The following is a 72,089-nucleotide window of genomic DNA, read 5'->3' on the forward strand; positions in this document are numbered from 1 at the left end:
GTATATGGATTACGATATTGTGGGACTATTCCCAGGTGTACGGATATTACCCGTGCTTTTCATTAGATATGCGGGTTTCTGCACTGTAATGGGATAATGTGGGACCGTCGATCTTCATTACGACAATTCCCATGTGTACGCATATTGCACATGCTTTTCTCTAATATTGTGGGTTTCTGCACCATAACGGGATACTGTGGGACTGTCAATCTGGATTACGGTGTTGTGGGACTATTCCCATGTCTATGAGTATTACCCATGGTTTTCGTTAAAAACGTGGGTTTCTGCACTGTAATGGGATACTGTGGGACCCCCAATCTGGATTGTGATATTGTGGGACTATTTCCATGTCTACAGATATTACATATGCTTTTACTAAAAACATGGGTTTCTGCATTGTGATCGGATACTGTGGGACTATGTATATTGATTACGATATTGTGGGACTATTCCCATGTGTACGGATATTGTCCATGCTTTTCATTAGATATGCGGATTTCTGCACTGTAATGGAATGCTGTGGAACTGCGACTTCATTACGATATTGTGGGGCTATTTCCATGTCTATGGGTATTACCCATGCTTTTAATTCAAAATGTAGGTTTCTGAAGTATAACGGGGTACTGTGGGATTGTCTATTGGGTTTAGGATACTGTGGAACTATATTTCCATGTGTGCGGGTATTACTCATGCTGTTCATTAAATATGTGGGTTTCTGCACTGTAATGGGATACTGCGAGACTCGCAGTCTTGATTACGATATCCTGGGACAATAAGCATGTCTATGGGTATTCCCCATGTTTTTCATTAAAAACACGGGTTTTTGCACTAAGAGGATACTGCGGGACTGTCAATCTTGATTACTGTATTTTGAGACAATTCCCATGTCTACGGGTTTAGCACATGTTATTCATTAATAATGCGGGTTTCTGCACCATAATGGGATACTGTGGGATACACATGGGATTAGTCCCACAATATCCTAAACCAGATAGACAGTCCCACAGTATCCTGTTTTACTGCAGAAACCCTCATTTTGAATGGAAAGCACGGGTAATACCAATAGACACTGAAATAGTCCAATAATATCGTAATCCAGATTGACAGACCCGCAGTATCCCATTACAGTGCAAATAACTGCGTTTTTAAGTCAAAGCAAGGGGAATACCCATAGACATGCATATAGTCCTGGGATATCGCAATCAAGATCGACTGTCCCACAGTATCCCATTAAGGTGCAGAAAACCGCATGTTTAATGAAAAGCATGGGTAATACCCGAACACATGTGAATAGTCCCACAATATCGCAAGCAAGGTTGACGGTCCCACTGTATCCCATCACGGTAGAGAAACCCGATTTTTTAAATCAAAACCATGGGTAAAATACGTAGACATGGGAATAGTCCCACGATACCGCAATCCGGATTGACCGTCCCACAGTATCCCATTATGGTGCAGAAACCCGCATTATTAATGAAAAGTATGTGCAATACCCGTAGACAAGGGTATTGTCTCAAAATACCGTATTCAAGATTGACAGCCCCGCAGTATCCCATTAGTGCAAAAACCCGCGTTTTTAATGAAAAGCAGGGGGAATACCCATAGACACGCTTATAGTCCCAGGATATCGTAATCAAGATTACCAGAATCACAGTATCCCATTACAGTGCAGTATCCAACATATTTAACGAAAAGCATGGGTAATACCCGCACACATGGGAATAGTCCCACAGTATCCCATTACAGTGCAGAAACCCACATATTTAACGAAAAGCATGGGTAATACCCACAGAGATGGAAATAGTCCCACAATATCGTAATGAAGATTGACGGTCCCACAGTATCCCATTACAGTGCAAAAAACGCGTTTTTAATGGAAAGCACTGGGAATAACCGTATACTTGCTTATAGTCCCAGGATAGCGTAGTGAAGATCGACGGTCCCACATTATCCCATTACAGTGCAGAAACCCGCATATCTAATGAAAAGCATGGGTATTATTCGTACACCTGGGAATAGTCCCACAATATCGTAATCCATATACAGAGTCCCAAAACACCGTAATCCAGATTGACAGTCCCACAGTATCCCGTTATGGTGCAGAAACCCACAATATTAGTGAAAAGCATGTGAAGTATGCGTACACATGGGAATTGTCCCAAAATACAAAAAAGTCATGTAGCCCAACACAGAGTCACTTGGATTAAATTGCATTGGAAACGGATTAAATTATGTGAAATGAGGATTAAAAATAATGAAAGGAGGATTAATTCCGATGGCACATGGATTAAATGTCATGACATAAGGATTAAAATGTACGACAAGAGTATTAATAACGGCGGAAAAAGTTCGCTGCTGTTGTTGCAACTACAGTCAAACCTCGCTTTACGAACACCCTTCGTTTCTCAGAAAATCGTTCGTAAATCGAGGTCCGAGGTGTGCATTGCACAAATACATCACAAAACCACGGGAAATTGATTTGAATAAGTTTTATTTTTGAAAATATTGCGTAATTGTATTTTGCACCATACTTTCTGCAGGGTCTATGCTGTTTAGAAGAGATGACAGAAGTCTGACACTTGACTCATCCACCCGGTCCTCAAAGTACCGTATCGCGCGCGGATGAGACTGTTTCTAACGGCAAATATCACGCTTGTCACCGGCTGTCAGGACTGAACGCTTTCTCTTGGAACGGCAAGATGTTTCCATCTCGGAGACCTGGTCCAAACTCACAACCGTTCGGCTGTAAACGCCCGAATTATTCTTTCAGGAAGTGGTGAATCATGTTTGTGGAACGTAGTGGCGTTGGGATATTGTATGTTTGACCTTGGCAGCATGTACTGAGGAACTTTCATTATCCTCCGATCAATTGGCCTGTCCTCTGTACGTTCATAACGCCCGTTCGTATATCGAGGTCAGAATGGCTTGGCTACTTTGGGTCCGTTCCCTAATAATCCGTTCATAGTTCGGATATCGAGGGTTCGTAAAACGAGGTCAAAATACACAGAAAAAGTTTGGTTCCCTGTGGAGCCGTTCGTAAGTTGAGAGAATTCGTATATCGAGGGTTCATAAAACGAGGTCCGACTGTACTTTTGAAAACTACTGTAACGTAGTAACAAGGCTTCAACAGCGTTTTAGCTACAGCTGTGTACCGCAGGTGTGAATCCCTGTAAACCATTGCCTACAGGTGAACACATGTGCGTTGTGGTAGACCTTTACACCAGATTGGCAGAATAAAAATCATTTAGATCAGCAACGGCTACTGCACTTGTTGCACTTGGCTGGAACTGCTATTTGCACCAAGGGGAAGGGGGGGGGGCAAACATTCAACCCCCTCGCCTACCACATATCTCTTTGTGGAGGCGGACGTTGCGGACAGTACGGGTGTTCAGAGGTTCCTACTATGACATCTGAGAATAAGCATTACGACCTATGATTAAAGAACGCACCATTTTCAGACGCGACCTTGGATCGCCGGGGAGGGGGGGGGAGGCCTCCCCTAGTCCCCCTCTCGGTACACCCATGTATACAGCATTTCTGTCCTAATCGACACTGCTAAGAGGACAACATGAGAGTGATATATTTCGAGGCTATGTTACATTCCTTTCTATATAGCCTTCTCAAGTAGTGTCAGTCAAGTGCGCAATGTAGACCTACTAATCTAAGGAGCAGAATATTTTTTTGTTGTTACTGAAAGGTTACGAAGAAGAATCAAATCAAACAGAGCACACACACACCACAATTCAAAACATGCTTATTTGCAAACATTTTACTTCTTCAAGAATAAGGATGGGGCAGATAGTAGGATGCACTGTAAAAACTATATGCTGTAAGGATGTGTGTGCTGTCCAAGATTGGTAGAGATCACAGTGTTTGGAATGTGCATATTGGTGTGCGAGTGAATCTCCGGCTTGTTCATCTGTCACTATATTGACAGATCAGTGTGGAGGAATTTGGCACATTCGCACCCACTTCTTAGATCTGCCGTGGCAAAGCAGGGAGAGAAGTGCCTTTTTAAATGCGTCTGGCTCAGGCATAAAGTGCAGTGCATGTACTTTATATTTTTTTATTGGCAAAAGAAAATAGGTTCCTCATAAAGAACTGCTGACATGCAATTTGGGACACACCGTATATGAGCCTACATAATACAGCTTGCCTAAAATAGGTATGTGTACGCACTTTGCAGTATATCTAGTATAAAGCACATGAAATAATATAAACACTTACACAAGTGAACGATTCTGATTCATTTCCTTCAACAGATGAGCAGAGACATAAATTACTCCCACTGTGTAATAATCTGCAACATAATATAGGTAATGAGAGTCCAAGCAGTGGCGATATGTGACGTTATCATATGTCAAATATTTTCGCTAATTAACCATTTCTTATGCCAAACAAATAGTGCTAGGAAAATGAATGGTTTTAATCATATGTGTGGAAAAATTGATTGATGCTAGTACAGTGCTGTACACAAAAGTTTACGGAACTCGCTCCGGCGCATTCCTTCCTCAGAGTGACACAGTAGCAGCGAATGGGATCGCACGGCATAGCCCAGTCACCTGTTTACAAGTCTATACACTAACATTCGCTGCTAGCTTGTCACGCTGAGGAAGATATGCTCTGGAGCGTGTTCCATAAACTTTTGTCCAGCACTGTACCTAGCCTTTTATTCAACTGTTCCTTTTCTCTTCCTTGCAATCTACATTTTACTTTCTTCCTTTATGATTTTTTTTTCCACTGTGCCGTGCAAACCACTTGTCAATCTGAAACTCAGTAACGACAGCATTAGAACTGAGCACTGACACCACTTATCATCGACATGATACACATGAATGAAATACTAACACAGAACGGCAGTAATACCTTCCCCATTGAAACTTACCAGTGGAAGGAACCTCCTTAACACCACCTGCACAGTTGGTTTCGCATTCGACAGTCATGCCAAGCTATGCTAGCCTCTCAGTGGAAATTGCCACGTTCGTCATCTGCAGTGCGTTCCATTAAAGCCAGACTATTCTGCAATACCTTTAACATTGGTTAACATGTACACAGTGTGCTAGCTAAAATAGTATTTAAATTATCGTCATTCAGATCGCCTTGAAAATTCTCAAAATTCCTTCAGAGAGGTTCCTTTCGAACACACAAAAGCAGCATTCCGGGACACCCCCTCTGAAACACGGCTTGACCTGATAGCAGAGGACTGCGCAACGAAGCTAAGTTTACAGGGTGGTGCGTGAGTACGTGAGAAGGAACAGATTTGGGCAGGAAGAGGAGGGCATATCTGAGGCTAACAATTCCCTTATCTCGCCCCGACCTGATAACAACACCGATAACACGCCCGGAAGCTTTCGCATAAAGAATAAGACGTGATGTATAATTGTGAGAACGAGCATGAGACTTTCCATATATCGGGAGATTGCCGGATGAAATTGGCTGGTTGGCGCCTGTGATAGCCTTCTGGACGACAAATTGACTAAATGCGAGTTCTAAGGGTGCAGCAAGGACAACAGCTACGGTCCGCAGACGATACACAGATTACGTAATTTTATGATGATATCGTCAGTATCAACTTGGTATCAAGAGTTATTACGAGCTAAAATATAGGGAAGCTGACAATTTGGCGCCAGTGAGTGCCACTTGGGCGACGATTTGGCAAAATGTCTGAAGTATATACAGGGTGTCCCAGAAAAAATGTCACTGAATTATAATAAAAAAACTATGCCACCTAGAATCATGCGGTCAACAGCATTTGTTCTTATTAGGTTTTTGCCACCTCCTAATGTGAATGTCATGTACTCCAAGTTTAATTATGTAAATATTTGTGAACTGAACTCGGAAATTTGCCAAGTAAAGGTCACTTTCTTACCCCACCAATATGAAGAGCGTGCCGAATTCACTCAAATTCACAGTGATATTCACGAGCTATCCCATCGGAAAAAATAGCCGAATATCATGTTTTTCGGAGCACCGGACCATAGCGCGCGATGACTTTTTGAGCGCACTCGCTCTCAGTGCGACGAAAGGAGGTTCCGAAGCCAGCCCACAGAGTGATAGTAGAAAAAGTAACAGTTCCTAAAATTGGGAGAGGGAAAGAATTATCCCAGCGAAAGTCGGACGTGATAAGCCGTGCCTGTTTTATCTCTTTCTGCGCTGTCGGGGAGGGCTGGGTTTCCAACCTCCTTTCGTCGGACAAAGAATGCGCTGAAAAATTCATCGTGCGCTATTCTGTGCGACCTCCGTAAAGCATGATGTTCGGCTATTTTTTCCGATGGGATAGCTCCTGAATAACCCTGCAATTATCATTAATTTGACTAAATTAGACAAGCTCTTCACATTGGTGGGGTAAAAAAGTGACCTTTACTAGGCAAATTTCGACTTAAGCTCGCAAAAATTTACATAATTAAACTTACGTTACACGACATTCACATGTGCCAACAATGCCGTCTGCTACCCCCCGCCTGGAAAGGAAACATTTCCGTGACGTGATCCTGCGTGTGAAAGTATTTCTACCGAGGCGACATTCGTCCCTTACAACTACAAATGTAGGGTGCACCGGATGCACCGTACAAATCTTGTTGTATTGAGTTTTTTTTTTTTAGTTGCGTGTTAGCGCCGCGAAGTAATTGCGGCTCTGAGCGGCGTACAGACGTCGACAGATCTCTGTTGTATTCAGTAGTATAGTTACGCCCGATGAAAGTTGCCTTTGCGTCATTAAAATCCTAATCATCATCATCATGCAACCCCGATGATGGCAGGGACATCCAAGGAATACACCACAAAGAGTCACTGGTGTACTCTGCATAGCGAAGCCATTATCAACTACTTATACTAGGCCCTTATACTGGGATTTGAGCAGTGGCGACCGCAAAATTTGGAAAAGGCGCCTGCAGAGCCCTTTAAAACGTGCGAAACCCTTTGTGATTTCAATGGGCCGATCCCAGCATGCACCTGGCACTTGTCCATAGCGCCCCCCCCCCCCGGGAAAATCCTAGATCCGCCCCTGTTCAGACCTGTACATTCTCAGCGCATGCGTATTACGATAATACTGGGACTTCCCGTCCGAGTTCGTCGAGCGCCTAGGAGGGAAAAAACAACAACTTTATTTCAGGATGATGGGTGGGGAGTTTGACTGTCATTGTCGAAAAATCGTAGTCTAAACATGGGCCCTGTGCAAAAATCGACGGAATCCCCATTGGCGCAATGCATTAAAATTCATTTGGCCAGGGTGCACTAGGTTTATATTCTGCTAGCGCGTTTTATTTCTCCAGGGGTACTTTGCATGGTGTTCTTGTGTATTAGACGATGACATCTTAAAATTTTCATTCGGTTTAGCTATTAATTGACATAAACGCCGTCTGCCATTGAATTCACATCCCTTAAGGCCGCTTCGGGCGTAGCGACAGAGCATAATGGCGGAGCGCGCCGGCGGGGGGGGGGGGGGGGGTGACCGCGAATTTTGGGATTGGCACAAAGGTATACTTCCAAACTTATGAAAAGAAAGACACTCTCAACCACATATTTGTGAAGAATGTACAGGCCAACGGCTACCCCATTTTGATAGCAGTGTCCCCAAATTAACCGATCACCATTTCAAAGCAATGTATACGTGTACGCAACACAGGACGCAGACTTACCTTGAGTACATCTAGTGGACGACACGCAGGCACGCAGCTACATGATTTGCAGTTGTCGCATTCATTACACCTCAGCACACCGAAAATGTTCTTGTTTAATGAAAATATTATTCATCGGTTTGCGAACATCGCCAATAGACCGTTAACAAGTCTCCGCATGACAAGCAGAGACGCACGCAGAGCTCAAACGCTCAAACTCAACGGCCTCGATATCAGTGTGGCTAGACAGCGCATTCACAAGGAGGAAAAGGGCCCAAGAATATCCAGATATCTCTCGCTTAACTCTTACCACGGAGTCAAGCGCAGGTTGAAGGGAGTTCTTAAGGCATCAAAACGTAGAAACACACAAAGAGGGAGTTTCAAGGGTGTTTGGTGAGAGTTCACCGGCAGCAGGGAGTGTAAAATTGCTTAATACTCTCTCTCGACCTTTTTTTTATAGTGCAGCGCGCTTGCATAAAGACACTGTAGTCGATGGACGATAGATGAATCAAGGAAACTATTTACCTTTCCTCTCTGGTACTTGGAAAGGTCTGCTCGTGATGGATCAAGACCATAAAAATTTTCCGTATTCCCCGTAGCGGCTTCCAGTTCAGCCACAGCAAGGAATAGGAACGACGTAACAACTGTTACCATAGAAGACATCTGGCTCGGAGGTTCTGCGCCAAACTAGAAACGCACCCGGAGTGGACTTATGGAGCTCGCCTGATGCAAAATAGGTCAACTGAGATGCCACCTGCGATCCTCTTTTTTGTATCATGCACCATGTATGATATAAAAAAGAGGGTCGCACGTACCATGTGTGAACCACTCACATATGGTTGATGTGGTTCACGTGAAATGTTGAAAATAATGCAACTGCAGTCAGGGGCAAAAGGGTTGGCGAAGAGTATGGGAGAGGAGGGTTGTGACCCCCTTGATGGTACTGAAGGCTGTATCTGTAGAACTGTGTAACAGGAGTGATCCTGTGTAGAACTGGGTAAAGAGAGGAGGGGACACACAAGTGTTCCATCCTTATCATTATCAGAGAAAGAATTCGGTTTCCTGCAAGGGCTCTGGTCAGCTTCCTGACACGCGCGTTTACCTTCTGCACTCGACATTCACATTTTTGCACGATGAAAATTGATGCTCCGAGGCTGGAACGCAGAAGAAATGACAAACACGCAAAGCCTCAAGTGCTTAAGAACAATGACGGAAGAAAGTAGGAAGCGACTGGAAAGGTTACCCAGCTGCAAGACTCGAACCCACATCTTCTGGATTACCTGATTCCAGATTGGCAGAGCCCTGTACCCGTACTCCAGAAGATGTGGGCTCGAGTCCTGCAGCTGGCTAACCTCTTTAGTCACTTCCTTTTTACTTCGTTCAACTATATGCAGTTGGTTCTTGTGAAAAATGTTTTGAACGCTGCACGGCGTAGCTGTGTTGCACTGCCCATTGCCGTGTGTTAAGAGGGAGTTTGGCCATCATGAGGTGCTTAAAAAAAGAGGCTCGATCTCTCAACCAAACTTGGGCGCCTTTCATTGCTTGCCGTTTTCCATGGGAGCCGCCATGACAGCAAAATTTCTCCAAAATGGAGGATGGTGCTTCAAACGGCGAGCAGAGATTTCGTGACTTTTTTTTGTTTTGTTTGTACACTACTCTAATTTTATTCTGCGAGTATACGTCCTCTTGTTACTAGCTGCAAAATTGGCTTAAACTTTCACTCCATCATCATTATTTAGGCGAAAATTGCATGTTTCGTCGCTGCCGTTAGGCCTAGTGAAGGCAGCGATCTCAACAAAATAGCACGGAAGACATCACTGATGCGCAAGATTTCTGGTTCCATCTACTTACGTTACGTGATTAAAAGTTCACACCAGCAGCCGGTTGTTGCGAAGAACCGATTCTGCCGCTCTCCTCTCCAATCAGTTCTGCCAGCAACCATTATTACAGTTCTCAGTCTTCCCAGCATGTCCCTTTTCATGCAGATGGCGTTAATGAATGCTGCGTAAAATCCGTCGTTTTTGTCTGTCACCAGTGTTATCCGTTTCAACCGAGATCAATCTAGTTTCTCCAAAATGATGACACCCAGTACATAAGGGCCAGGAATAAGTGCTGGACGGCCTGCAATACTAGGGAATTGTATTCCAACCTGTGATCGACTAGACACATCAAAAAGTTTATTATTATTATTAATCCGTGATAGCGCCGCGAAGCAGCTGTGGCTATGAGCGGCGTACAGACGTGGACAGATGGAGAGGGCCGACTTCAAGGGGAACTCTGCCGACATTCGTCTGGAAAGTCTTCGGAAAACGCAGGAAAAACAGCGCAGCCGGTGACAGGATTCGAACCCGTGTCACCTCCCAGTCTTGGCGTCGAAAGCGATATCCTAACCGCTAAGCAACGGGTATATATGCTGCTATATATGGGTATATATCAGGGCTGGGCAAGATACTTAAAAAAAGTATCTTCGATGCCGATACTCGATACCCTCAAAAATTGTATTTCCGATACCGATACAAGATACAGAACCGAAATTGATTTTCGATACAGATACTCGGTACTGTATCGTTGATATTTCGATACATAACTGAAATCCCGAATATAATACAGCTGGTGTTATGATTAGCGAAGTTTGTATTACTGAAACCCCAATATAATAAAGCTGGAGTTATGATTCGCGAAGTTTACATCACTGAAATAACAATATAATAAAGCTGGTAATATGATCAGGGAAGTAAGAACATTTATTCGTTATTTCTAGAGCCTTTAGTGTATTTTTATAGCGCACTTTTTCTGACAGGGCTTGCACGTATCCGACCGCACGGATTTAATGAAGCTGCACTGTCTAAGCAGCTAGTCTTGTTAGAACTTTAGACTGAAGCCATGGGTACGTTGAAACGATCGCATCAATAAGCAGCCTAGCAAAAAACAATTCTTTAAGACAATGTTCTTCGTGCGTACCGGTCTGTGAGCACTTGACTATACATACGAATATACCTGAAACTTTTTTTCTGCTGCTTTTATCGTTTGGTACTGCAGTACTTACCCGGTAGCCTCTGACTTTGCCTCTGACTTGATTTTCTTAGTTGGCCGTTGTGAATTGTGAACTGTAGAAGCGGTTACAGTGCTCAAGCTAAGCCGGCGGTTTCCGCATGGCAGACGCGGAATCCACACTTCAAGTCAAGTGGACGTGCTCTTGCGCACTGAGGAGGGGGACATCGGGCAGCGCAGTTCCAGAAGCCGGGAGGTTGGTCCTGTGTAAGGCGTTTTTGGTGCGCCCGCCGTAGAAAGAGACGGAAGAGATTCTTCTGGAACCAACTAGAAGCCGCGCGCGCCCACGAGCGTGTCCCAGGGCAGGGCCCAGGGCCTCCTCTCCGGGCGACCTTGACGATGGAGCGCGCGCGCGGACGTAAGCTTGGAACGAATTTATGGTCGACATGTCTACGCCGCTGCGGCCTGGCTTGTACTACCGCCTGAGCGAGCGCCGCCGACCCTAAGTCTCACAACAGCGTCAATATTTGCGTCTTTTTTTAGTATCGAGTATCGTTAAAATACACGATACACTAAAAATGTATTTTCGATACCGATAGTCCGATACTCTCAGTTTTGGCACGCGATACCTAATACCGATACCCAAAATGTATCGTAAGATTGTATCGAAGATACATATATCTGCGATACTGCCCACGTCTGCCGGCCACGCTTACTTCTTCACCTGCATTGACAGGTACACTCGGTGGCCGGAAGCGGTACCTATCAAGGATATCACGGCTGAGACAACGGCTCTCACGTTCCTGTCCTCCTAGGTGGCGCGTTATGGAGCCTCCGCCGTTGTTACAACCGATGGCGAACGGCAATTCACGTCCCGCCTCTTCGCTGACGTCTGCAGATTCCTTGGTGCTCGCCATCACTTCACCACGGCCTACCACCTATAAGCGCCAACGGACTGGTTGAGCGGTTCCATCGTAAGCTGAAGACCGCTTTACGGTGGCGGGTTCTAGCACGGCGGGTTCTAGCACCGCTTTACGGTGGTGGCATCTAGTCGGGTCTACCACCAGAACCATTCTGGTGTTTTTAGTGGCTGTGGTTTGGGACATTACTAGTGTTTTCTTCTCTGATGTTAACATCAGAGTTCCCTCGTGTTCCCAGTGTCTTTTCTCTGATGTTCCACACCAGGATCCCTGCTGTTTTGTGATGCTCCACCGTTGAACCTTACGATGTCTTATGCGTTCAATCTCGTGATGTACTTGGTTCCTCAGGAACCTCACGAGGCACTAAAAGCTGTGCATACGTCTACATACGTGTGCAGATGTGAGAGAATGAAAACACACACACACACACAGAGGACAGTACAAGTGCGGTACCACAGCACGACCACGGTGTTAGTGCTGTCGTGTTTGTTTTTCCCTAAGCGTTCACAACTATGCACGGCTTTCAGAGCCTCGTGAGAGTGCCGGTAAACGCTACAAATTTAATGCCGCTTAGTAATTTAATTGTCAACAAACAGATAAATTTAAATTCCTCGTTATTCTTTAATTTTGCGGACCTGATCCAGTGCGAAGTACGCATTTTCTGAATAATGTGCCCCCCCCCACACACACACAGATCTGTTTAAATCTAGCTTTTTTTTTTTTTTCACGCGCAATATGTTTACAGAATTCGTCATTCCATTTCACCATAATACCGCCCGTAATGGGGTAGAGTACCGCCCCTTGCGATGGAACTCCGCGTTTTTTTTTTTCTTGATCATAAATCACGAACGACAAAACGGGTGGATCCCGTTACTTTTATGTTGGTATCAAGGTAACGACAGCTTTTATTCCGTGATGAAAAATGTTTGCGCTTTAATCCACTTTAACAAAGAATGGGAAACACACACACACACACAAAGCTTCAAATTCAAAACTCACTGTAATGTATTCTGTTCACCAGATCGCTTACTTAATCGTTAGAAATGCTTTCAATATAAACTACAATGGTAATAGCAGAATTCTATGTGTGCAGACCAATATTGGGTCAATATTGGGCCAGGCTCCAGTTGCAAAATTGGACTAATCTTTGCATCCAAGCTAGCAAATATTTGCCCAGTCTGGGAGTAATAATCGGGTGCTGCCGGGGTGGATACTTGGCTGGCTACGTAACATTCATGACGATGTCATAGACCCCCATGGAATACCGTGGTTGTTCGACATTCAGCACGTCGGTGTCAACGAGGCGTAGGCATTCGCGCATTTCTTCTGGTTGTACTCGACGAACTTCTTGTCTCCGCATAATAAGGTTTACACATACTCGCAGCACGATGGCACTCGTTGGGAGTCTCTCCCAGCAGGAAACATGAAAACATACCTGAAATAAATTTCCTAAATATATATACCACGCGATTCGTGATACAGCAATGCAAAAGGAAAGCCACCAAGCAATAAAATCCAAGGCCAGGTGTTGTGCGGTTTAGTACACGCGCAATGTCACGTGTAAGAGGTTCTGTCGCGCTGAGATTTACGCAATCTCATCTCACTCCACACACCACAAGTTCCACAGATGCAAATAATTAAAACAGGTCAAAACAAAATCTTCAGATGCGGGTGCCGCCTATATTTCGTATTGCGACTCTTCTTCCAGAAAGACACTGTTTTGTTCTGCCTTTGCTCGATAGCTGGATTTTCCAACAACTGAGTTGTGGTGCGTTTTCGTTAGGGGTACATGGCCTTGGTGATGTTCATCACGCAATCCGCAATCTTAGCGAGAAACTGACGCATCAAAACGCAAGAAATGTTACACGTGAACGCGTCAGCATCATTCTTCCGAGAGGGCTTTCCTCCCACATCAACAGAGAGTTTTCTGGAACCGGCGCGGTGCATACGGTCGATCGATCGGCAGTTGCATGGTCCAACGGCAAGAAACCGGTCGCAGCCTCGCAAGAAAGAGTTTCAGAGAATTGAACACCACTGCAATATATGTTGCGCCACCTTTCGTCAAGAATGAAGACTGCCGAGGCATTGTAAAGATTATTTCGCACAACTACAACGGATCTACTCCCATGTGAATATTTTGACGGATAAGACACTCTACAATTTACGGAACAGTAGTTTGTTTTCAAGAGTTCTAAATCACTACAGCATCTCCCCATGTAATGATATTCAAAAAGGCAGGACCCGTCGTTGCGGATATTTTCTACGACGAGTCTGTGACCTCTAGTTTGAATGACGATGAACCACAAATATAGATGCTATGCGTGGGTTTTTCAGGGTGGAAATTTGTGAGACAAGATTACGCCGTCCATGGAATGCTTGACCGCTGCAGAGTAGACAGAATCCATCGTAATGGCGTTGGCCTGTTTAAGCATCTTTTGGAAGATCCCGGAAGAGAGCGATCGGAAGCGAACCAATCGTCACGTTTAAAGGGGCACTAAAATGCAAAAAAAAACGTGTTCTCAAATGAAAGTCCGTTCTTCAATTACCATAGTGTAAGCAAAATTAGTTCACACAGTTCTACCCTTTGGAAGAAGAACGCAATGAAAACAGAACCGTCTTTGGCAGCAACCGAAGGGATCCTCAGGAAGCAGGGATTGGCGGCATCCAATGAAACAGCATGAGAAGCGCGCGCATGCTTATCGTGTGCGTGTGGATGTGGAACGAGGCCGGCCGTAGTGTCCCGTACATTCGCGGCATGATGCGCATTGCTGCGTTTTTGAATACCGATTTACTGAATTGTAGCCGACAACAGTTATAAAAAATATTCCACTGACAAGAATTATCTTCATGTCCTTCAGACAGTGACACCAGTCCGCTTCCTACTCGCACTATGTTTTTCGCCGAAATTGCTCCATCCCAAGCAGCACACAATATTGCGCCCATATGGGCTGGTCATTGGCGATACGTGCCCAATATGGGACCTGTTTCGCCAGGATTTCCCCCATATTGGCTGAAACTGGGCAATATGGTGCCCCATATTTCCCAGTTTGAGCCAATATTGGGAAAATCCTGGCAATATGGGCCCCATATTGAACGTGTACACCACATATTGACTGAACATGCAGAAAATGGTACGTACCCGTGTTGCACAAATGCCCAAGCAGCACGGCAATATTGGACGTTGAAGAGTGTGAAATGCCCAATTCAGTACGTCGTTACATCCAACAACTTCCCCCAGATTATACACATTGTTCGAAACAGTCAACGTACATGGCAATCCCACGGTAACATTCACCAGAACTCAACAAATCAACTTTCCACTTCCTGGAAGCAGCCGCCATCTTGCTTCGCGATGCCAATGCCAATCGGTCAAACCGACTGAGAGCGAGCGTCGCCGTTTGAGCGAAATCACGTGTCCTACAACTAAGGCGCATGCGCGACAGTCGCATCGGACGTTCCATATGGGCTAAAATGTCGCTAGTTCCTCTAATGATAACGGAATTCCGGCAGGTGAAGTAAAAAACATGTTTGATAGGAAGGGATGGCTCTTCTGTAAAGCTACGTGCTTTCAATTTACTGCAGGCAGTGTCAGTTGATGAGGCGTATGTCCGTCATCGTCACGAAAGCGTTTCGCTCCTTTATACTCTCGGAGCGGGTTGGAAATTCTTGGTGCATATACTCTTGGGATCTCAATGAAGGCTCCTAATGAATGTTTGGCGAGCTCCCATAACCGCAATAGTCCATGAAAAATGGAGGGCCTCCGAATCACGTGATCTCTAGGAGCCATTCACAGTACACCTCGGATCCAAGCGCGGGAGTGAAGTGCGCATGCGCGGGTCACTTTCCTCTCCTAACCTCCTCCCCATTCTTTTCTGATGTTTGTCGTCTGCTCTCGCTTCGCCAACTTCACGCGTTTTCTTTGCATGATTGCTAGTAACGTCGTAATGTGTTGATCAACGTTGACGAACGAAAAGCGATGAAGGTCTAGACTTAAATTTATTTTCTTTCATAAATTGTGTAAAAAATTAACACTACATACACATATCTTGCCACAGGCTTCACCGGAGCATTACGCGTCTGAACAATAAAGAGCAGTTTAAGCAAATGAGTCCACATATCCAATAGGTAGAGGTGAAATTTCCGGCGATGGCCACGGGAAACACTGAGCTGTTTCGTTGCAACAAACACAAGAAGACACGTCGAGATGTTCTTTTCAACCCAACTCTGGCACAAGAGGCAATCCGGTGTGAGGTGGTCGCCGCACAACTGTCTATTATTGAGCTCGGCATTTAGCTCATTGCATTATGTGCACAGGCAATGCATGCTGATTCCTGTTTTAACATCAAAGCGTACGTATCACAAGCGTTCGTAAGTCACAGCAAATGAATAAGCGCGACGTGACAGACAATTAGTACAGCCAGAACACATAATCTGTTTACCGGCATTCTATACTAATTACAGCACCGGAATTGCAGCCATGAAACGTCCTGAACATTACAGGAGCATGAAAAGAGGGGATAATTTCTTAGCGACAATAAATAGGGACACTCTGTTTCTGTTGATAATTTCTTTTTTCTCTTTTACCGCGTCCAAATGTGTTACCACTGTATTATGTTTTTACGCCATAAGTACTGTCCTAGCGAACATATTACGACCACGGCAGAGGTTTTAATCCCTCGCTCGCGCGACCCTCTCCGCTTTTCTGTGGAGACCACGTGACAAGCCCGAGAACGCGCGTCACGATGTGACGAAGCACCTGCATCCACTCAGATCGCGGTGTGACACCAGCCGGGATCGGTCATCGACACGGCGGAGGTGGCGGAGGTCCGAGCGTCGTCTGTTGCGTACGTTTCTCGCAGTTTCTTCTAACAGACGCTCGTGCTGAGCAGCTCGGGTTGCGGTGCAGGTGCTTATATTAATTCTTCCTCTCCATGGAGGTTAAGTGTTGACAGCAAATGTCCATGGCTTGCTTTGCCGTTTGCATTGCTCGTTCGCGTCCGGAAGATTTAGCGACGGAGCAAGACATCAGAAGCAGCAAGCTTCAGATATAGATTCAGAAGTCGGCGCCAACGGATTTCACGACGCTCAGTAGTGACTCGTAATCAGTCTCATTGAAATGTAGACTGCATATTCGGAGTTCAGAGCCAGGTTGAACATCCTCGCGTTGAACCAAGGCAAGCCACCTACTTTTTGCTGGCTCATTTGCCGGAACATGATGCATCTGAAAGACCACGCGTCCATTTTGTTTTCGTTAGCGCAGCTGCGAGCTGCACACGGCATCAGTGTAGGCCTCCTCAATGAAGCACGCACTTCTGTAACACACGTGTGCGGGCAATTATACAGCTGTATGCTCTACCTTGATTAAATAGAACGAAAACGAGATACGCATCAAAACGCAAAGCGCCACATTGAACACCGCCATATACGAGACGCCGATGCCGACGTACATGTGGTCAGGGATCGGAACCGGTATTTTTTTCGGTCCGGTTCGGGTTCGGGTTCAGGCATATTGGTTCGGTTCGGGTTTAGCTCCGCTGAACCGAAATTATCAGCTTGAACCGGCTCAGGTATATCGGTTCGGTTCGGGTTCGGCTCAGGGAGAACCCCCCACCCCCGCACATACACAGACAAAAAAAAAATCTGTCAGCGGTCGGGGCATTTACAGGGATTGGAACAGTTACTTTTTTCGGCCTCGGTTTAACCGGTCCACGGGCAGTAATTTTGCTACATGCAAGCAAGCTTACGCTCACCGTACACGATTGTAAGAGAAAGGTGTGAGATAACCGTTCAGGTGAGCAAAAAAAAGGTCGGTCAGTAGTACAATTAATTCACCTCTGAACCGATTCCCGAACCGGTAACCGTATCAATTTTTTTCGGTTCAGTTCCGGTTCGGCTCAGGGCAAGCAAAAAAATCGTTCGGGTTCGGTTCGGGTTCGTCAGAAAATAACGGTTTTTTCCGGTTTTCGGTTCGGGTTCAGTTTCGGTTCCGATCCCTGCATGTGGTACGTACTCTCTCATCGTAGAGGCACGCAATGATGATAAAAGAACGACCGTACGTGCCATCAGTAAACAGATACCATTTTCTAAACATTTATTTTCCTGTTTGATATCTTAGAATGAATAGCAGCGAACAAGTATAGCACGTCGCCCTGCGAGGAGCAGACGAATTTTTCGCAGCGAATGAAGCGCACAACCAGTGTGACGTCGCAGGACCGGAGGAGTGGCCTGGAGATGGTGTACGGAAACCTCTTGCCACGGCAGCGTTTTTTACAATTAAATTGAGTTGTAGTGGGACCTTACTGAGCCGGACTATTTTTCGTGTATGCTTTTCATGCGCCATTTCACGAAATGCGAGTGGTTTTTATACAGCTTGAATACCCTTTCCATGCTCCTTTAAGGTTGGTCCTCACTGAGGCGTTTTGACGCACAGGCATCCGTTCCGTTGGCCTGTATTCGTCAGTTGCCATGACAACGAGCTAACTGAGAGCTCCCACGCACAGACGTACCAGAGTTCGCAACGGCTCAACTTTTCCGCACAGCAGCGCGTTCGACGCAGCAAGTAGACCAATCAGAACGGTAAACCTGACGCATGCGCAGTTTGTACTTGGTAGGTGAACAGCAATGGTGGCCAACGGAGCAGCGCTGTGTGGTTTTGTCTATCTGGTGCTGCCATGGGAGTTGCAGTGCAATGAATGCTTTGCAGCGAAATAGAGGTGACAAGATGTGGCGAGATTATAAAAAAGGCAGTGCAGCGTGAAAACGTGTGTGCTTGTTTCCTTCAATTTCTGCTGCAAGAGTAGCGCCACCGAGGAATAGTGGGCCACAAGAAATCCAGGGAAAGCATCGCTGAACGTCAATGTTTCGGGACCTTCGATATCGAGGCACCACAGCACGCAAACACACCGCTTTTAAGACATGATGTTCAACCGTAGTGCCTTCGCTGTGCCTTCGTCTGTGCTGCATGGGCATGCACTGAACCCACGTTGGTGCGCTTCGACGACCGCATGTGACAACCGACGGACGTATGTCCGTGGCAGTGAGAGCATGTCAACGCATTGCGCTGCGTTGAGCGCTGAGGATGCGTGCCAACGGAACGGATGCCTGTGCGCCAAAACGCATCAGTGAGGACCAACCTTTAACGAGTGACTTTATAATGCACTTCACACGATAGACCTGCATTGTTTTCATGACTAGAAAGCATCAAACATGTCTTACCGTTCACCGACGGGAAATCGGAAGAAGGAATGCAGTGTTCCACACGAAGGATTTCCAGCGATGTTCTTTCCATTCTTCTGTGACCAGCTGGAGCTGTAGTTCGTCATAATCTACATTAAATCATTGAAACTACTCGCTTGTATCCGCGAGGACGGAAATGGCGGTCGGAGCGAACACAGTACACGACCAAAAGCACGCAGACAATCGACGCGAACATGCACTGGGCGTCCGCCACCTGCCACTCCTCCAGAGCCAACGGCCCTCCTCGTTCAAATCAAATGACGCTCACCCATTCGGCACGAAGAATGTGGCGCAGCATATAACAGCACTCCTCGGATCCGCGCCGTGGCGCTTTTGGCTGAGCTTCCTAGGGGTGGTTTGGCATTGGAGTCATTCCAGCTCAATCGAGGATTTCCGAGAAAAAAAATAAAATGTTGCCATTGGTGGGAACATGAACCACAAAAAGTATTTTTTCCCGGAAGCGCGTTGAATGGCCGCTAGGGGGCTTTGAACTCCAGCACGAACAGGTCCCCCAAACTCACCTTGGAAAAGCGTGCAACGAAGAAGGCCGCCACTAGATACCCCACTGTTGCCGTTCCGGATCACTTCAGCGCGCTAAGTTTAGCGGCAAAATGTTTTTGTTGTTTCTGCGAATGAATCTAGCCTTTATATGTCCAAATAAAACGCGTATAACAACTTTCTCTGTCGTGTTTCACTTTTTGGTCCGTTTTTAAACGTGTTGAGCGATCGGAAGGATCTAGTGCACGGCTGCGTGCATCACATAGCGTACCTGTCGTACCAGGCGCCGCAGGCGCTGCAGTCGTCCATTTCTCCTTCGGTGACTTGGCCTGGCTTGGATTGTGCTTCAACTGGATCTTTAGCGCGCTACAATCCACGGAAGCCAACGTCTGGTAACAATGGGGTATCTAAGGGCGGCCTCCGGCATTGCACGCATCGGGATAGGAACAAATACATGGGAAAATGGCGACCTTGGGGGACCTGAGCACGAAGCAGTAAAACAGGGCGCGCGCGAGCGCGCACTGGGCTAGTGCGGCGTCACATTGGTAAGGAATTCAATCGGGACTGTCTTCACAAATCCTTGTACTAGCTCTGCACCGGTCGACACCCGTCCGTTGCGGATCATTCGCATGGGAGCGTTCGCTGAAATATACTCTAGATCCACTGCCTTTGCGATTTTTTTCGGACTAACTATTAATGAAACTTCCAACAACTAATTTTTCACCTGTTCAGACCTGTCCAAGTAATGTGCAGAAAAAGTTTGAAGCTCGAATATCGCACGGTTTTTCTTTAAAAAAACTCGCAAAGTTGCGTGCTCAAGCAAAAACCCGTGTGGCGGCCCGTGGACGACGATGAAGACGTGGCTCTGCTGGCGCGCGACACTGCGCCTGCCAGCTGGTTCTACCGGCACCGTTCCAGTGTGAGGCCACGTCCATCCGTCCGCTGGGACATTCCATCATCGCGGATCAGGACTCATGTAGGGGAACAACACCGCCTCTACATTTGGTGACCCGAACAACGAATACCAGGTTCGGCGTAATTCGGCCACACAACATCCTAAATTTTTCGTCGTCAAACCAGCAGCGAACCGGGACCACTGTTCCACCGGGGACCCGCAGGGAGACCACAGTAAGCTGACTTTCCGGCCTCCACCTGCTTCATGATGGTCCTCCCCGGCACTTCTCTGGCGGCAACCGGCATTCACGCTGTCGTACCGGTCACGGTACTGTCGCCCACTCAGCAACGCACTCACCCAGCAACAATCAGCTCTCAGCAACGCAACTCAACGCATTCACTAAGCAACAATCAACGCTCAGCAACTCAACGCACTCAACGGAATCAGCAGCCACTGCACGCAATCAGCAACCACTCAGCACCAGAGGTGGGCAAATGCCCTCACGATCTTTGCCCTCATCTCAATTTTCATCCCGGATGTTTTTGCTCACCTCACCTGATTTTTGGGGGGATTTCGTTCCTCACCTCACCTCAACGTCTTTTTAAAATTATTTTCCTGACCTCACCTCACCTCATTTTTGGGGGATTTCGTTCCTCACCTCACCTCAACTTCCTTTTAAAATTATTTTCCTCACCTCACCTCAACCTGCTTTCTGAAGTATTTTCCTCACCTCACCTCACCTCAACCTGCTTTCTGAAGTATCTTCCTCACCTCACCTCACCTTAAACTTCTTTCTAAATTATATTCACTTGTTATAATTTTTGCCGTTTTCACTTCACAATTGCTCTTTCAATTAGGAGTGGCGTCGCTCATAGCCACAGTTGCTTCGCGGCACTAACACGGAATAAAAAACAGTATTAGCCGCGAGTAGGTGCATACGTTATAGTTGGCTTTTTACGTTGGTTGATTCGTTTCGTTTATTTATTCCTGACAACAAGTTACAAGTACCCACAACTAAGATTCATTACATTGCTTGGCTCGTCCTTCTTGCAACAAGTATCCACTACATGTACGACCAGTAAAAATTGGACGTAGAGTACATGAGTAGAGAAGTTGCACAAACTGAGCAATTTTGAGTTCTGTTTTTCATACTGGCAAGGCAGGAATGGCCTTTATCGAGTATCTCTCGAGCGAGAATGATAATGGGGCTGCGGAAGTCGTTTTCGGGTTGATATGCAGCTATACTTCGAATTACTCGTACATTTTTGTCTATTATGACTTTATATTATCGATCAATATTATTTCAATAGCAGACGTATTCATTTGTAGCCGGAATTCGGGGACCTTTTCTTCAAGACGCTTGTTTTGAAGCAATCAGGTAGACGTGCTGTACGGATTACTAGTGACTTATATGTTGACTTACTAATTAAATTACTTTATGTGGAAACATCCCTCTCGTGCCTTTTCACCTAACTTCACTGCCGTACTAAAAGCTCAATGGTTCAACTTGTTGCAATACGGAGTATATGCCAGTATTTGCGCTTATTGTACTTCAAGCGCGTGTTGTTGCCTCCATTTTTTACATCAGTCTCTGATAAGGTCATTGGTTGTCATGTACTATCGTTCCAAATAATACCTGAAGGACATTTGCTTACAGACTGACTAGTTTGGCTTTGTTAAAATCTAAACACATAAAGCACACGGAACTATATTGACTTGTTCATATGTCTCACATCATATATATGACTCAACTGACTAGTTTGATTGTATTGAAATCTAAGCTAAATACATAAGGCACACATGCGCTATATTCACTTGTACGTGCATCTGTCCTGAAACGTCTATCTATCATGTATCTGACTCAAGTGAAAGTCCGAAACTAACGGGCTTACAGCGAACACATTTTAGTGTAGAGAGCCTATGCTCACAGTACAGAAACATTTCTGCTACATTGGTAATAGAAAAAGCTGGCTCCCTTTTAAGAGATCGCATAATTGAAAATAGCCGCTCGACATCTCCTCAACCTCCCTCTCAAATTTTCTTTGTCACCTCACCTCACCTCTCCTCAATCTCAATTTCGGAAAATTTTCCTCACTCACCTCGCCTCAACCTCCTTCTCAAAAAATTTCCTCACCTCACCTCACCTCAATATCCCTCTTGAAACTTTTTCCTCACCTCAGCTCACCTCAATCTCTCTTTTGAAAAGTTTTCCTCACCTCACCTCACCTCAATTTCCCTTTTAGAAGTCATTCCTCACTTCACCTCACCTCAATGTGCGTGAGGTGAGGGTGATGTGACGGTGAGGGCACCCTCACCCTCATTTGCCCGCGTGAGGATGCCCACCTCTACTCAGCACTCACACCTCATCTCTGGAATCCGCCCGGATCGCAGCGCTCTTGTTCGCGCCATCCCGCTGCTGCTGCATCAACAGCCACAATCACAAGCCGTGTGTCGAGTCGTTCACCATCCACGAGTCGTCCTCATTCTCCTCTTCATGGTATCGACGCGGACCTCAACCGCATGCACATCTCCGAGTCTGAGGGGGGGGTGATGTGGCGGCCCGTGGACGACGATGAAGACGTGCATCTGCTGGCGCGCGACACTGCGCCTGCCAGCTAGTTCTACCGGCACCGTTCTAGTGTGAGGCCACGTCCATCTGCCCGCTGGGACATTCCATCATCGCGAGTCAGGACTCATGTAGGGGAACACCACCTCCTCTACATCCGTAACTTTGTTGAGCCGCCCTGAAATTTCTGAACATGCTTGCCATTGAAACCGGCTGTGAACAGTAGTCCAATATCCCAATAATGAAAACAAAAATTTTCTCAGAGGTGTTTTTCATTTAAGGCGCGCAACGATTTTTTAAAGTTACCCGGTGCCGCAGGCGGCCTGCAAGGGCCGACTTTGTCTCAGCCGAAGCACGCGCCACTCGGCGGCTTCTCTTGTATAATTTCTTTGAACAAATAGAGATTGTGGCCACCTACAGCGACAAACCTGGGCTCACGCACCGCCGTATTGACGTGACATAATAAGTCTTCCGGTGGCCTCTACCCCTGTCACCGTGAGGGACACTTCCGTGTGGATGGACCTCCATGGGCAGCTGTTGCCTTCTGTCGGACGGAAGACCTTAATTAGCTAATCCTTTGGTTTAGCGGTTCCACCGCTAAACCAAAACGAAGTGGTTCCACCACTTCGTCACCAAGGAGCAATCCCGCTATTTGCCATCGCTGAAGAGTAAGCTGCCATCAACGGAAGCAATTGTGCTAGATTTTGCAGAGAACTATAGCTTCATCGCACAGGAGGCCCCAGAGTCATTCCATTAAGAAAACACCCAAGCGACCATTCACCCAATGTTGGCATACTATGTCTCCGATATCGACGCCCAAGCAGCACAAAGGACTGGGATTCGGCCGGGAACGTAACGGGGATGATGGGTTCGAGATGGCCGATATCGCCGTCACGAGCCCGACTGCTTCCCGACTATGTGAGGGCGAAGAATTGAGAGAGAGGGAAAATACATAAAATTATTTCCCGATAGATCCCCGTTCGTGTACCGGTCAGAATTCTTTCCCGACAGATTCCCGTTTGCGTCCCGGCCAGGATTCTTTCCCGATGAATCCCCGTTAACGTCCCGATCTGCTGTGGTGTACTGGCTAAGTATTTCTTCCCGCTCGTCTCCCGATGTTTATGCAGATTCGGTAACACGTGATCGGATGGTACAGCTTGAGACAAAGTTTCTGAAACACGGGTATTCTGTATTGGACTTTTCCCAGCCACCTTTGGGGAATGCTTGTTGAACAGAATCCTTGGGAAAAATCTGCTCAATGATTCTGTTCAACAAGTGTTCCCCTTAGGCCGCAGGGGAGGCGTGGAGAACTGAAATACAAAACACCCGTGTTTCATAAACTTTTGTCCCAAGCTGTACGAGACAGTGAAGCATCCCTTCAGGAAGGAATTTGGCTGTCTGGTATGAGGTAACTCTTTCAAACATTGGGCTGCAGTTCACTTCGTGTGTTGTATAGTTCGCTCAGTTTCAATGTCTGAAAACGTGCACACGCAGCAGCGTGAACAGGAGTATTAATGGAGCCTCACTGCAAAGCAGGCAAATACAAGATACTCGGCAAATACAAGAAGAGTCGGCCACGCCCGAACTTAACGACCGAATCCCCCGAAACGAAAAACTCACGTGAAACGAAACGAAGACAGCTTTAGCAAGTCGAACTGATCGGGCGAAAACCGCTGCACCGAAACCCGCAAAGACTACGCTGGAGCTCCCTGCATTTGGGCTACCGCGACTGCCATCGCCATCATATTTGTTTTGGTTGTCGTTGATGATGATGATTCAGGTTTTCTTGGCGCATAAGCAACGAAGGCCATAATGCGCCAAGACAATGATAAGGAAAGTACTGTTAAAAGTATAGCGATTCAGCTAAGATAAAACTGTACAGTTAGAGAATAAAAGGACATGAAGCTAACACTACAATGCGTTTAAAACACCAACGTCTTTAAAGAAACTAAACACCCGTTCAAATGGCAGAAGAGCCTCATCCCCCAGCAAAAGGGATGGATGTAGAGGTGTGTGGTATGTGTAGAGCTCATGGAAATGGTGAAGTCTGTATGTTTCATGTGATGGACATGTAATAAGCATGTGGAGGACAGACTTTATCTCGTCGCATCGAGTGCAATGTGGAGCCTCTTCATTGCAGAGGAGGTGACTGTGGGTCAAATGAGTGTGCCCAATTCTCAACCTGGCAGAAACAACTTCCTGAAGACGACTGTTAAAAATCTGTGTCGGTTTAACAATGGTGGGCTTAACCAGGTGAAGTTTGTTGGTGTGTAGTGTATCCCAGTGCTGCTGCCATCTGCTATTTATGGCCCTCATAAGTGTAGGTCGGAGGTCTTGGGACGGTACAGCAAATGGATTCACCTCAGATGAAAGAGCACCTGTAGCAGCCGCATCAGCAAGTTCATTCCCGGGTATACCCACATGACTGGGTACCCAGCAGAATGTTAAAGAGAGACCCTTTTTAATTACTTTACCAGCAAGGCACTGTGCCTTCTGCACAAGGAGGTTTTTGGACATCACTATGTTGCCTATTGCTTGAAAAGAGCTCAGAGAATCTGTGTAAATGACTGACGACTTGGTGTGACTTTCTAAGATGCAGTTCAGTGCGAGGATTATTCCGTATACTTCGGCATTAAAAACGGAGAGCATGTGAGGTAGACGATATGACTGTGTGAGTCCATTGGTTACCATTGCGCATGAGACTGAGGTGCGTGTTTTGGAACCGTCAGTGTAAAAAGCTCTGTGTTGCCCAAAACTTTCTTTAAGGGACTCGAACTCCTGCTGGAGCACAACAGGTGGTGTGTTCTGTTTCTTAAACATAGTCAGGGAGCTATTGAAACATGGAGGTGATTGCCACGGCGGGACCCGAGGACTAGCCTCTACTATGGTGAAATCATTATATGGGAAACTGTAATCCTCACATCCCTGAAGAACACGCATGCTAAATGGGGGAACAACGCTGGGCTTATTAAGAAACAGCTGTTTGAAGCGCGTGCCTCCAATGCAGGTAATAACTGGGTTATTGGGATAACCTCTTACCCTCAAGGAGTACGAAACAGATAAGTAAAACCTCCTTCTTTCGAGTGACCATTCGTTGCTCTCGACATAGAGGCTTTCCACTGGCGACGTGCGGAAAGCACCAGTTATCAAACGCAGTCCCTGATGATGTACTGGGTCTAAAATCTTCAGGACAGATTTCCGCGCAGACCCAAAAACAACACATCCATAGTCCATTCTAGACAGCACTGTGGACACATAAACCCTGTGCAGGGTGTCACGATCTGCTCCCCAAGATTTGTGGGACAGCACCTTCAACAGGTTAAGTGACTTCATGCATTTTGTTTTAAGGCTCTTGATGTGGGGTAAGAAAGTGAGCTTGCTATCAAAGATGACCCCAAGAAATTTGTGTTCACCCCTAACAGCAAGGTCCTGTCCGTTCAGCTTAAGAGTAGGTGAAGGAAACAGCCCTCTGACCCTCGAGAAGTGAACACATACAGTTTTGTCATGTGAGAACTTGAACCCATTCTCGAGAGACCATTTGGTAAGTTTATTTAAAGCTAGCTGCACCTGTCGCTCACATGTTGCTAGATTCGTGGAAGAGAAGGAAATCTGAATGTCATCCACGTACAATGAATAAGACATGGAAGGTGGAATTATGCTAGCTACTGAGTTGATTTTCACGAGAAACAGAGTGACGCTAAGGACAGATCCCTGCGGCACCCCGTTTTCTTGGATGAAAGGACGGGATAGTATCATTCCAAGCCGTACTCGGAATGTCCTGCTTTGAAGGAAGTTTGTTATACACCTAAGAAGGCGCCCCCTGATTCCGAAAGAGTATAGATCTTGTAGAATGCCATACCGCCAAGTGGTGTCATATGCCCTTTCAAGATCAAAAAATACTGACAGGCAGTGTTGTCTTCGGACGAACGCTTCACGAATCATTGTTTCCACTCGAACGAGGTGGTCTGTTGTGGAACGTCCAACGCGAAAACCACACTGTAGCTCTGAAAGGCACTTATTTTCCTCTAGGAAATGGACGAGTCGAGCATTGACCATACGCTCAAACGTTTTGCCAATGCAGCTCGTGAGAGCGATTGGTCGGTAACTGGACGGGCTTGAAGGTTCCTTTCCGGGTTTTAACAGAGGAATTACAGTTGAAATTTTCCAGGCTGAGGGTAATGCACACTGGGTCCAAACTTGGTTAAAAAACTTGAGTAAAACCTCTTTAGATGCATCAGACATATGACTCAACATAGAATACATCACCCTGTCTGGGCCTGGTGAAGTTGCTTTTGTACACTTTAAGGAACGATGAAGCTCTATTTTCGTGAAAGGTTGATTATACATAAGATTGTCTCCAGAATGCATTGGAATTTTCCTCTTCTCTGCACTACTCTTTAATTTAAGGAACTCACTGGTGTAGTTGCAGGAAGAGGAAACGCTTTCAAAATGCTCACCGAGAACGTCGGCTTGTTCCTGTAGGCTTTCACATGGCTGACCATTCACTACTAAAAGAGGGGTAGCGCGGTTCATGTGTACACCTCTGATCTTATGAAGGCGATCCCAAATAAGTTTAGAAGGAAAATTGGAAGACAGGGATGAAACGAAGCTCTGCCAAGAGGACCGCTTGGCTTGCTTGCGCGTCCACCTTGCTTTGGCTCTCGCCTTTTTAAAGAGAACAAGGTTTTCACTGGTGGGGTATCTTCGAAATCTACCCCACGCACGATTTTGAGATTTTCGTGTTTCTTGACACTCCTTGTTCCACCAGGGCTTTGGTCGCTTAGGCAAGCGACCAGAAGTTTCAGGAATGCATTGTGTTGCTGTCAAGGATGACATTAGTTATGACATCGTTTGCTTCGTCAGTTGTCATCCTATCAACAGGGATTAAAGACAGGTCGCATTTCTCAGAAAAAGTCTTCCAGTCGGCTTGTTCCAGTTTCCATCTAGGGGGACACATCAAGATACCTACTTGAGGCAGATACTTCAATACCACTGGAAAATGATCACTTCCCATTGGATTTTCTTTTACTGACCACTCTAAAACTCCAAAAAGAGATGGACTACATAAAGACAGATCTAATGCCGAGAAAGATTGTGTAGCGGAATGTACGTACGTAGGTGACCCTGTATTCAAAAGACAGATGGAAGATGATAGCAAGACCTTTTCTATCATCTTTCCCCGACAGTCGGTCCTTGTACTACCCCAGAGTGGGTTGTGCGCGTTAAAATCGCCTAAAAGAATGAAAGGATTTTGAAGTTGGCTACATAGATCTTCTATGTCGTTTTGCGTGATGGATGCTGTTGGGGGTAGATAAACGGAGCAGACAGTGATTACTCTGTCCAGGCACACCTGCACTGCTACAGCCTCCAACTGTGTGTTGAGGTTAACTACCTTGGCTGGAATAGACGCTCGTGTGACAATCGCCACACCTCCAGATGAACGATTCGTGTCATTTCGATCCTTTCGGAATATGTTGTGTCTACGTAAAGGAGTTGGAGAGGTAGTATTCAAATAAGTTTCCTGTAGACAAAAGCATGCTGCATTATAGGTATCGAAAAGATCATTTACGTCATCTAAGTTTGAAAACAAACCTCGGCAATTCCATTGGAGGAAGTGGTTCATAGTCGCGCTTATTCCAAGAAGAAAGAAAACGAAGCGCAGCACTTGGTTATGCCGACTAAGTAACACTTGTTTCATTTAGGCGGTTGGACCCTTCGCGGGGGTGGCTTCTGTGGTTCACCTGTCTTTACTCCTCTTCCTCTGCCTTTTTCTCGTTTTTCTCTTGGATGCATTTCAGGGAGGCTTGATGATGACTTTTGCGACATTCTGTCGTCATCATCAACCTCCATGCTCTGAGTGCTGTTTTGGGTGGGGGTTGTCACGCCTCCGTCCCAAATCGACTGCAGACCATCGGCTTTAGAAAGAGCCGTGGCTGCTTCTTTTTGGCCAGTTGGACGGCTGACCTCCGTCGCAGCTAGAGACACCTGAGTGCCCCCAGCTTCCTCTTGGGGAGTGTGGGGTGGAGGCTCAATAACCTGCGAGCAGGTTTGAGTCTCCACGGATTTCCTCTGTGGTGCCACTCCCCTGCGCACCACTTCGGAGAAACTGCCTTTCTTTTGAAATTCGTGTTGCGTTCTAGCCGCTTTATAGGAAATATTCTGCTCTGTTTTGATTCTGATTACTTCTTTCTCATCTTTCCAGCGTGGGCATGATCTTGAGTATACTGGATGGTTACCTTGGCAGTTAGCACAACGGTATTCATTACTGCAAGACTCTCCTGTGTGATCTTTGCGAGCGCACTTTGGGCATGTCAGATGTCCGCGACATGCAAGTGAGCTGTGCCCAAAACGCTGGCATTTGAAACAACGCCTCGGATTTGGCACGTAGGGTCTGACATTACAACTCAGGTAACCTGCCTTTATGTTAGTGGGTATCGTGTGCAGTTTGAAGGACAGAATAATGTGTTTTGTGGCAATTTCCTTGCCGTCCCTTCTGATCGTGATTCGTTTTGCGCATATTACGCCTTGCTCACTCAAACCCTCTTGAATCTCAGCCTCTGTACATTCGATCAGCTCGTCCTCCGAGATCACGCCCTTCGTCATGTTCAGTGTACGATGTGTGGTAACAGTTACAGCAACATCCCCAATGTTTTTCAATGTTTGCAATGCAGTGCTTTGTCGTTGGTTCTGAACTTCAACCTGGATGTCCCCAGTGTTCAGTTTTTTTGCCTTATATGATTTTCCTATGACTTTTTCCAGCTCCTTTGCCACGGCAAAAGGGGAGATTTTTGTCAGTGATTTTCCGCCTTCATCTGACTGAATGACAAGAAACTTGGGGAACCAGGGACCTGGGGTATGGTCAAGAAAAATCTGCGTAAGCCTTTCGGTGCGGCTCCTTTTCAGGTGCCGATCAGTTTTTTTTGAGTTTTCGTTATCCATATATAATGGTTTTCCATTCAGTGCAGTAGGTGTGTCGGCCACCACCGACCCCAACCAAGGGAACGTGCTCTGCACACTAACACATCCTTCTGCACTATACCCAAGTGCAGCATCAACGGAGATTGAAAGAACTGCCCAAGGTTGACCCTTGCCGCCAAAGAAGGTGAAGAGAGGAAAAAGAAGATAGTGAAGGGAGTGGAGAAAGAAAAAGCAATGAAAGGTGAGATGGCGACTAGCTGAATAATCCTGGCCGGGCCTTCCAGGACCACCCGACTATGGGAAGCAGGGGCCAAAGCGGTGTGTTGCTTTCCCGGAGGGGCCCCGAAGGGTCCTAAACAACCTCCGGGTCCACTCAACCGCCAGGATCCCCCTTTCCCCAGACACGGGAAAGCCACGCACAGCTATACGTGGGGGTCTCCCTCCTGCGGCGACCCAACCGTGAGTGCAGGAGGGGGCTACTGCGGCTACTGCCGGGCGATGGGGGCGCCAAGTTCCCGACGCCGGGTGTTTTGGTTGTCATTGCTGGGTGCAAATCGCCGGCGTGTGTGTTGTTAATGTTTCTGTGCTACAAGTTTTGCAAAGTTTGGTTCGGAGGAAGTATGGAACGCTGTTTTGTGGTCAACGTGGCCAGAGTGCCTCAAAAGTACTCCTGCCGCATTCTGGTCACTGTTATAAGTGATCTCGCTCTGGCAGATGCCGCGAAGTTTGCAATAAAAGGCTTGTATATATGGACAAGGTTGACGTCAGTCGTCTGTGATTGTGTAGTAAACGTGTACTGGGTAACTTTTTCATATTCTGTGCGCCCGGGATACATCGATCGAAGATCGAATGACTTCCAAAGTATCCCAATTGCATTACACAGTCGCTAAGCTTAATGCAGCCGTTTCGTAGCTACTAGTGACTGCCCACCGCCCTGTGTGCTCGCTGTGGTAAGAAATATTAACATATCTGTCGCCAACGGCCTCCCTGAGAGCATTTTAATCGTTCAGAACAGTAGAAATACTCATATTTTGGTTACGGCCTGCTGGACCACCGCTCTATGGTGAGCTAGAATGACTGGTGTGCTTACCGGCCTATCCAATGCATGGGAACGCTTGGTCGCGGCCGTGGCACCCGACCACGTGCGATTGTTTACATGGATGCGCTGAAGCTCGCTGCGCGCCCTGCGGAAGGATTTTTGTGGGGATCCGAGGTACTCTTCTGTTTCGTATCACATGCCCTTTCCGTGAAATGCAGAGGTTCGCACCGCGCCGGCCGAGAAACGGAACAGTGTCGATGGATGGTTTATCAAGGGCATCATGAGCTCAGTGCAAGGTCGTTGCTTGCTGAGGTTATCTCTCATTCTTCACATCTCTCGCAATTGATAATTTGTTGCTTACAGCAATGATCATAAGCGATTCAACAGTGGTCGGTCTGTGCATATCGCAGTATTCTCGATCAGACTTGAGGGATCTTTGCGCCTCGGGGAACCCTTCCAGTAGCATTGGCAATGCGTTGGGCGTTCGCTCGCTGCGCGTGCACAATCTATAAGCAACTTGCACAACTTGTACCCCGCCGAAAAGCTGGTAGCCTCCTCAGCCGGAATCGAATCCATAACCTGACGCCAAACAATTAAGGGTTTTAGTAAGGGGGCCTCCATAAATCGCTGATTGTAAAGTACGCGTAGACTTGGTTAGACGATGTGCAATGGCTATTCCTTGCAATTTAACTATGCTTGTTTCATACGCATTCGAAATCGGCTATCGCATAAGGACCGCGTCCAGGCACAAATATGCCAGGATTGTGTATCGAAGGCGCGAAGGCAAGAGAAGGGCCACTGAAGGACCTCACAGCATGACCCGAGACAGCATGGTTTCAATAGAGAAATCAGCAGCAGCAAATCGTTGGATGTTATATTTTCTAATTTCACACAGTTTTCAGAGAGCAGTTTCAGCAAGAATTATCGAACCTGGTCAGAGTTTGTTATGCGTATTCTTTTGCGTTTTATTAGGCCGGTAAGTGGCCGGGATAAGTAGGGAAGCGCGCCAAGTGTGCGGATAAACAGTTTTCGACAGTTTAATCAGGGGTCAGAGAAACCCTCGTCGCTTCGGACACTGACCGGGTGACAAATGTTGGACCGCACAGTGCTTTACAGACGATTGCCTAATCAAATACCGCGATCATATGTACTAAACCGCATTGTATTTGATGCGATATAAATTACATCTAAGCCTGCGACATTACCTTTACTTGTTACCCCTTAACGATAAGCCACCCGTCATTTCGTTTGCTTTCCTATTCATCCTGTTCTGAACCCCTTAACTGGTGTACGTACAAGTAGAAAGAACTTCGGCGATAATGTGCCTGCTGTTCACAGTCACATCATAACTACTGCTTGTTGCTCGCTATTTTCAAGAAATGAGACTCTATATAAGAACCGAAGGAAGTGTGTTTGGGGAACCCACTCATTGTTTTGGCCCGTACAGCCTGTATGTGTACATCTCGGGCTTTTTTTATTGTAGACACCATCAAATAAGGCCAATAAAATTTCTTTATATATAACTGGTTTGTTGAATCCCAGTATTCAATAGCAAGCAATGGACGAGCGTCGCTAAAGTTGGAAGTAAGAACGACAAGATAAAAATTGCAATAAAATAAACATTATAGCGTCCTTGTTCCCCGAATATTCACCAGCTGAACGCGCGAAAGTGCGGGTAGTCAGACAACAATACTGGTGATGGAATTTCTGAAGAAAAAAACTAATTTATGGAGCAGCTTCGTTTGCAGCGGACACACCAAACTTTCCCTTAAGAACGAATATGAAAATAGCAGCGGCGCTCGGCATGTATCATGATACCTGATAACAGCGAGACGATGTCTTTCTAGAAATGAGATAGATTAGTGAGATTACGGGGGTAACCCTGAATGCTGTATCAAAATAGGACGGTATACACTGTATGCGTAGCATAAAATGTGATGGATACTGCCGAGCGATCTGCCTGCTTGTCTGGCGGCACATGTTGCTCGAGCGGGGCGGAAGGGGGGGGGCGTTCTGGACAGACTTCATAGGCAACTGTGCTGACATTTGTCTTAAAGTGTACGATCAAAGCCCAGCCTCAGACAGCACAGCGTCCTCCGAGATTCGAACCCGGGTTACCTCCCAGTCTCGGCATGCCATGTCAGCATAAAAGGGCACCTCACATCCTAACACATAGTGACCCCCAGCACCAGGAGGGCCGCCGCAGATTTGTTCGCGGAGTGGCCCGGACTTGACCCCGTTTGGGATTGCTGGTTCTGCTGCAGCTATCTTCCAAAATTTGGGCGGCAGAACAGCTGGACTAGAAAGCATGGTATGTTTTCTAGTCCAGCTGATTCATTCTGATTATATACCAACTGTGAAATAGAAAGCCTGTTGCATTGCGAAAAGCCCGGAAAGGGGGAGAGCAGTGCCATAGTGTATAAACCCTGTTCTGAAATCGTACCATTGCCTCTACGACGAAGGTAAGAGACAGAGTGTTCCTACAGGAAGTGACTTTCTGTCTAAACAGGATCTCACCTTACACTACGTCTAGTACGATGTTCGCGACAAATACATAGTACACCCCGACTTTTGCTTGTCAAACGACGCCATTACATGTTATGAGGTAAATTAGGAGATGTTCTTCAGCTTGCATAATTTGATGTCAAGAATTGGCTTAGGTATCTGACTGATTTTCCCAATACTCTGCATCTATTAATACATGAGGCTGTTTTCGGATATGGCGTCTTCAACAAAATTTCAGCGTGAGTATGGAAATATTTGTGTGACTTTCAGAGCGTGTATCACGATGGTCAGTCTGTCGCGCCCAAAAACTTTATACATTGTGCACCATTGCATTATACGACAAGCGCATCATGTTGGGTTGTACAACAAATGCGTGGAAAAAAAATCCTGCAACCAAAATTTTAACAGCCTTCCACCATGTCTCAAAACGGAAGATAAGCTGAGTGACCTTTCTTTGAATGTTTCAAGTCGGTCATGGCATATACAGACAAGCAGCAAGCAGCAAACGAGTATGTACTCTGCTGTGAATGCAAACTACCTCAAGTATACCTTTATGACTATCAAAGGCACTTACAAGTACATTCATCGTATAATAACGTATCATAACGTATCTGTGTGATGTACCCAAGGAGACTGGAATGGAATGGCTTTGTGCTATCTCGCAAAACATGTGGGAGCTCCAGACAGAATTGTACATAACAAAAATATTCTACTCAAGTAACTTTACCTTAAGTGCTTTGGGGAGTAACTTGGTATCTTACAAATACTTTTAAAAGGCAGTATTTAGTATGTTGACTTGAATACTTTTTTTAGTATCTTGTGCAAGCTTGGCTCCATGATATATTGCAGCAGTGAAAGTCCACTCCATTCCTCCCTTTTATTTATTTCTTGCTCTTTTTTCTTTGAGTTATATATGGCTAGGCGAACATTCCCTCGAAGAAAGTATGTAACTACAAGGTCACTAATTACCTAAAATTCATTAATTATCCTCCTGAATTAGGGGATTTCGCGCAGAAGCGATGTAGCGAAACGAGAGGTATTTCTTATGCCCCGAAGAAAATTATCTCTCGATTATCCCAAGAAGGAATCGAAAGGCTTTGAAACACTGCCTTTACCAACACATTCCAAAATGCGAACTCGTCCGTCCGTCGTAATCATATCTCCGAAGCGTGATGCATCAGCACGGCCACATTTATTTCTTTCTCCCCCTGTATCTGCCAGATTGCTTCAATTTCGGCCATCGCGGGAACTCCCTGGCGCTCCCAGGTGCTCTTTGCGCATGGGGTCACATGGCCGTGAGGACGCAAGAAGCGGCAGCGGGTCAAGCCCTTGGTAGCCACCTATCGGCAAGTCCGTCGTCACGACCCGGTTTCAGTCGCCGTTCAGCACACCATTCATTCTAGCTCACCATAACCGCTCGCAGTGATCGACGCCATCTTGATTTGCAGCGTGAATCGGTCGTTTCTGCGAAGAACAACGAAACGACTCAGCGCGAGTGGGTCGTTGAAACGAATTCGGGCGTGCGAAGATTCCTTCACTGATTCGTAATGCGCATGCGCGACTCTCGAATCGGTCTTTTTGTTCAGGCGAAAACGACTTGCTAAAAGTCAGTTACTCAATACTTGCCAAAAAGTAACTGAGTAGAGTAGTAAATACTCACAAAAGTAACTCGTTACATTCAAGTTATTTCGAAGTTAGTTTTTGTAAAATTCACTGCCAAACACACGCGAGCAGGTTGTGCCAGGGAATATATGTGTCATAAATGTTTTCTGCCTAGACACAGTTTGCCAGCAGTCTTATAAATTAAGCCAGTGCATCTGTCACCTGCGTCTCAACAATGTCTAGGGGTGATGCACCGCCTTCAAGAGCCCGATGCTGACGAGACTGGCGTACGGAAGGGCACGGGACATCGTGCTTAAAAGCTCATGAAGAGGGTTTTATTTCAATATCGTGGCCATGTCCTTTCCTGAGGCATAAGGGGTAGCTGAAATGACAGCACCCATCGCAACGAGAAAGTAAATTACAACGGCGAAAACAAAAGTACTGTAATTTTTATCATCCAATCAAATCATTCAATGAAAACTACCGTCAAGGTGACCTTGAAGCTTCTACCGTGCTTTCACTCAGATTGCATACTTAATGAAGAAAGAAAGTGTGGACGAAAACTTAAAGCATTCCGACGCATGAACCCAGCACTCCATCAGAAGAAAAATATGTGACAGGTAACTTAAATACTGAGTAGAAGTTACTTTAAAATGTATTCAAGTTCCCCTAAAGATACCCGGTTTTGAAAGTATTTGTAGGATACCAGGTTACTAGAAAAATATTTAAGATAGAGTAACCTGAGTAGATTATTTAAGTTATGTACAAGTCTGCTGTAAAGGCCCTTGGCAGCAACATTTCAGCATAGCGCAGAAGAAGCGATGCCTGCACGGATAGTTATGCAGCAATTGTTCCGTTACGTCTAATATTACATGCCATTCATTTTTGTGTCTGGGCAGTACTGAAGCGTGAGCAGATAGGCAGACTGCCTATTACTGCATAACTTTGTTTTCTTTGAGACATCACCACTTGTGCAGGCAGATCGCCTCTTGCTGTATACTTTTTCTTTCTTTTGCGACACCATTGACGTGCCAGTGGTTACGCAGGTAGACTGCATATTACTGTATACCATTTCCCCCATGCAGCAATTTTACCGTTACGTCTCATATTAATGCTACAAGCCGTTCATTTCTTCCTGGGCCACTACCGAAGTGCAAGTGGTTAGGCACACTGTAAAAAATTGCTGTAAAATTTACGGTCAAAATTCATTTTTTTTTACCGTAAAAGGAACAGGTATGCTACCGTAATTGGAAATACGGTCCAAGCAGTGTAATTAATACGGCACCAATGAAGTATACCGTAAATATGACGATTATCACCGTAAATAAGACGGTAGTGTGTCCGTAATCCTGATTACGGTCAAATGGCTGTAGATCTTACGGTAGTCCTCCATACTTTCACATTGGCTTCCAGTATCTCACATTGTGCTACGCTTGCTGGGAACAGTGAATTTTAATAAATGGTTGAGTGCTGTACATGTATACATGCATATGGTGACACAGCGTTGCTATGCATTGTATTTCATTAGATGACAAGTCCATACTTCAATAACCTTCATATATGCTGCTGTACGTACACACCTCGGCATGTCGTACAAACAGTGGACATCATTGTTTAGCATACTGTGTGCTCTAAAGACAAAAATACACGAAAAACACACACGAACAGACGGGAGCTTTTACTGTTTACAGGATATTTAATATGACAGAGTACAGTTGTGCAGCATGTACTAGCGACAGAAGACGCAACGACACTGGGGCCCAGCCTATACTGCGAGCTCCTTCACTACAAAGGCTACTTACGCTGGGAACAGGATGACGGATTTCTAATATATACAGAGATTACATAAACGGACAGAAAAATACATGCCAAAAACAAACAGAACAGGGCTGCAGCGCGCAATTGGCGCAATGCTGCCGGCAGCATTTGCAGAACCAACGATGGCGAAGGACGCACACATCGTCATCGCCAACATCACTTTCAAATTGACAGACGGCGTTTGCAAATGGCGACGGGGAAGGCGGTGGAAGTTCCATGTGTCCAAATACAGTGGGTTTCAGGTATGTATAAAGTGTTATTGTTTCTCAACACTCACCTCACATTGCGCTGTGATCATATTTCACATGACCGAAAGGTGTATCCGCAGCGCACGGTTAATTATTGCACGATTACGTCTTCCTTACTAGGCACAACGGAGGCGCCTCACGGAGCAGATGAGTTCAGATCCCGCTGGCGGAGCAAAAATAAACGTACTGTACTCCCAGAAGACGCGTACTTTCGCCTTATTGCGCGCGAAAAGGATAATGATCCCGTGTATTATTTCCAGGTACCGTTACTTGAAGCTGCTGCCGGCTAGAAGAAACTGAGCAAGCTCCGTGCGCATATGCCCACTGATGTAGCCTGGAGGTAAATTAACTTGCTGCTCTGTTAGATTTACTTCTTGGTCCCACTTCTGTGCTTGAAGATACTGAATGCTAAACCGTTCGGCTGTAAATTTTGTATTCTAGGTGAAAAGATCTAAGAAAATGCGCATAGGACATATCATGTGCTTCATATGCGTTTGTCGATGTGGTGTTACTTGCACGATGTCGTGATTGTTGCATATGTTTTACGTGTTCTTGACCTCTGCCTCATTTGTTCGGTTCCAATCTGTTCCAGCAGAGATGGTCACTTCTGGGCACACCATCCTTCTTGGCCAAGTCGCGTGGAAAGGCATCCAAGACACGCTTGGCCTTGGGTCACTTGCTGAAAGAAGACCCAGGAGGGGGCATCTCTTTTGCATGGTTTCTCGTGACACTGAGTGAGTATTTCAATTTTTATCATCAATCAGTCTTCATCACTTTATCGTTTCACTCCTTCACTCTGCAGCATCACATTTCAACTTAAAACTGATATTATTCTGGCTTATTTTCTTTAGCCGTATGTACCGCTGTTCTTTAGTGACTGTAACACATGCTTGTAGTGTTCATAACTTAAATGTCACACATATGTCTAGAAAGGTAGAACCTAAGGAGCTGGTGTCCCAATTGTAACTTCACATGATATTAGGGTATTTTGTTGGGTTGGTATGCTGCTTGTCCACCCTTGAACATTAGCATTCCTTTGCGATTGAAATCGCGCCTTTTTACCCACTTAGAATTTGAGGCAATAAGTGCATAGCATGGTGGAAAATGTTCGGTGTCCCTCTCCTTATTTTTTGTCGGAAACAAAGTCGTTGAGTAAAGCTACTGGTCGCTGGCTAGTACATGTAGCTGCGTATGTTAATATCTTGAGAGCTTCTCTTTCTCCCTAGCAGTAAGAAAGTGTAGTACCCTTTGTAAGGCTGGTGCACCGCGATGCTGTGCTCTGCTCGCCATCGTATTTATTCCTCCAGAATGCAAGAAGCATTACAGAGTTGTTTCTTTGTTATGACTATAGTCTAAAAATTCAGTAGTAAAGAAAGTCCGCTTTGGTCACAAAATGTTATACTGGTGTGACGTAATTGCAGTGTGCTGTTTTAAAATGATTTGTGGGTAAAATGGATACGAGGCAAATGGGGAGGTGGTTCAAATCATGATTTGTGCGCGGAACAAAGAAATCAGTGGATTCAACATCGAAATTGTGTGCTTTCTCTCCCTTTTTTTTTCGGTGATGAGTAGTACAGGTGCGGGACGTGCATGTGGCAGTATGAAGGACATGAGGGTGCAGGGAATTTATGTCGTACATATTTCATGAAAAAACACTGCTCTGCTGCATGGTGAGATTTGTGCAGTGATTTGCTATAAACTAACCATCTCATTCCTGCATACATCACCCGTGGCACTACCCTATTGAAAAATCCCGTATGAGACTCATATGGTTCCTATATCAGTTTGTATGGTTCCCGTACAGATTCGTATGGGTCCTATATTAATACATATGGGCCGCCTATGAAGTCATATGTAGGCAATATGGCATTCTTATGGGTACCGTACGGAGTCATATGGAGTCAATATGGTACTTATGTGGGCCTCATATGAAGTGATATGGGACCGTATATCACATATCTTTCACCCGTATGAAGTGATGTGGCAGCAATATGGGTTCCATACGACTTCGTATGTGACAGCAATAGTACACATATGGGGCCATATGATGCACATTAGGATTGTATGGGGGACAGGAATCACACATGACACATAATTCGAAACGTTGATTCTGCCACATAGTTATGATTACAATTATGCCAAACTAGTTTATGAAATGGGCCACTTAATTGCATCACACACTTACCTTATAAAATTGGATTTTGCGAACCAAATGTGTGTCACTGCCCTGGAGGAACGTGCAGATACATAAACTCACTGCTACGTTCCTGTGTTAGGAACTAAATAGTAATGGACGGACGGAAATGATGCAGAAATAGGATACACGCTCCGAACGACACGCGAGTTGACACACATGATTAGGTTAGGTCAGGTTGGATGATGTTACTTTTTGCTAAGAATACAATTAGTTATACCCTAACATAGATTTGTCCTGCTTAACCCTATCCGGTACTCAAAGTATCGATTCTTCAGGTATTTATCTGAAGTACACGGGTAGCCTGCTCAAGACTCTTGGGGACCCTTGTGGTTCATGGCAGTAGTGAGTCTCTATCGAGTAACGGTGGTGTCGCTTGATGGCGTTGTGCGTCTAATATGGAGGCCTAAAATGTTCCTATCAAAACGCTACTTGTTGTGACAGATTCCGCATTTCTCCCCCTTCACGAACACGCCCGAAGTTTCTGAGAAATCCTAACGGTAGCCGACAAATGTGGAATTTTTTTGCTTCCATCAGCATATATACGACACATTCGGAGCGCCGTCACTCCCGCGGCGTTTGCCGGATTCACGCCAAAATTTGCGTCCAAATAGGTCTCGAATAGTTCTATGATCGGCCAAATCACACCGCGGTCCGGTCTTCAGCGGTTCGGAAATTGTGGGTAAAGACGCGTTTGCGACGCTCTTTTTGAAAACTTTGGGTCCTTTTTCGGAAGGAAGCTCGCGTCCGACGATGTTCATTTTTTGTAACCTACGCTACATGACGTAACAAACGTGGCAAAATTGACCGCAGCTCTGGAACTTTACCGGTTCTCCAGTTACCAGTTTCCGTGTTTGCACTCCTCACAATACATGTGACGGGCGGCCGCATTTTCCTAAAACCGCCCGAGTTGCCGTGTGTAACATAGTTTTGAAGGTCTCGACGCGCTCTTTTCAATCGAGTTTGTCCCGCAAAGTTTCGTTCTCCAAGATAAGATATTGGCTTTGTAGTTTTTCGACGCCAACGTGTCTGAGTGTCGACGCCCCGAAACGCTTCCCGCTGTTGAGTGCTGTAAGTTACTTACCTAACGCCCGATTTACCCGGAATTTTGTGTGTGCATGTTCCGTACCCTGGACTACAAGTTTGCTATTCGGGCCACCCGTCAATTTCCAGCTGTTAGGGCGTCATTCCGAAAATTCCTGACGCCGACCCCTGTTCGGCGACATTTGTCTCAGTGTTTGGGTTCGAACCCCAAGGGAGATAAGAACCTCCCTCTGATGGGCACACGTACTCAAAGCGGAGAAGGTGTAGGAACTTGCAACACCTTTTTATCTCTCTCAGTTCTCTAGTTAGGATCCCGTGGCAACGGCGGCTTCCTTATACATGGGGCGCGAGGCATTTTTTTCGATATTGGGTGTTTCTCGGCGTAGGAAGGTGAATGAGGTCTCGTTTTGACGGGGAAAACGTCCTCTTTCCGATAGCATTGTTGTCGTGCTAGCGCCGATTTCCGTTCTCTTGATATAGCACGAAGAGCGCCGCGACTGTGGCGCCCCCAACGCCACACTCTGCATCCGCCACTGCTCAGTCGACGTTGGAGCACCGGAGGCGTGTGGTCGCGTGTTGTCGTCGTTCCTGTTCTGGGTGTTTCGGCGTGGCATTGGTGGCTCGGACTGTTCTGACTGTGTGTTTGTGCCTTGCTGGTGACGTCTGGACATGTTTCTCTGTTTGTACGCCTTGGAAGATACGACCAGAAGCCGTTGGGTTTCGTGAATGGAAGGTTAGTTGAGAGGCTGCTGTGTCATGATTCATGCACGGTTTGCTTGGTAACATTCCTAGCATGTGGGTTCCTATTACTTTATGCAGTCAGTGTTATGGCTACCGTCTTGAGTCCTGTTACCTTATGCTGAACTCAGTGTGGTTGTTGCCGTAGTCGTTAACTGATATCGTCACTTGACATTGGGTGAAGTTGTCACGTGTGATGCTCCATTGGCCTGTTACAAATGGGGAATCTTTGAATTTCAGGCGCTTTTGACAGATTTGTTTCTTTGCACAAGACAAATGGGCTGTCGCACTCCCGACGTAGGAAATGAACACACACGTCGCTGAGATCTTAAAAGACAAAGTAAGTTAAGCTACAGGTCATTTCAAAGATTTTTACTGAGTTGTGTTTCCTGCAAAACAGGTAGGGTGTGCACTTCACCCATGCAACTCCAATGTCTGCTTCATGGCAGTGCAAGCTTTTACAACCGTGCCCTTGATTGTAACAAGCCAAATAAACTGGATAACAGAGAAAAGTTTCGTGGTTCTTTTGCCACTATGTTTGCGTAAAGATATTCAGCTTATCATACCTACATTTTTCTAAGATCTGCACTGCTTTCACAATGTATCCTCCCCTTTGGTGCTTTGTGTGCAGGTGGATTTTGGTTCCCCACTATGTGTCACTGGATGCACCCTGTATAACCTTCACTCCGTATAGTCATACGACCGTTACCCGACCAGCGGCTTCTTCAACGTGGTACATGAACTTATGCTCTCTGCGCCCCGTATAAGCGTTCTCATAATTCCGTTGTGGCTCACACAATCATGGGGGTATATGGGTCACATGAGAATTGTATGGGACGTTTATACGGGATTGTTGAATATGGAGATTCTCGTATGGCTCATACGGGCTATATGAGGACCCCGTGTGGTCTATACAACTCATATGTCCGTATAACACATAACCCCATGTTCAATAATGCCATATATATGTGACCCGTATTTATTCGATATGGGTTTTTTCAATAGGGTAGTCATCGAAAGTGAAAATATATACTTGTTTCACCAATGGCGTTGCTGATTCTTTCGTTTAACACATAACTTGTGATTGGAACTACCTGTTGAATGGCTCTGCATGTATTTCCTGGAATAATCTCAGTGACATTTGTGACTGAAGCTTGGTTATTTTGTACAAAAACATATTCTTCTTTACAACAATTTTAGACCATATCTGTAATGACAAACACTCTAACAGCATTACGTCTTCATACAGTCACTCTACACAAAATCATCAATATCTAACAAGATTTAAATCAATATATGTACTACCCAAATATGAGTGATTTAAGGTCTTTATGACCATTATAAGACCTTAAGATATTTCTTCGCCTGTATTGGAAAGTACTCAGCCAGCACCATAAAGGTGAGAGAGAGAGATTATGCATTTAATGGCACAAAGGCAACAAAGGCCATAGAGCGCCAAAACTATGGTGTCCGTACTACAGGTTTTCCCGTCCATTTTAGTCCAACTGGCATCTGAATTAGTCCAGGTGCCACCTGAAATAATCTGAGCTCCATTCAATTTAATCCGGGCGCCATCTGAAAAAATCCAGATGCTATTTAATTTAATCCAGGTGCCGTCTGAATTAATCTATGGTGTTTTTAAAGGGACAGTCCGGGCAAACCGGAAGTTGATTTTTTCCAACTGCCACGGAAGCTTACATGCTGGGTGGAAAGTTTCAGCTCACAAAATGGCGTGGTTTTCGAGATATCAAATAAAAAATACTCCTCTGAGGACATCCGGTTTCGTTCTTCTCCCTCGCATACTCCTTGCCCCTCTATGTACGTCAGTGGTCACGTGAGCATGACGTCCCCCAATGGACAAAGTGGAGCGGAGGACTGCTCCGTTGCTGGGAATGCAGAGAGGTGTTTTTGTCATTGAGTGTACTGAACAGAAGGCTACGTTGTGATACCTGTGTTTACATTGACGCTACTCTGCATTTTAGTCTACTTATGCACGTCACGCGAGCGCTCGCTGCGGCTTTTACTCGGGGCCAACTGCGGCATAGAAAAAAGTCGATTATAAATCGTGCGATACGATTTCTTCTGAAATATTTTGCACAGTTGTTGTGAGGAGTATTAGAAATCATAAGGCGGTGTTTCCCAGACCTATGTTTTCGACCGGTCTGTCACTTTAAGCACCCTGCACTCACACGAGGGACATCCCCGCAGAATATTCTACAGACATGTACTGCAAGGAAAAGTAAAATGCTGCTGATGGGACTTAAATTCTGCTGCGTCTTATGTTGAGCATTCGCACGGCGCCGAGATATCGAACGTTAAAGCGGAAGCACAGCAGACGACACCATTGGTCATGTCGTCTGCTACAGAATATCTTCTGACTGAGCTGCAGGATATTCCACATGGTTATAAGAGCACGAAAAGGAATGACTCCCATAGCAGACGAGACCACTGGTGCTGTCGTCTGCTACAGACGGTCTTCCCACTGAGCTGCAGGATATTCCACTTGGTTAGAAGAGCACGAAATGCATGACTCACATAGCAGACGACACCATTGGTCCTGTCGTCTGCTACGGAATATCTTGTGACTAAGCTGTGGGATGTCTTTCCGTGCTCTTTAAACCGCAGAGAATATCCTGCGGCAGAGTCACAAGATATTCCTTTGCAGAGGACAGGAACACTGGTGTCGTCTGCTATGAGCATCATGCCTTTTCGCATTCTGCTAACCCCGTGGAATATCCTGCAGTTCAGTCAGAAGACATTCTGTAGCAGGCGACAGCACCAGTAGTGTCGGCTGCTATGCGAGTCATGCCTTTTAGCGCTCTTCGAACTGCACGGATTATCCTGCAGTTCAGTCAGAAGATATTCTGTAGCAGACGACAGCACCAATGGTGTCATCTGCTATGTGAGTGGTGGCTTCTCGTGTTCTAACCATGTGGAATATCCTGCAGTTCAGAAAGATCATATTCTGTAGCAGACGACAGCACCAGTTGTGTCGTCTGCTATGTGAGTCATGCCTTTTCGCGCTCTTCTAACTGCGCGGAATATCCAACAGTTCAGTCAGAAGATATTCTGTAGCAGACGACCAGTGCCGTCGTTTGCTATACTTCCGCTCCAACTCCCAATATCTCAGCGTCTTGCGAATGTTCCACAGAAGACACGGCACAACTTCAGTTCCATAAGCAGTTTTTTTTTACTTTTTCTTCCACTAAAATACTCTACAAAGATGTCCCTCGTGTGAACACACGGTTATAGTGCTTAAACACACCATGGATTAAATCATATGGCACCCGGATTAAATTGAATAGCATCTGGATTTTTTCAGATGGCACCTGGATTAAATTGTATGGCGCTGGGATTATTTCAGATGGCACTTGGACTAAAATGGACGGGAAAACCTGTAGTGCCACCATACTGAATGTGTAAGGTGCAGAGGTGTGTGCATGTGGAGCTGTATTCCAATGGTAGCAGCTGTCGTACTACATATCCTGCATTTTCTTTCTTACAGGAGTATACCGTGTATCAGCCCTGTAAGGGCAGCAAGCTGATGAACCGAGCCACAACCTACGAAGAAGTTCTGGGGATTGTTTCGAAAACAACAGAAGTGTAAGGGAACGTTTTACTTGGTAACCAGATACACTTAATGTACTTTGCAACTCTAAGATGTTGTTTTGATCGCTGCAGATTCAACCACACTTCACAGATTTTTCCACCCTTTCTCTGTATGTACAATAAATGCTCGATCCTCTACTCTATGACTTGTGTCAGACATTACTGCATGACTTGCAATTCCATTAAAAGAAGACACACACAATTACACATCGTACGGTGCTGTTCCCACATTTGTGGGAATCAGTGCACTCCACACTTCAACCAAAAGCCGACTCTCTCAGGTGGCCGTGAAAATTACGGGAAAGGGCCGGCAACATAGCTGCCATTAAAATCCCTGTAAATTTTATGGCTACATTTTTTGTAAGACACTGTAATTTTAACGGGGAAAAGCAGCATTCTGGTTACATGAAAATTACAGTAAATTTAACGGCAGTACTTCTCCCGAAATGGCCGTCATTTTAACGGGAAAAGTCCGGCAACATAGCTGCCATTAAAATATACGTAAATTTTACAGTAGTTTTTTTTACTGCCTACTACTGCATACCTTTTTTGTTTCCTTTGAGAGACCACCTCTTACTGTGTATGTTTTCTCCCCTTTTGAGACTCCATTGAAGGGCCAGTGGTTACGCAGGCAGGCTGCATATTACTGTAGACCATTTCCACCCTTTTCTTTTCAGGCTACATTGCCAATGACAGTAGTTATGCGGACAGGTGCATATTTCTGTATACCCTTCTTTTTTGTTTTTCATTTCAGACACAATTGGCATGCATTGGGTGATGCAGGCAGACTGCTTATTTAGTATGCACCACTCGTCGTTTAGTCTATTGAGGTGCTACAAGTGTTGTGTCAGTCTATTTCCTTTCCGAAAATAAAATGTTGGGCTCTACACACACTGTTTACACTCGAAATTATTGTAATTATTAAAAATAAGCAAATTAATGCTAAAATATGCATGGGGGAGCCCCTGCCAGCATTATCGGGGATCCGTGGGGGACCTGCTGGGACCGAATACTTGCTGCCGATGTCGGTCCTTAATCATCCCGGGTTTGCAAACTGGAGGAGGGACCGGTATCGGCTGGTGGCGTGGCCCCGACTTTGTAGGATTCTTTCCCGATGCTGGACCGGCTTTGCCCCGGTCCTTTGTGCTGCTTGGGCGGGAACCTGTTGCATTACTCGTACGCCATAATTTCTGATTGCATGACGCACGATACCGCTGCCGTCCACACGTACATCAAGGCGTTCCTACAGGTCTTCCTTCCTACTGTGAAGAACATTGAAAAAGTACACTACTTTAGTGACGGTGCTGCCTCTCAGTACAAAAATAAGAATAACTTTCTGAATTTGTCCTTCCAGAGCAAAGACTTTGAAGTCAGTGCAGCGTGGAACTTTTTCACCACGTCTCATGGCAAGGGACTGTGTGACGCAGTTGGCGGGACACTAAAAAGACTCGCAGCTAAGGCAAGTTTGCAGAGGCCTCCATGGCAAGCAAATTCTGTCACCACATCAATTATCTTTGTTGGCCCAAAAAGAGATGAGGGACAACACGCCACTGTGGGTCTGCGCAGACGTCGTGCAGAAGGAGGGGCAATCGCTATCATCTCGTTTCGCAAATGCAATTCCTGTTCCCGGCACTCGGAAGTGTCACTACTTCAAGCCTGTTTCTAACACGCACGTCCGGGCATCAGTGACGTCAAAATCTACTGAGAGCTCTGTCTTCAGGGTGTGTAGGGACTGTAGCAATGAATAATAGGTCACAGCGTTAGTGGTTACGCTAGTATTTGCACAATTTTGCACGCTTTGTGCTTTTGCATACTTTTTGTCTATTTGCACGCCTGCATAACTGTAAATAGACCAAAATAAAAATCAAGGCAAGTAGTTGTCGCCGTCTCTGGTTTCTGTTCACGTTTTGTTTGAGCAAACGTAGGAAAGCTCGCTCCCTCGCCGTGTACTGCGGCTGAGACAAGGTCGGCCCTTACAGGCCGCCTGCGACAGGGTAACCAGGGTTACCAGGGTAACTTTAAAAAATCGTTGCGCGCCTTAAACGAAAAACACCTCTGAGATAATTTTTGTTATGATTATTCGGACATTGGACTACTGTTCTGAGCTGGTTTCGATGTCACAGCATGTTCAGAAATTTCAAGGCGTTCCAAGAAAGTTACGGGTTTTCGCTTGAACACGCAGCTTTGCGATTTTTTTAAAGAAAAACCGTGCGATATTCGAGCTTCAAACTTATTCTGCGCATTACTTGGACAGGTGTGAACTTGCAAAAAATTAGTTGTTGGAAGTTTCCTTAATAGTTAGTCCGGAAAAAAAATCGCAAAATCAGTGGATTTAGAGGATATTTCACCGAACGCTCCCATGCGAATGATCCGCGGCCGACGGGTGTCGACCGCTGCAGAGCTAGTACCAGGCTTTGTGAAGACAGTCCCGTTTGAATTCTTTACAAATGTGAAGCCGCACTCGCCCAGAGCGCTCGCTCGCGCGCGCCCTGGTTTACTGCTTTGTGCTCAAGTTCAAAGACCCTTAGCGGCCATTCAACGCACTTCCGGGAAAAAAATCTTTGTGTGGTTCATGTTCCCATCACTGGCAACATTATATTTTTTTTTCTCCGAAATCCGCGATCGTCGAGCCACGCGACTGGGACGATTGAGCTGGAATGACTCATTGGCCGTTCCGTGGGACTGTTGCCTGGCACTAGTTGATCCTGCTCTTCGTTTTTAGGGCGAGAGCAGTGCTGTTTTTAAATTGTGATGTGGGCAAGCTTTCTTTTGTCCTATCCTACAGTTGGCAATACGAAGACGGGCATAGCACCTGATCTTCGTTTTTGCGGCGATGCGGTGTTGTTTTTTAATGCTATGCAACGTGGATCAATAAGAAGATATGCAGAAATGAAAAAAAAAAGAGAGAAGTAATATAAGTGGTGAATATTAAACCGGATAATGATTTATTATTACACAGACTCCCCGTTGGCGATATCACAAAAATATTGCCGCAATATGGGCAAGATGAACTTGCCAATGGCAGCCCAATTTGGTCCAATTGCCCATTGGTCCAATATGGAGCCTGGGTGCACTCTCCATATTGGTCTCATGTTGGCAGCCCATGTTGTACCCATATATGGCAATATTGGCGTGTTGCTTGGGATGGCGTGACATGCGCAACATGGACTAGAAGCACACGATGTACCCGATTCACGACCTGAAGCGACGCTCCCTGCTTAGTGCCGAAGCAAAACAGAGTCCGGTATTATTATTATTGTAGCTTCGTAACGGAATCAAAGTTTGAATTATGACAACAAGTGCGAAATTAACATCGCGCGTAACATAATTTGAAGTGAACCTGTTTTTGCATTTTAGTGCCCCTTTAAGCGGCCAACGCCGCAAGGCAATTTTAATCCCCACGATGTGACGCGCATGCGCGTCGCTCCCGTCTCTTGCATCTGATCGTACTGGATGTGCTCAACCGGTTCCTCGAAACGATCTGATGTCATGATAGTTGAACCTGCTTGTACCTCCATGGGCTGCAACGCATGTAAGTCCCTCATGTGGTTATCGTTGGTTAGTAGCGCGCTATTGCCGAACACTCTTCCTTTCGGTGTTTCCGGAATGCAGCTCGGGGCCGACTTCACAGGGAACTGTGCCGATACTTTGAAAAGAAAAGAAATTGAAAAGAAAACGAGAAGAAAATGATTCAGGAAAAAATCTCCCAGACAAGCGCAGGCGGTGTTGGGATTCGAACTCTGATCACATCTCAGTCTGGCGTGGAGAGCGATAATCTTAGCGCTAAAAGGCACACTAAAGGATCATGGTTCCCGAAAGCTAAGAATCTGTCATGCGGCCGTCTGTGCTGTTTTCGGCTTCACATCTGTCCCTTCAGATATCTGCATGAAGTGCGTCTTGTATAGTTAAAGCATAAGTTTTGGGGGTTAGCTATTGGATTAGGTACGAGGTTTAGGTATAAGGGTTTTGTCAATGAAGGATGTTTTGTAGGTATCATAAATTGCGAAATGCTTGCACTGTATTTGCAATGTAAGGCCAGCACGTGAGCTCGCTACCTCAGGCGACGGAATTGCTGAAAAAGACGACATTGACTTTCATAAATGTTATCAAGTTGGCAAGAAGCACGGAGAGAGCACAGCATGAGACACGAGGTCTGCAAAACGGTGCGACGTCGACTGGCAGCGTTCAAATCGTCCAGACGGTCAACAAAAAGTTGTCGGGAGAGAAACCCCCGGAAAGAGGCAAGGACTGCTATCGATGTGGTAGAGCATATCACCCCATGAACTGTAGATTTAAGAAGTACAGATGTAACTTATGCAAAGGCAAGGCCATGTGGTAAAAATGTGTCTCAACAACGTATCTGCATCGGAAGTTCCGTCATCAGACCAGAAATTGAGGAAAGCCACTCACTACGTAGAGCAGGATAGGGATGCAAAGCGTACGATATTCGGTTGTAAATTTCGGATAAGGTAGTACGAATGCAGATTGACACCAGGGCATTTGTCTCCGTTGTCCCTTTTTATGTCTACCGCATACAGTGGCCTAATGTCAAATGCACGCCACGTTCCATAAAGCTTTACTCGTACGGGGGCACTCCTTTGCAAGTAAATGGAAAACTCTTAGTAGATGTTCAATACAAGTCCGAGGAAGAGGCAGGAGTTGACTGTAGTTGAAAGCAAAGCTGAGGATGTTCCCTTGTTATTGGGTAGGTCCTGGTTGGTGCAGTTGAAGATAGACTGGCTCACCGGTTGAGGTTAGACTGTGTGTTCCAAGTTAACGTGGACGACAATGTGGAAGCTCTAAAACAGAAATACCCGAGTGCATTTTGTTCAGGTTTTGGAGTTATTAAGGGCTTCAAAGCACAAGTTGTGTTAAAGGACGGGAGCTTGCCAGTGTTTTGCAAGGTTCGCACTGTGCCTTATACGCTGAGAGAGGCTGTAGAATGTGGGACAGTTGCAGGAAAGTGGTGTTCTAGAACCTGTGAAGCAAAGCGATTGGGCTACGGCTATTCTGTCCGCGGTTCAAACATCCGCCGTGAGCTAGCGCCACCGTGATTGGGCCCGACAGGTCCCCCAAACTCACCTCGGAAAAGCGTGCAACGAAGAAGGCCGCCACTAGATACCCCACTGTTGCCGTTCCGGATCACTTCATCGCGCTAAGTTTAGCGGCAAAATGTTTTTGTTGTTTCTGCGAATGAATCTAGTCTATATATGCCCAAATAAAACGCGTATAACAACTTTCTGTGTCGTGTTTCACTTTTTGGTCCCGTTTTTAAACGTGTTGAGCGATCGGAAGGATCTAGTGCATGGCTGCGTGCATCACATAGCGTACCTGTCGTACCAGACGCCGCAGGCGCAGTCGTCCATTTCTCCTTCGGTGACTTGGCCTGGCTTGGATTGTGCTTCAACTGGATCTTTAGCGCGCTACAATGCAACGCAAGCCAACGTCTGGTAACAATGGGGTATCTAAGGGCGGCCTCCGGCATTGCACGCATCGGGATAGGAACAAATACATGGGAAAATGGCGACCTTGGGGGACCTGGGGCCCGACGTGCGGCTCCGCTCGCATGAAAAGCAAGGGCTGCTGAAGCATCATGCCTGTGTAGCGCGCTGCTGTAAGCCTTCATAGGAATGCTCTGGTGAATGTCGTAAGTCGCCTGATTGAACATTGTCAGCACAGCATAAAGTGAACCACTGGCGCGAAGTGGAAGGTATACAGTCAAATGTGCTACCAGAGCCCGCAAAGGCAGCAAGCCAAGGAAACGGAGAGAATAGGGGGCAACGACAAATTAGAGTTTCTTCGCATTAAGGAGAAATTCACTTGTTCGCGTTATTTTGAAAATGTGGTACTAATATATAGGAAGAGGCGAGAGCGAGGAAACAACTTAAGAAGTGCTGAAAGTTTGAATAGGTTGCCGGTATAGTATTAGAAGATTTGCCGCAGCGGCTACCGCAAGGTAAAAAGGAAAGAGGAACGGAGTCGACACGGCTAGGCGACACATTTATTAAACATTTAAAAATGTCAAGAAAGAAAAATGAGACGACTTAAAAAAAACGTCAGGAACACACACGGGCGCTCAAATTCAAATCAGTGCGATATCAACAAAGCAAGACTACGACGCTGAAAATGTATGTGCTAAGAGAAGCGGTGTCCTGGTGGTGCAAAACCAGGCGGCACATTCTGCTAAACCACTAGACCAGTTTTGAAAGCTTGCGCAGACTTCGCGTCTTGTTCTTTTCGTTTCTTTTGAGCTGCGTACAGAACTGGCGCATTCGCACTGCAACGTAGTAATGGAGCATATGCGCCATTATATCAACTTTGTGCTCACTGCATGGGAATGACAAACTGTAATTGTCTAGGATGTAGTCAATTGTCAGGTCATATACTCCTTTGTCACACGCATGACCATCGTGAAGCGCGTCCCAGGTTTTCGAGACGAACCTTTCTTCGAAATGTTTCTCGCAGCCGTAGTCTGTAGTCTGAAGAAGGCGATCTTTGCATGGAATAGCATGTCTCCAAACCTTCAGGCGGTCCTCTTCTTTAGGAGGGGAAAACAGCCCAAGCAGCACAAAGGACTGGGATTCGGCTGGGAACGTAACGGGGATGATGGGTTCGAGGTGGCCGATATCGCCGTCACGAGCCCGACTGCTTCCCGACTATGTGAGGGGGAAGAATTGAGGGAGAGGGAAACTACATAAAATTATTTCCCGATAGATCCCCGTTCGTGTCCCGGTCAGAATTCTTTCCCGATAGATTCCCGTTTGCGTCCCGGCCAGGATTCTTTCCCGATGGATCCCCGTTAACGTCCCGATCTGCTGTGGTGTACTGGCTAAGTATTTCTTCCCGCTCGTCTCCCGATGTTTATGCAGATTCGGTAACACGTGATCGGATGGTACAGCTCGAGACAAAGTTTCTGAAACACGGGTTTTCTGTATTGGACTTTTCCCAGCCACCTTTGGGAAATGCTTGTTGAGCAGAATCCTTGGGGATTCTGTTCAACAAGTGTTCCCCTTAGGCCGCAGGGGAGGCGTAGAGAAGTGAAATACAAAACACCCGTGTTTCAGAAACTTTTGTCCCAAGCTGTACGAGACAGTGAAGCATCCCTTCAGGAAGGAATTTGGCTGTCTGGTATGAGGTAACTCTTTCAAACATTGGGCTGCAGTTCACTTCATGTGTTGTGTTGTGTTGTGTTGTATGACGGAAAACATGCACACGCAGCACCCTGAACAGAAGTATTAATGGAGCCTCACTGCAAAGCACGCAAGTACAAGATACTCGGGAAGAGTCGGCCACGCCCGAACGAAACGACCGAATCTCCCGAATCGAAAAACTCACGTGAAACGAAACGAAGAGAGCTTTAGCAAGTCGAACTGATCGGACGAAAACCGCTGCACCGAAACCCGCAAAGACTACGCTGGAGCTCCCTGCATTTGGGCTACCGCGACTGCCATCGCCATCATCTTTGTTTTGGTTGTCATTGCTGGGTGCAAATGGCCGGCGTGTGTGTTCTTAATGTTTCTGAGCAACAAGTTTTGCAAAGTTTGGTTCGGAGGGAGTATGGAACGCCGTTTTGTGGTCAACGTGGCCAGAGTGCCTCAAAAGTACTCCTGCCGCATTCTGGTCACTGTTATAAATGTGAATCCCTGCCACCATCAGCAGCTTTTAAGTAGATTCATGGCACATGAGGAACCTGCGATGTACACCATCGCACACAGTCAAGAAAAATGTAGCATTTAACCTTGCTTTCCTTCATTATAACAAACAAAAAAAAGAAAGAAAGAAAGAACACTAGAGAAAGGGTCGGCAAAACAGTGAGTGTTTTGTTGTTTTTGATTCTATTGATCTCTCACTGTCAGGTTGCACTGCCGATCTGTTCACAATCATAACTAACTAATACCTTAGCTTTGGCCAATCTCATGTTGCAATTTTGCTTCAAACACAACATTCAGGGATCTTATGAAAACAGCAGCATTTCTGAAAGATCCTGGAACGGCCACAATCTCAAGAGGTAGTACGATTCTACCCGTCGTCATATTTCGTCCGCCAAGCCATTGCGCGGAGATGTTGGCTCCATGCCCATTTCAACACAGGCTCACCCGCGCTCGCTCGCGCGTTGTCGCTTGTCTTCCATGCCACCAGCCAGCGCTGCGCGCTGCCTGTCGCGCATGCGCTGTTCTTGTTGGCTTCGCTTTGGCTGCTGTAACGGTCGTTTCATCGTCGCCGCGTGTAGTTCGCGTAATTGCGAGCGTTCCAGCAAGTCTAAAGCGTTTTAGAGGCTTTGTATTGTTGTTCTCACCAGGTGCTGTCGTTCTTGCAACCCGTCTGATATTGCAACTGTCTGTAAGTGGAAGCGTTTCTTCTAACCGCGAGCAAACCAGTCGGTCTCGTTTGACATGTCAAAGAGTGAAGACGCTACCTTGCATGTGAAGCCAAATCGTTCTTCGCCTTCAGGATTATTGCCGTTTCAGGTGTGTAATTAATATAACTCTGAAGTAATATGTTCGACTGCGCCATGCATTCTCATTGTTCGTTTTACTCTATTTGCAGGGATCTGCGCAACGACAGGGAGATAGAACGCCAAGTGAAGTCGACTGTGTACTTTGTGCAGACGGTATGTCATATGTCTCTACACTGCTCTACATATAGGTGTCCTGCCATCGTATTTTCTGGAACGATATTTCTTGCAGGTTCAGCGTGTATGACGCAGCGGCCTTCAGCAAGAGAAACTCAAGCACCGTGTTCAAATGCAGTGGGGACTCTTGCTGGCCATGACAACGCTTAGAAGTGCTTTTTCGGAAGAAGGACAAGTTGGACCGGAAATGAGGACCTAGGTGTGCTCTTTTGCGCTGTTGTTCACCGTTCGATCATTACCAGTTTTTGTGCCCCCGTGAGTTCAACGCTTAGGTATGTTGATGATAAATGGATATGCGTTAAAAGGTACGTACTCCGGAGTGGTGAATTGTTCTGGTGAAGTGATTCGTTGCTGCTATCTCCTGTTTCGTGAGGGTTCTTGTCGGTACTCATATACCGCAGGCATGAGGGGCTTTCTTTGCAGAACATTTCAGTAAACCAAGACTGCAGCATTTTCAAGATTGCCATAACCAGCATCAATGCAGCTCTCATGTCAACATCAGCATCAAGACAGCTCTGATGTGAGCATCAGCCAGCGCAGCTCTGATGTTAACATCATCAGAGCAGCTGTGATGTTAACATCAGACCTGATGTCGCTTTTTTTTTCAATAGGGATGCTTCTCCTTGACCATGTTTTTTTTTTGCTTATTGACGTTTTTGTGAAGGAACGCTGAATATGCGCACACCATTGACTGTCAGCTCTAGTCCCGGTCAGCTGTCATTTTTTACAGTTTTCGTTGTAGTAATTGCTAGTCATTTGCACCAAAGGCGCTGGATGTGAACTATTTTCTCTTTCCTGGACTTGCATTTCTCCCAGTCGTTGGCTTTGTCATTTTTTCATAATTTAAATTTTCTCTTGGTAACTCTTGAGTTTCGTAATCCCTACGCTGTGCATTTTACCATTTTTGATAAAGCTCATTCCACGTACCGTGCACATACTATTTTGTGCTGAAGTGCAGCAATTGTTTCGTTACGTCTAATGTTACATGCCATTCATTTTTGTGTCTGGGCAGTACTGAAGCGTGAGCAGATAGGCAGACTGCCTATTACTGCATAACTTCGTTTTCTTTGAGGCACCACCACTTGGACAGGCAGACCGCCTCTTGCTGTATACTTTTTCTTTCTTTTGAGACACTGTTGACGTGCGAGTGGTTACGCAGGCAGGCTGCATATTACTGTATACCATTTCCCACCATGCAGCAATTTTACCATTACGTCTAATATTAATGCTACAAGCCGTTCATTTCTTCCAGGGCCATTGCCGAAGTGCAAGTGGTTAGGCAGACTGCCTACTACTGCATACCTTTTTTGTTTCCTTTCAGAGACCACCTCTTACTGTGTACATTCCCCCCCCCCCCTTTTGAGACACCATTGAAGGGCCAGTGGTTACGCAGGCAGGCTGGATATTACGGTAGACCATTTCCACCCTTTTCTTTTCAGGCTACATTGGCAATGACAGTAGTTATGCGGACATGCTGCATATTTCTGTATACCCCTCTTTTTTTGTTTTTCATTTCAGACACAATTGGCATGCATTGGATGATGCAGGCAGACTGCTTAGTGTACACCACTCGTCGTTTAGTCTATTGAGGTGCTCCAAGTGTTGTGTCAGTCTATTTCCTCTCCGAAAATAAAATGTTGGGCTCTACACACACTGTTTACACTCAAAATTATTGTAATTATTAAAAATAAGCATATTAATGCCAAAATATGCATGGGGGGGTAAATATGCATGGGGGGAGCCCCTGCCAGCATTATCGGGGATCCGCCGGGGACCTGCTGGGACCGAATACTTGCTGCCGATGTCGGTCCTTAATCATCCCGGTGTTGCAAACTGGAGGAAGGACCGGTATCGGCTGGTGGCATGCCCCCGACTTTGTAGGATTCTTTCCCGATGCTGGACCGGCTTCGCCCCGGTCCTTTGTGCTGCTTGGGAGGGACACCTTCTCTGTACACGTTTTATACCCGGAGTTACATCGCGGCACGAAGCACTTCTTCCCCATGTCGGATCCGTTGTCATCAGAGCTTTTTTTGTCATCAAATACATACATTTGTAAGCGGAGGCAAGTCTCAGAATCAAAATAGCGCGCTCTTCAACTTGGAGCCAATGCACGGCAAACGCGGAAGCAATGATAAGAGGGCCCCAGTACAAGTGTCGCGCTCTGTCGGCATGGAAGGGAAGCGCGGACCGACCTTGAACCGCGTGGAGGAGGCGCGGCGTCGTATCACCTTACTATCTACCACCGTGGTTGTACCTAAAGGTAGTTCTTCAAAGGTACGAGTTTGTGGCGACTACAAGGTGACGGTGAACCCTGGCATTCGAAATGAACATTAACCGCTCCCTGTACCTGAAGATTTATCTGCCACGTCAGCTGGTGGCAAGGTGTTCATGCTACTAGGTTTGTCAACGGCTTATCAGCAGCTCATGTTACACAGCGACTCACAACCTCTGTTAACGTTTAACACGCATTTTGGGTCTGTTCAAGTACACACGCCTTCCTTACGGCATCTCCAGCGCTCCTGCATTTATTCAGTCAATAATGGATTAAATTTGGTCAGGACTAGAAAATGCGCGTTGTTACCTAGACGATGTGCTGGTTGTAGCACACAGTGATTTCCCCAGAAATTCACTACTAGGGGGGTACCGAGCTTTCAAGGGGGGGTCATGCTTAGTTGGATTGGATTGGATTGGAAAAGAAAGAAAAATATGGAGAGGTTAGTCCCGACCCAGTCAGAACTGGCTACTCCAAAACGCGTTTGTTGGTAAACAAAAAGAAAGAAAAAGGTCAGCTACGAAAAATAGGACAAACAAACAAACAACCAAGCAGAATAAAGCATAAAGGAAGACGGGGGAAAGGAAAGGGGGAGACGTTCGACGCCGAGAATCACTCACTGCATGCTTAGTGAAGGTTCCACTTACAGAATTTTTCTCAGACACGGAAATAATCGTGGCACAACGCTGACATATCTGCACAGCTTTCCCGGTTTATTTGTACGTGTTATTACTTTAGAGCACAGTACACTAGAATAGAGATTGATTGTGAATGACATCTCAACCTTAAGATGCATAATCACACGACCGACAAAGATAAGAGACTACCATCTTGTCAACGAACACCTAGCAATCAACGGTGAAAACCTTAGAATACCTCGCTTGGTTGAGTTGGGTGCAAATGACTCTTGATGATCCACATTGAGTTTGCGTGCCCGCACACATTTTTGCTCGTACATATGCGCAATATATGCACTGCACAGTCACTTTCAAATGATTTTGGACAAATACATCGTACGATCATCTGTATGACTGTGGTCGTACAACCCAAGTTTGACACTACAGTTTGACAGTACTGACAGTGGGGAATTTCATCGCCAGGTGCGATACTCTTCGCCTGTGCTGGTGGTGATATGGGGAATGAAATAATGAACCCCTTCACAATAAGCATCGAACTCCTATAGTGTCCAAAAAGGTCAGATGAGCTTTGAGGGCAGAGCCTTTTTGGGCTGGACTTGGCCAGGGACCAAGCAATTTTGCGAGAGCGAGAGGTGGCGAGAGTCCAACTGTTTAAGAGATCCGGAGAGTGCGGTTCGGGAAGGTTGGTAGTGTGGGCAATGAGGACGAATGTGCTCCAGGTCTTTGTTACATTTTTGTGATGTCGACGAAGTCGCCATCATCTCGTGACACCATTCTTCTGTTATTTCAGCCATTAAACATAGTGACTCCTATCCGCTGTCCTGTTTACCACAGTCTTCTAGTGCACCGCAGCGACAGCACCTGGGGGAGTTAAAGGGGCCGTAAACAGGCCGCCAGACATTTCACAAATAATGGTACCCCATGAAAGGACGCAGGTCATAATACACAAATATATATTTCGTTCACCTCGTGCCAACTCAGTGACTCATATAAATGCTTTCAAAGTTGAGTAACCAGCGCGCCTCTCTCCACCAGGCATACGTCACATGCCTACGTAGTGTATTGCCGTCCGATCGCGGGGCCGAGCTCCGCGCATGACGTTTCAAATTACCAGCCAATAAACAGTTTTCATTATGAAATGAAGTGAATTCTTTGTGTGAGGCGGAGTGCTCCGTTTGTTCGTGTGGAACTACATTTTGCGCTCCTTGCTTCCGAAATTCAGCGTTATGACATCTCGTAGATCTTCGGCTGGCGCAATCGTCAATAATTGGACTACTACCATATGACGTGATTCGAACCCGGGTACCTTCCAGTCACGACGTGACATGGCCAGCACGCTAACCACTGTGCCACGGGAGCTGGTGACGCGATGCTGCGTTGCTCAAACCAAAGTACGGCAGCCCAGCCGCCGGAACCATTCGAAGATGACGAAGATGACCCATTGCGCACCTACCTAAGATTCTGGAACTTTAGCGCCGGATATTCATTCGCGCTCGCGGTGTGCTGCGTGCTACTGCGCGGGAAACGTAGTTCGCGTGTGATATCTAAATTGAAGATGTGGCAGCCCCGACAGATGACGACAATGCTGGCCGGCTACTCTCGCGTAAATCATTCTTCGACCAACCTTCTACCCCGCTGGTTGTCTCTTTTCTTCCGGCTTGGAGATCGAGAAGCTAGTGACCCGAACGTGGTGTTTGCGGCCATGTCGCAGCCCCCCGCAACCGCGGCGACCGGCATCTCCACCCCTCAGGTTGTCCAACATAGCATCTCCCACGTAGCAGTCAAGATCCCGCCATTTTGGAGCGCGAATCCGACGGTTTGGTTTTCCCAGGTGGAATGCCAGTTCCACGTCGCAGGTATTACCAGCCGATCCTCCAGGTACTTCCACGTCGCCGCAGCGCTACCTCCCGAAGTGGCCAACGAAGTCACTGACATTCTTTGTGCCCCGTTGTCCACCGACCCTTACGACACTCTGAAGAAGGCGCTTATCGAGAGAACAACTGCTTCGGAACGTAAACGTCTGCAGCAACTGCTGTCCGCTGAAGACCTTGGCGACAGGAGGCCATCCCAACTCCTTCGACACATGCAGAATCTCCTTGGAACAAGGGGTTCAACCACTGACGAACCCCTCCTCAAAGAAATGTTCCTGCAGCGACTACCGCCCACCGTGCAGATGCTGCTTGCAACCGCTACAAATCTGCCGATAGCCGACTTGGCGGCGCACGCCGATAAGATCATGGAAGTGGCTGTCCCCACCATCGCCTCTGTTAAGTCCTTCGACGCCACTTCGCCCAACGCCATGCCACCGATACCATGTACTAACACGGTCCATGTCAAACCTAACCAAGGTTTACCTCAAAACGCTCCCGACATCCTCGAAAACCTACGGCAATACCACCTGCGGTCATGCAGACCACCTACGCCAAGCTTTCACTCGCCTACAAGAACATGGGATCGTAATCAACGTTCAGAAATCAGAATTCGGCAAGAGATCAATAGAATTCCTCGGCCACTGCATTTCAACCGACGGCATATCACCCCTGCCTGACAAGGTTAAGGCTTAGTCAACTTTTGCAGGCGTTTTGTTTCTTCTTCCGCTGTCCTGGTCCGCCCTCTTGAGACCCTCCTCAAGACACCCCGCCAATCATCAAAATTAACTTGGTGCTACGAGGCCGAAACTGCGTTTGACTCCGTCAAGAAAGCCTTGGCAGACGCAGTCATGCTGGCCCATCCCGTGCACGGCGCTCCGACGTCCTTGCTTGTCGTTGCGTCGACCAACGCTATAGGCGCTGCGCTACAGCAAGAGGTCAACGGCACGAGAAGACCTCTTGCCTTTTTCTCACGCAAGCTAAACGAAACGCAGTCAAAGTACAGTGCGTTCGGCAGGGAGCTCCTAGCAGCCTATTCCGCCGTTCGACACTTCTGGCATTTTTTGGAGGGCCGCACTTTCACTATCTGGTCCGACCACAAACCTCTCGTCGGCGCATTCACTTCCTCAAGCCAGAAATACAGCCCACGAGAGATACGTCATCTAGCCTTCATCGCAGAGTTCTCAACAGATATCCGCCACATCAAAGGTGCGCACAACGCGGCCGCCGAAGCGCTCAGTCGGATACACTCCGTCTCCACCACTACCCCACTCATCTCTGACATTATCATTCAAGAGCAGTCGACCGACCCCGAGATAGCACAGCTCCGCGCCCGACGTTCCACCAGCCTCCGCCTTGCCGACGTCGCGCTACCTGGCTCCACTCTCCCCATGCTATGCGACACCACCTACTCTGAGCCTCGCCCCGTCGTGCCGTCGGCTCTCCGCAAGTTGATTTTCGACAACATGCACGGTCTCTCCCACCCAGGAGTCCGAGCCTCCACCAAGCTCATCCTAGAACGTTACGTTTGGCCTGGAGCTCGGCAGGCCATCCGCCGCTGGGTGCGCGCCTGCGTACTCTGCCAGACCACTAAGATCCAGAGGCATGCCGTTTCGCCTTTGTCTGCCTTCCTCCCACCCAGCGACTGGTTCACTAAGATCCACATAGATATCGTAGGGCCACTGCCTCCATCCAAGGGCCACCGATATATCCTCACCTGCGTCGACCGGTTCACGCGTTGGCAAGAAGCGACACCCATGACTGATTCTACAGCCCAGACCGTTGCGGCCACCTTCCTGGACACATGGGTCGCCCGTTTCGGTGTTCCCAGCGAAGTTGTCACTGACCGTGGCCAGCAGTTTGAAAGTGCCCTCTTCAAGGCGTTCACCAAACTACTCGGAACCACCTGTCTGCGCACATCATCCTATCACCCCGCATGCAATGGTTTGGTCGAGCGTTTCCATCGTCACCTCAAGCAGGCCATCATGGCGCAAGACGGCCGCCATACCTAGACAGACAAGCTCCCCATGGTCCTAATAGGCATCAGGTCCGCCGTAAAATCCGACCTCGGCTGTTCCTCAGCAGAGTTAGTCTACGTGGTTCCCCTACGCCTTCCGGGTCAGGTATTCGCTCCCACAGTCGACCCTGCTCCGAACCCATCCACTTTCGTCAACGGCCTCCGCCAAGCTTTAGCTACTCTTCAGTTCACCCCCACGCGCACCACTTCCGCCAAGACATCTTTCGTGCCTCCCGAGGTCCACACTGCATCACACGTTTTCCTGCGCACCGACCGGCTGCGTCGCGCCCTCGAGCCCCCTACACCGGTCCTTACCTGGTCCTACGTCGATCCCCCAAGACCTTTCTTCTTGACGTCCGCGGGCGACCCGAATCTGTCACTGTGCATCGTCTCAAGCCCGCATTCTTCTGCACGCACCCACATCACTGCTCTCCGACGTCACCCCGTTTTCCCGCTCGCAGCCATCGGCTGCGCCCCGTACCAAGACAATTTCTTGGGCGCCTGCACTCATTTCTACCCCCCTTCGTTCCTCCGGAGCTCTGAAGGGGGGGAGCAGATGTGGCGTCCCCGACAGATGACGACAATGGTGGCCGGCTACTCTCGCGCACCACTCTTGGCACGAGAATTAAATCGTTCTTAGATCAACCTTCTACCCCGCTGGTTGTCTCTTTTCTTCCGGCTTGGAGATCCACAAACGCATTTATTTTCCAGCTTGAGGTTGTAACTGTTTAGATTTTGAAGAGAATAAGGCACACATTCATCTAGCGCATTTTTGCAAGTGAAATAAAATCACAAGTGGAACCCTTGGTCGTAATTGGTGAGGAAAGCGCCACGTCAAAATGACGTAAAGTTAGCGGGCAAGCCCTTTCAACACCACCACCACCACCACCACCACGTAAAGTTAGAGCACAGGGCGGAGCTAAAAAGTGAAAGAGTGCAGTGAGTATTTCATGCGTATGCAAGCACCTTTTGGTTTTGAGCGTTAGTAATTGCAAGGAGCTTTCACTGCCTGAGTTGCAATAATATAACGCAGAGAAATGCGCACCTTGTATACGTGTTAACAGTTAAATTTACGGCCCCTTTAACTTGTCTTAAAGTGCAGCTCCGCTGCTGTTCCGAAAGTATGAAGACGTTGTGATATTCAGAACCGTGGTCCCAACTTCATTCATAAACGCACATTGCTTTCCAAATTTCCATACTCCTTCGTGAGAAATTTGAGAAAAACTACCGGGCGGCGGTTCCACTTGTGACGTCATACTTGGAACTGCGCGGATTGGATAGCCACACCTAGCCAGCTCTGCCTGGCAACCAGTTTGTGTTTACACTCCGTCATGGCCGCTGTATCGTGCTGAAACAGCTGTCACGAGCTATCGGGGACCACCGCACCGTTTTATCATGTTTCTTATAAGGAATACTTCGTCTTCGAGCACGTTCTCGTTCTCAATAGCTTTGGTGGTGCTTTCTGCACGCGCAGCAAGTCCGCGCATAGTGCGCTGCCAAAGCTATTGAGAATGCGTAAGTGTACGTCACACGTTAGGTGTTAGGTCTTGTTGGTAGCATGAAGCACAGTGCGGGCACAGAATGTCCGCTCACGACGGCCGTCGTTGCACAACGAGGCCATCCTGTAAGGCTTGTTACAGAAGACCGGCAAAACTATCTTTGAGGCTATTAACAACAGCAATTATCACGGAACACACCCAAAGCATTCACCTTCGCCCATAGATCCCCGCCATCGCATCGACGATTTGGCGTTAGCCAAGCCACGAGCGCGGCTAAGCCAGGACGAAGCCGGGATTGGTCAGGGTTTGCCGACCACAGAACCGCCGTGCCAGGAAAATTTAAAAAATTGTTTTCTTAAAAACTACAAACAAATGGGTGAAAAATTTTCACATGTATGCTCCCTGTCCGGAAACGAACGCACAGCCCAAGCATGGCTCCATTCTGTCGCAGTCGAAAATCGGCGGAGCTGAGCTTTAAGCGCTAACGCCACTGAGCTGTAAAAGCCACATCGAGTCCCATCCGATGAATTAATGTATCAATTGTCACAAAAGGGTACCAGTCAAGTGAATTCACTTGACCAAGACCATTGACCATTTGGTACCAGTTTAGCAAAACATGGTTGATGCACGACGTGCTTACATTTTTTACCCGACAAAAGAAATTGAAATTGTGTGCGATGCATCAGCCTACGTGTTCGGCGCCGTTTTGTATCACAACTGTCCTGAGGGCGAAAGGCCGAGAGCATACGTTATTCGCACCATAAAGAAAGCTGAGCAAGGATATGATCACTTAGAAAAGGAGGTACTAGCCGTCATTTTTGGCCTGAAGAAATTTCACAAATTCCTATACGGCAGCGAATTTATGATCGTTTCAGATCAGAAGCCATTGTGCGGGGTACTTGGTCACAACAAATCAATCCCAACATTGGCCGCTGTTAGGATGCAAAGGTGGGCACTCATTCTTTGTGTTTATGTGTCGGTTGTGTTAAGTACAAGTGGGTGATCGGAAGGGCACTGAGATTGGTAACGCCAACGGTTTGTCGAGGATGCCTTTGCCGGCAACAGAAAATGACACAGCAGATGTAAACTTCTTTTCACCCATAAATGAAGTTCCTTTGAGAGCAGACAGAATTAGAAAAGAGACGACAAAGGACAAGATGTTGTCTAAAGTGTTGTACATGACGTTAAATGGTTTGCCAGCACATGTTAGTGATGAGGCGTTCCTTCCGTATTTCCAGAGGGGGTCAGAATTATCAGTGGATTGTCAATGCGTCATCTGGGAAAACAAGCTGATAATTCCCATTGCTTTGCATGCAGAAGTGTTAGACTTACTGCAAGAAGGTCATGCAGGTGTAACTCGAATGAAAATGTTAGCTCAAGATATTGAACGTTTTGTCAAAGAGTGGTTGACTTGTCAAATGACGCAGAATGCACAACGAAAGGCTCCACTTGATTCATGGGGTTGACCCGAGAGAGGTTGGCAGAGAGTCCATCTGGATTTGGCGTACACATGTAACACTTGCTCATAGTGCTGGTGGACAGCCATTCTAAGAGGGTAGAGGTTGGCACAATGTTGTCAACTACAGCGGAGAGAACTGTGCAATGGCTGTACAGCGTGTGTGCTCGTTTTGGATTGCCAGAGGAGATAGTAACGGATAATGGCCCCAGTTTGTTTCAGATACACTTTGTAGTTTTCTGAAAGATGATAGTGTTCTCCATAAGCGCATCCCGCCATATCACGCGGCATCCAATGGCACTGCAGAAAGGCGTGTCCAGACAGTCAAACGATGCTTGGTAGGTCAGCTGCTGGACGAGAAGAGCAGTGGTGATGTCAAGCGCCTTCAGCATCGCCTGGACATTTTCCTGTTCACCTATCGCAATACCCACAGTGCGGTTATAGGAGTTTCTCTAGCTGAAATGTTCCTGTCCTGGTGGCCGAGGACATGTATGTCGTTGCTGCAGCCCGATATGGCATCCCATATGCAGAGACACCATGATCGAGAAGGGGTTACTGCAGACAGAAACCGTGGTCGCCATCGGTTCCATAAGGATATCCCTTCCATGAAGGAGATCTAGTACAAGTCCCTAGATCCCGGCCAAACGACAGCAGGTTGTTAACTGAAGTAATCGTTTCTCGTGTTAGCCCCTCAACATACATCGTGTTGGTGAGCGATGGAGAACGTTACATTCACGTCGACTACCTGCTCCACCGTACATTTGATACTGTTTCTAGCAGCCAGGCATCCTTGATGCTATGTAACATTGAGGTATTGACCTGGAAGAATCCGGCCTGGAGGAACCTCTCGTAAATAAGACTAGATCGTCGGAAACTTTTCCGGAGACACCCACGGGGACAACACCTGCCGCCGATGCTCCCTATTCGGACTCTAATTCGCAGTGCTCTTGCTCTTCAGTACGAGTGGGCAATAGTGGTTCAAAGAGTATACATAGTCCAAAAGGAACACGTGTTCCTGGAGGTGTACCGGTTATGTTCCTGAACTACGTCGTAGTTGCAGAGATCGCAACCTGATCGTTACCAGAGTGTGTTGTTTCGGGGGTATGAGTTCTTATTGGGTGTGTTAAGTAGGTACCCCCTTTTGGTGTACACAAACCGGGATTATGAGACACCCTGAGCGGCCAGTAAACTGCGTAAAGCAACTTTGGAGTGCAACACTGTTCGCTCGCTGATACCGCTTCCTGTTGTCTGCTGATGCAGTGCACAGACGGAGGACACGTTGTCTTAGTTTGAACCTATAAGAACGTTGGAAGAGACGACGGCGGTTGTGAAGACTTTTCCTTGTAACAGCGAATGAAATGGAAAAGATGGGAATATGTAACAGCCACCATAGGAGCTATTTACTGTGAACATGACTTCATGGCGTGAAGGTGTCTGCATTAAAGCACTGGACTTCCCGCGAATCACCTCCGATCTCCGTGTAGAAGTTGTCCACTAATAAAAAATCATGGTAAGAGTTATAAAAATATTACAGTTTACTGAAATCGGAGCATTGGGTAACATATAGTAAGTCCGTATTTTGCTTCCGAGCCCACACTTCGAAGATGGCCCTGCTGGCACTCAACAGGAACTACGTCAAGGATAATCTCAAGCACCCGGGCGCTTGTCATCTGCTTCCATGCACCCATTTAAAACGGAAGCTCGAAAAGCGGCACGGAGCCTCACACTCTCTGGTGCGCGAGTGGCGCTTGTGTCGCGGTAAGTGAGTAGAGTCTGAAGCATTCGCTCCTCGAGGCGCCTACTTAACGCACCCAGTGTCAATGCAAAAAAAAAAAAAAATAATAATAATAATAATAGGGCGTAGAAGGGTTATAATTTGCGAAATGTTTCCCCTGTGTTTTCAATGGCTGCGTTAAGTAAGCGGCCCGGACAGCGAGTGTTTCAGACTTCACTCACTTAACGCGACACAAGCATCACTCGGGCACACGGGAGTGCGAGACTGCGAGCCGCTCCCCGCGCACCCGTTTTGAAATGGGGGCTTTGAAGCAGACGACAAGCGCCCGAGTGCTTGGTATTTTCCGTGACGTACTTCCTGTTGAGCGCCGGTAGGACGAGTTTCGATGTGTGGGCTCGGAAGCAAAATACGGAGTTACTAGGTTACGCGATGCTCTCATTTCGGGAAATGGTAGTATTTTTATAACAGTTATCATGTGTTTTTTTTTCTTTAGTGTTTCTTTTTTTTCTATTCTATTTTCATTTCTATTCTATTTTTCCCCACGGATATTTGCGGGAAATGCAGTGCTTCATTGCAAACATCTTCACGCCATGAAGTCATCTTCACAGTAAACAGCTCCTATGGCGTCTGTTACAAATTCCCATCTTTTCCGTGTCATTCCCTGTTACAAGGAAAAGTCTTCACAACCGCCTCCGTCTTTTGCAACGTAGCTATAGGTTCAAGCTAAGCCAACGTGTCCTCCGTCTGTGCACTGCATGAGCAGAGAACAGGAACCGGCATCAGCGGGTCAGCAGTGTAGCACTCCAACGTTGGTTTTCGCTTGTTAGGGGCCGCTCCGGGTGTCTGTGACTCCCGATTTGAGTGTGCCAAAAGAGGGGCACCTACGTAAATCAACCAATGTTAGGCCAGCGCGTGAGCTCGCTCCCTCGTGCGTAAAAGACGAAGTTTGTAGCTTGTTCTCTCGTGCACTTCTTTAGAGTCTCTCGACATGTGCTGTACGTTGCTGGTAACAGCGGCAAAACATTCTCCTTGGAACAAGTTTCATCATTCCTTCGTAAGACACAATACAGGAATAGGTATAGGAATGTTTGCAAACGTGTGAGAAACTATGGCTTTTTTGATGAATGAATCAATTCTCTCGTGGGACCAGGTACCCATTATCAAGCGATTAGCTATGAAGCGTGAAGAAACTCCCATCTCCTGTGTTGTCAATCAAAATGCTTGTTTTGTAGTAAGGCTCCACCAGCGCTCTGCCCTCAAAGCTCCTTTTCCCCTTTCGACACCCTAGGACTTCGATCCTTATTGTGAAGGGGCTCATTGTTTCATTTCCCACATCACCACCAGCAATGGGGTAGAGTATCGCACATGGCGATAAAACTCCCCATTCATCGAGAAATAAAGTTGCTCTTGTTCTATGACACAAAAGTACTCCAGGTTTGTACCAGTGCCCAATGATCGAAATGTTCTGGCTAACACTAGAACTGTGAAAGGTTTTACGTTACTCCCAATTTTACCAACGCCTGGCCACCATAGTGACAGTTGGCAGCACGCGCGTATCGAGGGGGGTAAGGGGGCCGAGGCCTCCCTGAAGCTCCAAGGTCACTTGTGGAAATTGCCCTCTTTACGCACAGGTCATCATGATTTATACTCAGACGTCGTAATAATAATCAGAACCTTATCTGCTAGATCCGTACCATATAAGAGGTTTCAAGTGTCTCTATTCTATCATCTACTGTCTAAAAACAGTTGAAATGCCAGGGGTGCACATTTGTTATCACCAGTTGGTAACGCATCCGCAGTACCACAACAGTTAAAAACAGATTTAAAACATGATGTTTCTACTGTTTTATCCAACGTCTACTTGTTGAGTGCTTTGCAGGGTTCCCCCTAGAAAATCTTCCTCCCCTGTAAAAATCCTGAAGATGCGCATGCTTTGCAGGCTTTTACGTTTTCACTCGGGACTAACAAGGCCTCGTCGAGGAAAACCAGGAATTCGAGAACCTACCAGGAATGTAGAAAGGCTGGATCAGGAAACATTGATCACATTGGTCATACAGGTGTCGTACCCCCACATAGCCTGCAATGAGAGCAAGTAACACATTAATTGGATTGGGTGCACGGCAGGAACAATACGATAATCTCAGGCGGGAGACTAACATCTCGCAACGGTTTGGAGGTCACTACTGCTATAGCCGACAAACCGGCGATGTTTTTCGCATTGATTTTTAGATGCAGCCTGGGAATCGAATGTCCGGTGCAATTTTGCGGCATTGTTCCATGTGCTCAGTGCAGTCCTGGTAAGGAAATGTGTCGATCTTGGTGAGGAGCTCTCGATCCTAATCCAAAGAGAATTGACTGAACTGAGTGGCCGACTGAAACTGCAGAGCTGTAAATAAATGTCAGAAATACTAACAGGGAGTTCCTGTCCTTGTGGTGTGACGTTGCATACAACGCTGACATTTCTGGTAAGGTGTGGTTGAAACACGTAAGGCGTTGGTTGGTCAATGAGCAACTCAACACGAGGTGGAGGCGTCTTGGAATATTTTCGCGAGGAACGGATGAAGAATTAATGAATAATTCTGCGATTTCTTCTGATGAGCCGAAGGAAGAGCCGGAAGGAAGTGGGGGAGTCTCGACATTGCGTGTAAGGTGATCGATCGCGACGGCCAACCAACGGCGTTCAGCAGGTTGTGGTAGGAAGGGTTCGAAGAACTCAATCCCCACACGTTCGAAAGCTCGATGAGGGGGTTCTAACTGAGGAGGGCTCGATTAAGGAGTAAGTCGGCAGAAGAGGACGAGGAACATTTGCGCGATTGGAGGGAAGAGCAGTACGGGACATACTTCCGGACTGAAGTGTACAACCCGGGCCAGGGGGCTTAATCGCTTGCACATCTAACGACTGGAGGGACATTCAAAAAGACGGGCGCGTGACACAGTGCGCGTGACGTATGCTGTTTCCTTCACGTATCGCACGAAAAGCGCCGTGCACGTGTTTTATCGCGTGCCCTTCTCGACGTGTGCCCTGCTCATCGTTAGCTCGTTAGACGTGTAAGCGTTTAACCCCCTGGAGTAACTACTGCATAATCTGGCATACGAGGGTGGTTCCATAAGTTTCCTGCCCGAGGTAGAAAATGCGCTCCAATTTGAAAATGCGATTAAGGACGCGTGGCGCCATCTGTTGGAGGGCCGGAGCACCACCCTCAACCCTCTCCATGCTTTTGTCGATTGCAGAGCGGCATTTCAAACAGCCAGGGTGCACTCTTCAGTTAAAATTGAAAAAAATCGAGTACCGCGCTGTGATAAATTTCTTGACAAAAGTGGGACTTTCGCCTAAAGAAATTAAAGCGCGACTGGACAACGTGTACAGGGAAGCTTCTTCGTCGTACACAACGGTAAAAGACTGGGCTAAGCAGTTTCGACTGGGGCGAGAGTCCATTGAAGATGATCCACGCGATGGTCGTCCAGTGGAGGTGGTGACACAAGAAAATTTGTCTCTTGTCGAGGATGAAGTGCTGAGCGACAGGCGTCTGAAAGTGAAGGAAATCTCAGAAAGGCTGGGGCTTTCCAAATCAACCGTTTTTCGCATCATCGGCGAGGGCATTCACATGAAAAAGGTCGGTGCGAGATGGGTGCCACGACTTCTCTCATCAGTTCAAAAGCAACAGCGCGTCGCCTGTGCCAAAGAGTTTTTGGAGCTCTGTCAAGTGAACGAAGAAGAAATATTGAAGTCAGTTGTCACAGGGGATGGTGCTCTACTATGATCCCCCTTCGAAAAAGGAGTCGATGGAATGACGCAAACCAAGAGAAGCACCCCCAAGAAAAGCCAAGGTCACACAATCCACAAAGAAGATCATGGCAACAATATTTTGGGATTGTCACGGGATCCTCCTCATCGACTTCAAAGAGAGGAACACCACAGTGAATGCGACATATTATGCTTCACTCCTGCACCGACTGCGAGACGCCATCAAGGAAAAGAGGCGCGGCAGGTTGAGTCGAGATGTCCGGTTGCTCCAGGACAATGCCCCTGTCCACACGGCTTCTGTTGCCAAAACTGCACTGAAGGAGTGCGGCTTCGAAGAAATCCACCACCCACCCTACAGTCCAGACTTGGCACCGAGTGAATACTTCCTGTTCTCAAACTTGAAGAGGGATCTCAGAGGACGGAGATTTCAAAACGATAGTGAGGTGCAAGAGGCAGTTTTCCAGCATTTTGCGGACGAAACTTCGGACTATTTTTTCAAGGGTATAAGAATGCTGGTTGAAAGGTGCCAAAAGTGCATCGAAGTTAAGGGTGACTATGTCGAAAAGTGATACACCTGTTTCGTCACTATGACTATTAAAAGTTGGTCGGGCCGGAAACTTATGGAACCACCCTCGTATGTTTTGTAAAAGCCCAAATGTCTCTCGTTAATTGTCGTCATAAGGCTTGTATGGCTCCGAAAAGCGGAAGTACGTACTACGGTACCTCAAAAAGAAGACGTTGACCATTGGTATTACCGTTGCGGCTTTAGGGTACTCCGTTTACAAAGAGAGAGAGAGAGAGAAGCTCTTTTATTGGCATTACATACGGAATTCCGACTCATTCGTCAACAAATGAACATCATGATTTACATAAGGAATGACCTTGAAGGATCAGACGCTATTCGCGTGTAACTGATCCGTACTCAAATTAATAGCTGAAATATGCGGCAAACAGTAACTGAGGATTACACATCAATGAACTCATGAAGTACAAGCTGCAACCCAACAAATCATGCGCAGAAATAAATAGAACTAATATATATGCAAGACACAAACGAGAAAACACACGAATTTGTAAGTACAACGTCATCTATTCCGTAACATGAGAATATTCAGTTAATGTCAATCCAAGATAACAGCTAATTTGTAGCTTGAAGCATAAAGTAATTATGAAGTTGTGTCTTAAGGACATGTATTGATGTGCTGCTTTGAATATGCACTGGCAATGAATTCCATAACTTGACAGCGTAATATTGAAAAGAAAAGTAGCCGTAGTTGGTCCTTATCTTAGGTAAACCTAGGGAAAACGGTCCGTGGTTTCTTAGTGGCATGGTACATTCACGACTCTTCAGAGTAATAAATGGTAAAAAACATAAGTTGTTTCTCAGTTTGTAAACGATGGTACATAACCTGCGCTGAAGTAAAACTTTTACCTCAGGAATATTGAACAATTTAAATGCAAAAGTAATACTTTCATTATTTGGCGTAGCTAACATCGCTAACATCGTAGCTAAAGGTGTAGTTTGTGCGTTTCCTGATCTTTCCGTCGGAGGAAGCAGGATGTACGTGAAATCCAAATCTTTCAGGTTTTGGGCGCGAAGACATGGTTCAAAAGGCATGAGAGCCCAGACAACCCAGTGACGTCCAAAGTACGGAACATGCCGATTCAGTGAGGACTACATAACTGATGTCTGTGTCCGGGGTGGGACAACACGATGGTGTGTCTTCCTGACGGGTTCACGCGAGTTCGTGTGAGTTAATCGATATCATGCGTTGATAAACGGCGTTTCTTACGTCCTCTGCATAGGATGCGCAAGGCTCATTGTCCAGCTGGATTCTATACCTTAGTTTCTGCTTCTCCTGTCTTGCGAAGTGCTGGTTTTCCTAAGATGTATAGGTGCTTTTCGAAACCAGTAAGGGCCACAAGAAGGAGCTGTGGTCGAAGAACCAGGTATTTGCAATTTCCAACAAATATAACGCGAAGTTGTTAAGCTTTAGAGCATCGTTCTAGGCATTGTGCATCGCTCGACGTTCATGTGAGAACAACCACTCCGTAAAGTCCAACTCACCTCGTCTAGGAGACATGGGTGGGTCGCTGTGGCGTGTGGTGGGCTGACGGACAATCACCATATTGGTGCCGTCGCTTGGAGTAAGGGAAATCACAATGAACAACGAACGGTCCGAGCGGAGGTTCAGCGTTGCGAATGCAGCAGATTTTGCTTACAAGCTAGGTAGGAAGCTCGACAGGAATCTTCGAGTAGAGTAGTAGGGAAAGAAAATGTAAAGGAGACACTGCAACACCAAGTGGTTCCTTCGAAGAATGCGATGGAATGCTGTTTTTAAAAACGATGATGATTTGGTCTCACGATATACATAACCGCGTACTAAGAGTTATTATTTACGACTCAGGGAGGCAGAACCCCTACAGTCTTCTAGGTTGGGCTGGTTGGAACTAGTAACCAAGCCGTAATTTAATTGAGTCAGACCCCTGGCAGAATGCGTGGAGGCCGATCGCAAATTCATTGTTTTTTTTATATATTCTGTTCTGTACTGTTCGCAGATTTGACAAGATTGGGATGGAGTCACAATTCCGATAATTTTGTGAAAACATCACGTGGCATTCTGCTAAGCCATATGAACACTATGAAAGGTTCTTGCAATTGTCACCAGGAAAACGTACGAGGTTCTCGGTGTCAGACCCGGCAGGCGAACAGGTGGATAGCTTTGTATTCGTATTGACACTGCAGTCAATCGAATTATTTCAATATACATATTAAATCGTGACCTTATTGTTCAAAGTGTGTGTATACACCGTCTGCGACTGTGAATAGAGTACGGCCAATAACGAACACACAGGCCGCTCATTTCACTGGATTAAAGTGGCACTGTGCGAACTAGCTAAGTGAGTGAGTGAGTGGAGTACGAACAAATTAAGTGGAAGCAGAAAAAAATTGGGGCGGGCTGAGTCGTGACCGAGCTATAGTGTTTTACATGAAAACATCACGATCTCCGATTCATTTGCCCCGTTGTGGAATTTTTTGGAGAGGAATGGTACACGTTGCCAAACCCGTTTGGCTCGAACGACACGGCGAAGACGGCGGGCGTAGCTCCAATCGCCGCTGCGCCTGGGGTTCTCTGGCGGCCTCTGGCTCGTCCACGGTGCTGAGCCCTCCCCCCCCCCCTCTCTCTCTCTGGGTGCACTCCATCATCTTTATCAGTCACTTTCACACTCGCACAAGTGGAAGTTGCCCCGCTGGTAGAGCGTAAGGGATTGCTGTGCGCGCCGATAGTCGAATTTGCCTGCGCCGCTAATTTTCTCTCGCACTTCCGTAGCTCTCTCGATAGCTCGGTTCTCGACTTTGGCGTCTTTTTGGGTTCCTCTCGAGCCGCACTTTCTGCTGGTTGCTGTTTCCTTAGATTCTGATCATATTTTAGTTTCATATATGTCGGCATTCTTGCAAAAGTTTCATATATCAACTTTGCCAATTTATAAAATTTTGGTTACCCATTAACCGATATCGCTTAAGGTCCAGGTAGAACCACTAAAGCGATTTACAACGACACCTCGTTGGGCGTACTTGCTTCACCGGTTCACGACATAGGCTGCCCGCAAGGTACGTGTACACCTATATTTCCGTCTCTCTAGCACGCGGTCGCGAGACCCACAGTTTGCGTCAGCCGCCGCAATTACCTGGTTAGCTAGAATCTTACAAGTGTAAGCTATCTGGATTTAGCCGGTTGGTTGCTAAAGGTTTATTATCCTCCGAGTTATCGCGTCACGAAATTTGCCA

The 72,089-nt window shown here is 46.6% G+C and overlaps 1 protein-coding gene and 3 long non-coding RNA genes across 4 annotated transcripts; all 4 read left to right on the forward strand.

Annotated features, from left to right (window-relative positions):
- Positions 1-41,086: 41,086 nt before the first annotated feature.
- Positions 41,087-41,340, forward strand: LOC135390217 (uncharacterized). The gene is made up of 2 exons (XR_010421781.1): positions 41,087-41,172; positions 41,233-41,340. It is a non-coding gene; the product is annotated as an uncharacterized LOC135390217 (long non-coding RNA).
- Positions 41,341-51,029: 9,689 nt separating this feature from the next.
- Positions 51,030-54,411, forward strand: LOC135388404 (uncharacterized). Its single transcript, XR_010421345.1, has 5 exons — positions 51,030-52,248; positions 52,737-52,905; positions 52,985-53,048; positions 53,125-53,589; positions 54,391-54,411. It is a non-coding gene; the product is annotated as an uncharacterized LOC135388404 (long non-coding RNA).
- Positions 54,404-54,718, forward strand: LOC135388405 (uncharacterized). The gene is made up of 2 exons (XR_010421346.1): positions 54,404-54,479; positions 54,588-54,718. It is a non-coding gene; the product is annotated as an uncharacterized LOC135388405 (long non-coding RNA).
- A 2,816-nt stretch (positions 54,719-57,534) lies between these two features.
- LOC135389301 (uncharacterized) lies at positions 57,535-58,527 on the forward strand. The gene has a single exon (XM_064619365.1). The coding sequence runs from the start codon at positions 57,535-57,537 to the stop codon at positions 58,525-58,527; it is 993 nt and encodes a 330-aa protein (XP_064475435.1).
- Positions 58,528-72,089: the final 13,562 nt, after the last annotated feature.

Source organism: Ornithodoros turicata, chromosome 3 (assembly GCF_037126465.1).
Source record: "Ornithodoros turicata isolate Travis chromosome 3, ASM3712646v1, whole genome shotgun sequence".
Lineage (NCBI taxonomy): Eukaryota > Metazoa > Arthropoda > Arachnida > Ixodida > Argasidae > Ornithodoros > Ornithodoros turicata.

What these genes read in the sequence shown, in the direction of transcription:
- LOC135389301 (XM_064619365.1), top strand. Translation starts at nt 57,535, where the DNA reads ATGTGGCAGCCCCGACAGATGACGACAATGCTGGCCGGCTACTCTCGC.